This window comes from Coregonus clupeaformis, unplaced genomic scaffold, assembly GCF_020615455.1.
Source record: "Coregonus clupeaformis isolate EN_2021a unplaced genomic scaffold, ASM2061545v1 scaf0140, whole genome shotgun sequence".
Classification (NCBI taxonomy): domain Eukaryota; kingdom Metazoa; phylum Chordata; class Actinopteri; order Salmoniformes; family Salmonidae; genus Coregonus; species Coregonus clupeaformis.
The window spans coordinates 333,387-405,475 of record NW_025533595.1 but is presented as its reverse complement, the minus strand read 5'-3'; the positions used below and the strand labels follow the sequence as shown (position 1 = coordinate 405,475).

The window sequence follows — 72,089 nt, the reverse complement described above, 5'->3', positions numbered from 1 at the left end:
TGAAAAATAATATACAATATTATTTTCTTTGGCTTCCACACATGATAAATAACGTCGAGAGACAAAACTCCCATTGGTCCTCTGTTGCTACCCAGGAAACCACATTTCACAATTTATCCCCACAGCTTCATCTCAACATGTCATACCGGTGGTAAATGTGACTAAATTGCAGCTGACACATGTACGCATGCCTCTCATACCGAAGGGCACATAGTTCTAGTGCCTACTGGTTAACCATTGTTGACAGTGGGCAGCTTGCCAGGCCAGCCATACAGTACATGCTGTAATAGGAATAGTAGATTCGTGGTCCGCAGGGACCCGAGGACGTGCTGTTTATTTTCATAATTGTCTGAAGTTAGTGCTCGAGAATGCAGTAGTCGGCAGGTGGTAGGGTGAAAGACTGAAAGAGACTGATTGGGAGACTGAAAGAGAGACTGATTGGGAGACTGAAAGAGAGGAGGAGAGTGAGGACCAAATTAAAGGCACAGTCAGATTTCTGTCTACCAAGGTTGAAGAATATAAGTCAAAGGCTTACTCCGCTGTCTGTCTCTACAGAGCATGGAACACTTCTAGTTAAAGAAGGCTCTTGAGTTGAGAAGAAGCTGCTATCTTGTGATACACTATGTTCCCACCATCCACAATCGCAAAACCATTGCTTAGAATTTATATCTTGATCAAAACAACCTGGTTAACCTGACCACAATAGATCTCTTACTTCACAGCTGTGGATTGCATTTGAGAGTTTCACTCTCAAGTCTCGGTCTATAATGAGAACGTTTCAGATTCAACATGCACAATGAGAACAGCAGGCCATATTAAATCAGTAACTGGGTTTTAGGAACATGTGAGAAATACATTTTTCTCTAGCATTTTATTTACTTTCCTGGGCTAAGCTTTACAAAACATTGAAATAAGGTCAGGATCATCATCAGCAGTTACAGTTGTTTCCTGGTTATATTGCAATAATTCAGATTTGTTTTATCCACAGCAGGCCTACATTGAACGAATTGATTAGTTAAGGTACAATACTTATGCGCCAGCAGCGCCACAGTTGTTTTAAATATTTCAACTTGCAGCACAGATCTTCTTGATGATTACTTGAACATAAAGCATATCACTGAGGAAGTAATACAACAGTACATATGTTTTCTGGGAATATGAAGAAATAAAATGATCACATCCGCCTATTTCACATGGCGTTCGGGGACACAGGAAGCGATCAATCGAGAGGAACGTATGTCATTCGCAGGCTAGCTGCTACACAAGCCACCTTCCATTGGAAAAGGCCTCCCATGCCGCCGTGCCTTTAATCTGGGAATCTGGGATGGACACACACACGGCTGAGGTCGATCTCCATGGCGATGGCTATTGTATCACAGTATTTTTATGTTCTACCTCTGCTTAATGACTAACCCAAACCCAGGTCTCCTGAGGTAGATGTTGGAACTATGACTGTTTTCAAACCTGGGAGTAGGGTCGGGCTACTGTGTAAGTGACTCCCGGGGGACATGGCAATCTGCAGGTTGTGTACAGGACAGGGGAGGGCCTTGTTGTGCAGGTGGTTTATGGGGACCTGGCCGTGACCCCACTCTCCGAGGGTGTCTCGGGGGGAGTAGGATATGCAAAAAACACATTTTCATTTCACACCCCACACTTGTACATGTGTGAAACAGGACAAATATAAGCACCCCCTATTTGTCTTTGACTTGATGGGGACCTGTGGTTAGGGGAGCAGATCACAGTACAGAACAATCTACATGCAGACAACTCAGGACAGGCACTGTTTTAGTGTTCAATTCAATGCTCGTTTTTGTAGTGAAAACATGCTCAAGACTTAATAACCTGGCGTAGTGATTCGTCACAATATTCTTCAGCTATAACCGGGTAACATGGTCTGGCTACCTCTGTTCGCTGAGCAGGGAAAGGAATAGAAAAAGTTATCCTGGCAGATTCCATGTGCTTTCACTTGCTGCCTTGTCATGTGTCACCACTTTGTAAGAAATGTGAACATGGCTCCTGGTTGAACAAGTTGTACAAGGCTCTCACCGATCTGAGCCCTGGTGATAGGGTCCCTCTGCCGGGGCTGCCTCTCACAGACGCTGGCCAGCCGGCGGTCCCCTCCAAACGTTAAGCTCTGTCTTCCTACTGGAAAACCCATCAAGAGCGTCGGGACCAGAGGAGAGCACACACAGACCTGTAGAAACTTTGGTGATTGCCAGATCTCAGGCTCCCCTGTGGCTGGATGCTGAGATTGAGAGAGCAGAGGGGCCAAGCTGTAAAGTCTATCACCACACCGCTGCCCATTGGTGCGGCAGCAGGGAGTCGGCCATCATGGCAACCCAGTCAGATCCCCACTAACAAGGCAGACAGCGAAGGCTTCAGCTATGGGCCTGTTAGGGGAGGGGGAAGGGGGGCATATTCTGTTTGGTGAGATTAACATTTAACGTTATTGTGGCCATTGAGACAGAAAAGTCAGGGCAGAGCTTGAACCAGAAACCCCATAGTAACAGGACCCACTGTGTGTCTTAAGGTCCACTTCTAGATAGAGGCCATCATAGCAGTAAGATACATGGAGCATGGAGGTCCTCAACTTTATTTAAAAGAGACAACTTTTATTTGAATGCATGTGGTCTGGTTATGAAAACATCATCGTCAGTGTACAAATCACACAGCTGACACAAGGACTTGTACAGACATGGTCCTGTCTCAGGTCATCTTTCAACAGCCAATATTTCAAGGGCTCTGAATGTCACGATGCCCACTGACGTTCACCTGCCAGTCTGTTTAGACATATTGCAAGACACTTAAGCGAACCCTACACTGCGTCAAGGTTAGTTTTTATTTTCACTTGCTCGCTCATGGAAGAAAGGGACCAGCTTTGTTGAAGTCAGCCTGACGTTGCCAACGAGAGGTGGCCAAGTCTCAAAACAGATGTTTGCTGTTTTTCTTAGGATGATTTCTTCTCTTCTCATTATTGATCTCAGTCCAAGCATAACCACACTCCCCTCACCAGAGCACTGAGTAACATAATGGGAGAGCGGGGGCAGCATGGGCTTTCCTCTTAGGCCAAGACCAGGTGTGTGTATGTGCATTTATGTATGAGAGTGTGTTGTGTGGGTTTGTATCTGTGTTTGCATTATTAGAATGTGTGTACTTTGTGCGTGTATGGCCTGTACCTGTGTAGCATGAGTTCAGGCAGCCCTGGATGGCCCTCCACTCACGGGGTCCCCACAGAAGCCATTAAACGGCGCGGCTGGTGGAATAATGTGTTTGACTTGGCCGGCCGGCCGGGCAGAAGCAGGTGCTCTGCTCAGGGCTGCTATTCACTGTGGCTACTTTGATCTGTGGTCCAGGGTCCTCTCTCTCTCTCTCTCTCTCTCTCTCTCTCTCTCTCTCTCTCTCTCTCTCTCTCTCTCTCTCTCTCTCTCTCTCTCTCTCTCTCTCTCTCTCTCTCTCTCTCTCTCTCTCTCGTCTCAGATGTGGAGAGTTGGGTGTTCTACCCCTTAGCCACAGAGGAGGTATAGTAGGACCCAAACGAAACACCCAAGGCAATACTCCAGGCAAAGTAGGTTTAATATAAAAAAAGGTATTTCTTAGCACTTCAAAAATAATCCAACAAAAGTTATTCTCAGAAAGAGGTATACTAACAGAGGTACAGTAAACAAAACAGGAGGACAAAACAAAATAACTCCACGAGGGGAGAAAAACAAAATAAAGATAACTTAGAAAAGCTTACTCGGAAAGACTCTGTGGGACACAGCAGGAGACACATAGCCAGGACTCAAAAACCAAGTGAGGAACAAGGGGAAAAACACAGCTAAAATACTCTAGGGGAAACAAGGCACAGGTGACCTGGATAAAGCTAATAAGGACACACGAGGAAGAACTAAGGCAGAGGGGAACACAGATGACCTCTAGAGGCCCGGAGACAAACAGGAGGCAGGAAGCTGACAGGACCCCCTCCTCTAGGAACGACTCCTGACGTTCCTTCCAGAACACCCTGGCCTCAGGGGTGCGAAACTCTCGGATCAAACCTGGGTCCAGGATGTCCTTGGCTGGAACCCAGGAGCGCTCCTCTGGCCCGTAGCCCTCCCAGTCCACCAGATACTGCAGAGAGTTCTGGACCCTCCGGGAGTCCAGTATCCGGCGCACTGTGTAGGCTGGCTGGCCGCCCAATGATCCTGGGAGGTGGCGGGGCCTGCGTGGGGGGCAAAGGGAGAAGACAAGACAGGTTTTAGTAGTGAAACATGGAAAGTGGGGTTAATTCTAAGGGAGCGAGGGAGAACCAAACGATAAGAAACAGGGTTAACTTTTCTTGCTATGCGGAAAGGGCCGATGTACTTCTGGGAAAGCTTCTTGGATTCGACCCGGAGGGGCAGGAGAATAAACCGGGCAGCCTTAGAGAACCGGTCAACAACCACTAGGATGACTGTGTTGCCCTGGGATGGAGGAAGTCCCGTAACAAAATCCAGAGAAAGGTGTGACCATGGCCTGCGAGGAACAGGTAAGGGGATGGAGCAGTCCCTGGGGTCGCTGACGTGTCGACTTTCCCTGGTTGCACACAGGGCAGGCCCCAACATAGACCTGCACGTCCTTCTTGATGGACGGCCACCAAAACCGCCGCTGGAGGAATTCCAGTGTGCGAGCACTACCCGGATGGCATGTCAAGGGCGACTCATGACCCCACTGCAAGACGCGGGCCCGAACAGAGAGAGGAACGTACAGGCGTCCGGCAGGACCACCGCCTGGATCGGGCTCATGGACAAGGGCCTCTCGTGCCCCTCTTTCTAGTTCCCACTGAAGAGGTGCGACGATCCTAGACCTCGGAATAATCGATGCCAAGGGCTTCTCTTGTATCTCGGGAGAATAGGCTCGAGACAGGGCATCCGGCTTGACGTTCTTGGTGCCAGGTCTGTAAGACAGGAGAAACTGGAATCGATTAAAAAAAAGGGACCATCGTGCTTGCCGAGGGTTCATCCGCTTTGCCTGTTGGAGATATTCCAGGTTCTTGTGGTCTGTGAGAACCTGGAAAGGATGCTGAGCCCCCTCAAGCCAATGGCGCCACTCTTCCAAGGCCAGTTTTACCGCAAGCAACTCTCGATCCCCCCACGTGGTAGTTGCGCTCGGCCTCAGACAGGCGGCGAGACATGAAGGCACAAGGGTGTAATCTCCCATCCTCACCCCTCTGTGACAGGACGGCTCCCACCCCCACCTCTGAGGCGTCCACTTCCACCACGAAAGGTCTTTCTGGGTCAGGGATCACCAGAATCGGAGCAGAAGTGAAGCGGCGCTTGAGATCCTCGAAGGCCCCTGCTGCTTCCGGACCCCAGTGAATCTTGGTCCCTCCTCCCTTGGTAAGCGTCGTCAAGGGGGCTACCACAGAGCTGAAATTCTTAATGAACTTCCGATAGAAGTTAGAAAAGCCAATGAACCGTTGAACCTCCTTGACCGTGGCAGGTGTGGGCCAGCTGTGGACCGCTTTGACCTTCTTGGGATCCATCTCTAGGTGGCCGGGAGTGACAATAAACCCGAGAAACTGAGTCTGGGAAACATGAAACTCACACTTCTCAGGTTTAACGTAGAGGTGATTGTCAAGGAGCCTCTGGAGAACCCTGCTAACATGCCCCTCATGCTCCTTCAGTGACCTCGAGAAGATGAGGATATCGTCCAGGTACACGAAGACGAACAGATTAAGCATATCCCGGAGAACATCATTAATCAGGGCTTGGAATACTGCGGGGGCATTGGTGAGCCCGAACGGCATCACCCGATATTCATAGTGCCCCGTGGGCGTGTTGAAAGGCCGTCTTCCATTCGTCTCCTGGCCGGATCCGCACGAGATGGTAAGCATTGCGGAGATCCAGTTTAGTAAAAATGGAAGCCCCTTGAAGCCGCTCAAAAGCAGTGGCCATGAGAGGAAGGGGGTATCGATTCCGAACCGTGATCTTGTTGAGTCCCCGGTAATCAATACAAGGCCTAAGACCCCCGTCTTTCTTTTCAACAAAAGAAGCCCGCCCTCAGCCGGGAAGTAGAGGCACAGATGAGGCCGGCTGCCAAGGACTCCTTAATGTAGGTGTCCATAGCTGAGTGCTCGGGAGGATAAGGAAAAGATCCGACCTCTAGGAGGGCAGCAACCAGGGAGTAGATCAATGGCACAGTCATACGTGCGGTGAGGCGGTAAGGAAGTAGCCCGGGACTTGCTGAACACTGCCTTGAACCGATGGTAAACACGGGGGACTCGGGAGACGTCAACAGACTCTTGAAACTGGGTACTAGGGGCTGAGGGACTCTGAAGCATGCAGGTGAGTTGGCAAGTGGGACCCCAGCTTAGAATGGTGCCAGTAGGCCAGTCGATCTGGGGATTATGTCTGCATAGCCAAGGGTGACCCAGGATAATAGGATACTCGGGGGAGTCAATGAGATAGAAGGTCTCCTCCTGCTGGTGTTGAAAGATGGTAAGTCGCAGGGACTGAGTCGCCTCTGTAACCTTTCCTGGTTCCAGAGGTCTGCCATCTAAGGCTGTAACTGCCTGGGGTTGAGGAAGTAGTTGGGTAGGGATCTTAAGTTCCTTAGCCAAGGTTAAATCCAGGAAATCACCTGCGGCACCGGAATCAATCATAGCCTGGACCCGATGCTGGTGGCCCTTCCAGGACAGAGTGGCTGGGATAGCTAAGACAGCGTTAGTAGGAGGAGCTCTAATTTTCCCCATCACAGCCCTCCTGTAGCTAGGCGGGGACAGGCGTTTCCCAAAGCTCGGGGCAAGTGGAGCGAAGTGGCCGGCAACCCCGCAGTAGAGGCACCGACGCTCCCTCATGCGACGTTCCCTTTTGTTGGGAGAAAGCCTGGAACGGCCTAACTGCATGTTCTCTGGGGAATCCTGGAGCAGTTCAGGAGCCGGGGAAGCTCTGAATGACGGAGCCCAAACAGGAAAAACAGAGCTGCTCAGAGGAACTTGGGACTGAGACCCCTGGCGGCGAGCCGTTCTCCGCTCTCTTAGACGATTGTCCAGGCGGATGGCCAAGGCTATGAGGGACTCGAGATCCCCAGCTGGTTCTCGGGTGGCTAACTCATCTTGAAGGGGCTCAGATAACCCTCCCTGAAAACAGACCCTCAGCGCTTCATCATTCCATCCGCTCCTTGCTGCTATGGTCCGGAATTCAATGGCAAAATCTGCCGTGCTCTGGGGACCCTGACGGAGAGACAGTAGGCGCTTAGAAGCTTCCCCGCCCACTGACAGGATGATCGAACACCCGCTTGAACTCTTCTACAAATGCAGCGTAGGAGTCACAACAGGCCTCCTGGGACTGCCACACCGCAGAGGCCCAGGAGAGCGCCTTGTCTGAAAGAAGGGTAATGATGTAGGCAATCTTGGAACGGTCGGTGGGAAAACTTGAGGGTTGGAGCTCGAAGGTGAGGGAGCATTGGGTGAGGAAACCCTGGCAAGAGCTTGGATCCCCAGAAAAGGGCTTGGGAGGTGGTAGTCGGGCTCCGCCCGATGGAGAAGGCCTGTCGTCACTGGGGGTGACCTGGAGTAAGGGGAAGGACCAGGGGAGGCGTTCAAAGAGCTGGCGGAGGGAACTCATCATATCGGCCAGGAGTTGAGAATGACTAGCCATCAGCTCTTCCTGTCGGCTGAGAACGGCTTCATGGCGCTGGAAAGATGCCTCATGTCGAGCGATCACCGCCAACAGGTCCTTGGAACTGAGTGTTTCTGGGTCCATGATTGACTTGGTTTTTCTGTCACAAGCTAGGCTTGAACTCAGGTCTCAGATGTGGAGAGTTGGGTGTTCTACCCCTTAGCCACAGAGGAGGTATAGTAGGACCCAAACGAAACACCCAAGGCAATACTCCAGGCAAAGTAGGTTTAATATAAAAAAGGTATTTCTTAGCACTTCAAAAATAATCCAACAAAAGTTATTCTCAGAAAGAGGTATACTAACAGAGGTACAGTAAACAAAACAGGAGGACAAAACAAAATAACTCCACGAGGAGAGAAAACAAAATAAAGATAACTTAGAAAAGCTTACTCGGAAAGACTCTGTGGGACACAGCAGGAGACACATAGCCAGGACTCAAAAACCAAGTGAGGAACAAGGGGAAAAAACACAGCTAAAATACTCTAGGGGAAACAAGGCACAGGTGACCTGGATAAAGCTAATAAGGACACACGAGGAAGAACTAAGGCAGAGGGGAACACAGATGACCTCTAGAGGCCCGGAGACAAACAGGAGGCAGGAAGCTGACAGGACCCCCTCCTCTAGGAACGACTCCTGACGTTCCTTCCAGAACACCCTGGCCTCAGGGTGCGAAACTCTCGGATCAAACCTGGGTCCAGGATGTCCTTGGCTGGAACCCAGGAGCGCTCCTCTGGCCCGTAGCCCTCCCAGTCCACCAGATACTGCAGAGATTCTGGACCCTCCGGGAGTCCAGTATCCGGCGCACTGTGTAGGCTGGCTGGCCGTCAATGATCCTGGGAGGTGGCGGGGGCCTCATGGGGGGCAAAGGGAGAAGACAAGACAGGTTTTAGTAGTGAAACATGGAAAGTGGGGTTAATTCTAAGGGAGCGAGGGAGAACCAAACGATAAGAAACAGGGTTAACTTTTCTTGCTATGCGGAAAGGGCCGATGTACTTCTGGGAAAGCTTCTTGGATTCGACCCGGAGGGGCAGGAGAATAAACCGGGCAGCCTTAGAGAACCGGTCAACAACCACTAGGATGACTGTGTTGCCCTGGGATGGAGGAAGTCCCGTAACAAAATCCAGAGAAAGGTGTGACCATGGCCTGCGAGGAACAGGTAAGGGATGGAGCAGTCCCTGGGGTCGCTGACGTGTCGACTTTCCCTGGTTGCACACAGGGCAGGCCCCAACATAGACCTGCACGTCCTTCTTGATGGACGGCCACCAAAACCGCCGCTGGAGGAATTCCAGTGTCGCGAGCACTACCCGGATGGCATGTCAAGGGCGACTCATGACCCCACTGCAAGACGCGGGCCCGAACAGAGAGAGGAACGTACAGGCGTCCGGCAGGACCACCGCCTGGATCGGGCTCATGGACAAGGGCCTCTCGTACCCCTCTTTCTAGTTCCCACTGAAGAGGTGCGACGATCCTAGACCTCGGAATAATCGATGCCAAGGGCTTCTCTTGTATCTCGGGAGAATAGGCTCGAGACAGGGCATCCGGCTTGACGTTCTTGGTGCCAGGTCTGTAAGACAGGAGAAACTGGAATCGATTAAAAAAAGGGACCATCGTGCTTGCCGAGGGTTCATCCGCTTTGCCTGTTGGAGATATTCCAGGTTCTTGTGGTCTGTGAGAACCTGGAAAGGATGCTGAGCCCCCTCAAGCCAATGGCGCCACTCTTCCAAGGCCAGTTTTACCGCAAGCAACTCTCGATCCCCCACGTGGTAGTTGCGCTCGGCCTCAGACAGGCGGCGCGAGACATGAAGGCACAAGGGTGTAATCTCCCATCCTCACCCCTCTGTGACAGGACGGCTCCCACCCCCACCTCTGAGGCGTCCACTTCCACCACGAAAGGTCTTTCTGGGTCAGGGATCACCAGAATCGGAGCAGAAGTGAAGCGGCGCTTGAGATCCTCGAAGGCCCCTGCTGCTTCCGGACCCCAGTGAATCTTGGTCCCTCCTCCCTTGGTAAGCGTCGTCAAGGGGGCTACCACAGAGCTGAAATTCTTAATGAACTTCCGATAGAAGTTAGAAAAGCCAATGAACCGTTGAACCTCCTTGACCGTGGCAGGTGTGGGCCAGCTGTGGACCGCTTTGACCTTCTTGGGATCCATCTCTAGGTGGCCGGAGTGACAATAAACCCGAGAAACTGAGTCTGGGAAACATGAAACTCACACTTCTCAGGTTTAACGTAGAGGTGATTGTCAAGGAGCCTCTGGAGAACCCCTGCTAACATGCCCCTCATGCTCCTTCAGTGACCTCGAGAAGATGAGGATATCGTCCAGGTACACGAAGACCGAACAGATTAAGCATATCCCGGAGAACATCATTAATCAGGGCTTGGAATACTGCGGGGCATTGGTGAGCCCGAACGGCATCACCCGATATTCATAGTGCCCCGTGGGCGTGTTGAAGGCCGTCTTCCATTCGTCTCCTGGCCGGATCCGCACGAGATGGTAAGCATTGCGGAGATCCAGTTTAGTAAAAATGGGAAGCCCCTTGAAGCCGCTCAAAAGCAGTGGCCATGAGAGGAAGGGGGTATCGATTCCGAACCGTGATCTTGTTGAGTCCCGGTAATCAATACAAGGCCTAAGACCCCGTCTTTCTTTTCAACAAAAAAGCCCGCCCCAGCCGGGGAAGTAGAGGCACAGATGAGGCCGGCTGCCAAGGACTCCTTAATGTAGGTGTCCATAGCTGAGTGCTCGGGGAGGATAAGGAAAAGATCCGACCTCTAGGAGGGCAGCAACCAGGGAGTAGATCAATGGCACAGTCATACGTGCGGTGAGGCGGTAAGGAAGTAGCCCGGGACTTGCTGAACACTGCCTTGAACCGATGGTAAACACGGGGGACTCGGGAGACGTCAACAGACTCTTGAAACTGGGTACTAGGGGCTGAGGGACTCTGAAGCATGCAGGTGAGTTGGCAAGTGGGACCCCAGCTTAGAATGGTGCCAGTAGGCCAGTCGATCTGGGGATTATGTCTGCATAGCCAAGGGTGACCCAGGATAATAGGATACTCGGGAGTCAATGAGATAGAAGGTCTCCTCCTGCTGGTGTTGAAAGATGGTAAGTCGCAGGGACTGAGTCGCCTCTGTAACCTTTCCTGGTTCCAGAGGTCTGCCATCTAAGGCTGTAACTGCCTGGGGTTGAGGAAGTAGTTGGGTAGGGATCTTAAGTTCCTTAGCCAAGGTTAAATCCAGGAAATCACCTGCGGCACCGGAATCAATCATAGCCTGGACCCGATGCTGGTGGCCCTTCCAGGACAGAGTGGCTGGGATAGCTAAGACAGCGTTAGTAGGAGGAGCTCTAATTTTCCCCATCACAGCCCTCCTGTAGCTAGGCGGGGACAGGCGTTTCCCGAAAGCTCGGGGCAAGTGGAGCGGAAGTGGCCGGCAACCCCGCAGTAGAGGCACCGACGCTCCCTCATGCGACGTTCCCTTTCGTTGGGAGAAAGCCTGGAACGGCCTAACTGCATGTTCTCTGGGGAATCCTGGAGCAGTTCAGGAGCCGGGGAAGCTCTGAATGACGGAGCCCAAACAGGAAAAACAGAGCTGCTCAGAGGAACTTGGGACTGAGACCCTGGCGGCGAGCCGTTCTCCGCTCTCTTAGACGATTGTCCAGGCGGATGGCCAAGGCTATGAGGGACTCGAGATCCCCAGCTGGTTCTCGGGTGGCTAACTCATCTTGAAGGGGCTCAGATAACCCTCCCTGAAAACAGACCCTCAGCGCTTCATCATTCCATCCGCTCCTTGCTGCTATGGTCCGAATTCAATGGCAAAATCTGCCGTGCTCTGGGGACCCTGGACGGAGAGACAGTAGGCGCTTGGAAGCTTCCCGCCCACTGACAGGATGATCGAACACCCGCTTGAACTCTTCTACAAATGCAGCGTAGGAGTCACAACAGGCCTCCTGGGACTGCCACACCGCAGAGGCCCAGGAGAGCGCCTTGTCTGAAAGAAGGGGTAATGATGTAGGCAATCTTGGAACGGTCGGTGGGAAAACTTGAGGGTTGGAGCTCGAAGGTGAGGGAGCATTGGGTGAGGAAACCCTGGCAAGAGCTTGGATCCCCAGAAAAGGGCTTGGGAGGTGGTAGTCGGGGCTCCGCCGATGGAGAAGGCCTGTCGTCACTGGGGGTGACCTGGAGTAAGGGGAAGGACCAGGGAGGCGTTCAAAGAGCTGGCGGAGGGAACTCATCATATCGGCCAGGAGTTGAGAATGACTAGCCATCAGCTCTTCCTGTCGGCTGAGAACGGCTTCATGGCGCTGGAAAGATGCCTCATGTCGAGCGATCACCGCCAACAGGTCCTTGGAACTGAGTGTTTCTGGGTCCATGATTGACTTGGTTTTTCTGTCACAAGCTAGGCTTGAACTCAGGTCTCAGATGTGGAGAGTTGGGTGTTCTACCCCTTAGCCACAGAGGAGGTATAGTAGGACCCAAACGAAACACCCAAGGCAATACTCAGGCAAAGTAGGTTTAATATAAAAAAGGTATTTCTTAGCACTTCAAAAATAATCCAACAAAAGTTATTCTCAGAAAGAGGTATACTAACAGAGGTACAGTAAACAAAACAGGAGGACAAAACAAAATAACTCCACGAGGGGGAGAAAAACAAAATAAAGATAACTTAGAAAAGCTTACTCGGAAAGACTCTGTGGGACACAGCAGGAGACACATAGCCAGGACTCAAAAACCAAGTGAGGAACAAGGGGAAAAAACACAGCTAAAATACTCTAGGGGAAACAAGGCACAGGTGACCTGGATAAAGCTAATAAGGACACACGAGGAAGAACTAAGGCAGAGGGGAACACAGATGACCTCTAGAGGCCCGGAGACAAACAGGAGGCAGGAAGCTGACTCTCTCTCTCTCTCTCTCTCTCTCTCTCTCTCTCTCTCTCTCTCTCTCTCCTCACAACTGCTTCTGACAGACAGACTTGCTAGCCCTCAACAATACAACAGGGTATATCGCAGGGTTCTTCAATTCCGGTCCTGGAGGGCCGAAACACTTCTGTTTTTTATTTCTACCTGGTAGTTAATTGCACTCACCTGGTGTCCCAGGTCTGAATTAGCCCCTGAATAGAAGGAGAGGATGAAAAACAGAGGTGTTTCGGCCCTCCAGGACCGGAATTGAAGAACCCTGGTATATCGTATTGAGTGTAAGATTAGATTTATAGAGCAAATAAGACTATGGAAAAGTGCTGCCAGGGTCCGAAATTCGACACGTTAAAATTACATATAGTGATGTAATGCTTTTTTTTTTTGTGTTTTTAAATGTTATGACATACAAAGTACAGAGTAGTAGGCTAACACCTTGTTATAATGGATGACAAATACAAAAACTGTGAATTGAACAAGCAATGTATCACTGGAAGTTCTTCTACCCCTGCTTTAATTGTGTTATAACCACTGGGGACTATGACCAAGATGACTCCAGATGACTCCAGATGACTCCAGATGACTCCAGATGACTCCACCACACACAACAGCAGACGTTATGTATCAGTTCAGACAATGTTCGTACATGATGATGCTAGCCGGTCAGAGACAGAGACCAGAGTGTTCTGTTGATTCCGACAGCTGCAGGGCCAGGTTCTTAAGCGAATGACATGATAGCAGCCCGCACTTAACATTGGCGGCCAGGACATGAGTAATGCTGCTTTTAGCTACAGGCCTACGTACCTCAAGGTAAAGTCATTAGGGGCTGAGAGCCAGCCTGAGATGAAGCGGCCCACTTGGGTTCAGAGAGGGAGAGGATGAAAACTAAAGGCCGTCACAGGGCCCTGAAAGAGAGTTGCCTTTATTGGAAAAGCCCACTCCTAGGCATTCCTCTGCCAAGACATTGGACCCGGCCTGGGCCTCCCCGGAGCAGTGAGGATGGGAAACTGCCTCAGACACAGGGTTCTGTCGTCTGGAGCTGTGCCACACACAGACACAAATGCACAATTGCACGCACGCACACGCATGTGCACTTGTAAGCTTGCGTAAATACACACACACAGCGCACACATCATACACACACTCATTGTGCTGTCAGTCTCATCCTCAACATGATACAAGGTGGCTAAGCAGCAGGAATACTCCATTTCCTGAGTGGGTAACACACCCTCTTATAAAACGCAATTGATTGATTTATTGGGTTTCGGGGCTTGTTTCAGGTTGGATATGAGATGTGCTTTAGAGATCTCATTCCAGAGCCTTCTGTTTAAAGGAGAGGGCTGCTCACAATGATGGAGCACCTGGATGAAGTGGTTTCAATATAAGGGTAGGAAAAAATCCACTCTAACCGGGATCCCATGCACAATGGCCTGATCTTGACCAGAATATTATCTTATAATTCATAACTAAAATGAAAGGCCTGATGTCAAAAGGAAAATACATACAGAAAAGAGATTTAGAAGATGAAAAAGAAAAGGGTGACTGAGAACCATTCCCAGTATAATGCATAGTGTGTGCCTGGGAAAAAGAGAGAACCCTCCTACGTTTGGAGAGGTTCATGTTGAGGAGATGAGAGCAATACAGCACTCTACCGATGATCCGTGTGATCGAATCTGACCTCAGAGAGGAACTGAGAGAAACTGAGAGAGGGAAGATCATCATGGTGTTTGCCTAGCTACCATCCCTGCTACTTCACTCACTAGCTCCTGAATCATATTTTATATTACGTCCAGCTATTACATCTCTGTTTGCTGAATTATTTCCTTAAATCATCAAAATGCCGACAACGAGCGATAAATAACTGATAAAATGGTTGGGAAATGGTTTTCCCGTGATCGTTTGACGATAGATTTCATTAAATCATTTCCTTTATTTCACGACGTCAAAACGGGAAACATTTTCAAGGGAGGATATAAATTCAGCATACTGTACAACACTAAGAACTAAGTTTAGAGGTAAGTCAGGTAAAGTAATCCAGTTTATCCCTACATACCCTAATTAATGTCTTGGTGTACTGGGTTCTTGTTCACTCAGATAGGGTAACGTGGGATAACTACGGAGTGATAAGAACAATGAACCAATTGCTGACACAAAATAGCAAAGTTTGGTAAAAATGAGGTATATGGATGATGTTCATGCTTAGGCAAACACACTATGAAGGGAAATAAGTGATCGCCAAAGTACAGGAGCATGTCTTTAATGCCCCCCTTAAAAGCTATAGTCTAGGTATCATATGTTAATTAAATAAATTAGATATTGAAACAAAATGGCATTGCACATCTCACTATTAATATCCTCACTATGATGAGGTTTTGATGTAAGGTCCAAATCATCCTAAAGTTTCTAAAAAATTACTGTGTAACTCAATTAAGTTACTTTTAGATGATTTGGTCATGAGTTTAAGGTAGGCCTACCACTGACTTGCATTGGATTGCCGGGGGGGGACAGTTTCCCCTAACACACTATATATTAAAAAAGAAATCAGCAAGGGCAGGTGTTGGGGGAAAAAATGGGTGACAAAGTTTTTTCTGTGAGAATTACAGGGGGGTGCAGTTACCCCGGGGGGCTAGTTACCCCACGTTACCCTACTACCAATTTGTAAGTCGCTCTGGATAAGAGCGTCTGCTAAATTACATAAATGTAAATGTACCATCTCTGGAGATTTAAAGGAAAACTCCACCCAAAAAACGAGCTTTTGGTATTTGTTTCATTAGTCCATTGTTGACATAGTCCCAAAATGTTTTGCTTGTCAGCAATCAAGTTTTTAAGATATGTAACTTTAAAAATACAGAAATAATTTTACATTTTAGTCATTTAGCAGACGCTCTTATCCAGAGCGACTTACAGTTAATGAGTTTTCATACATTTTCATACTGGCCCCCCCGTGGGAAACGAACCCACAACCCTGGCGTTGCAAGCGCCATGCTCTACCAACTGAGCTACAAATGCAACCCCCCAAACCCATTATGCATTTTGCATCATATGGGGATGATGTCTGTATTTTGAAAGTGGCTATTTCTGTCCCTTGTTAAAAAATGGACCTTCCGTTTCAGGCCATGCTCGCGTTTGACTAAGAGTATCGTGGTCTAACAATGTTTGGCACGTATTTGATTGAGAGGCATTCTTCAAACGCTCAGAATTAGGCTAACACTTCACAGTCCTCTGTGTTGTGACTGATTATGGGTAGCTTGTACAGGTCACTGTTATTGTGGTCATTAAAAAGCTCATCCATTTCCTGTTATCGAAACAATGAGCAGTAGTCTAAAAACACCCGTCTGATAACAACCATAGATCTCCACTGTCCCCTGAAGGCACACTGATAATATCTTCTTATCAACTAACTTACAGGGAGATACAGAGGAATCACAGCACTTTTTCCCCTTTCCTTCGTCATTCCAAATGGGTATAAAGGAGGAATAGCAGGGAGATGTCCGGCCATGGGAATGACCCGATAGCATGCCAGACAAAAATATGTGGAACCTACATTGGTTAGATGTTGGGGGTGACGAAAAACCTTTCAAATAGTCCTTATTTATAAATAGTACCTGGTATATAAAAGGAAAAAATGTCTGTATAGGTATGTAGTTGGCAAAGGATCCAGACATTCCACAACTAGTAGACGACAACAAGCGGCATGTTCCCAGTAGAGGCTGGCCTGCGATGACAAGCCATTCCCTGAGTCCTCTCTGGCCATTGTTCTGGCTGTGATTGACCGAGGAAAGTGTTTGTTTTTGCTGGTCCTTATCTGGGTTTATTGGACTTGGCAGGACTAGTAGCGCGAAGCTGTGCCCGACCAAAAAACACTACATGGCAAAATGTAAATGCCCTATTAGGTATTTTCCCGGGTGAAGTGTGAGTGAGAGAATTCCATTTGAATCCCTTTCTAATTGCTTTTACATGCCACCTCATTCTCATTTTTCAAACTGGCAGTGTCTGAGGATAGCCATGCTTCCCCTCTGAAAAAAAAAAATGTCTAAATGCGGATGACACTCAACTACTTTTTTCCTTCCCCCCTTCTGTACCGCATCTCTGCGTGCCTGGCAGATGTCTCAGCTTGGATGTTAGTCCACCACCTCAAGCTCAAACTCGACAAGACGGAGCAGGAAGCGGTTCAGGTCCTAATCTAGGCACTTGTCATCTCCCGTCTGAACTACTGCAACTCGCTGTTAGCTGGGCTCCCCACTTGTGCCATCAAACCCCTGCAGCTTATCCAGAACACAGCAGACCGCCTGGTGTTCAACCTTCCCAAGTTCTCCCATGTCACCCTGCTCCTCAGTTCACTCCTCTGGCTTCCAGTCGAAGCTTGCATCCACTACAAGACCATGGTGCTTACCTACGGAGCAGCAAGAGGAACGGCCCCTCCCTATCTTCAGGCTATGCTCAAACCCTACACCACAACCTGAGCACTCCGTTCTGCCACCTCTGGTCTCTTGACCCTCGCACCCCTATGGGAGGGCAGCTACCGCTCTGCCCAGTCCAAGCTCTTCTCTGTCCTAGCACCTCAATGGTGGAACCAGCTTCCCCCGAGTCCCGGCCCATCTTCCGAAAACATCTGAAACCTCTTCAAAGAGTATCATCAATAATCCCACAGCACCCCAAAAATTAAAAAAGCCTTTTGTGAACTAACACTTGACTTTTCTTCACCTAACTAGCTCTGACTTTGCTGATAACTACTTTTTTGAGGAAAAATGTACTTACTATGACTGTGATATCTAGGTGGGACAACCACATATCTTAAGATGAATGCACTAACTATAAGTCACACTGGATAAGAGTGTCTGCTAAATGACCAAAATGTAAAAGTAAAATTATACTACAGCCCTGAGAGCTTATTCTCCCCACTTAGCAATTCTCAGCGTGAACGTTTGCCACTGCCAAAGAATTCATATTACCACCTGCATCAGCATCCCCACAGGACCCATTCACCGGCTCCCTGTGGTGTTGTAATACTAGGTTATTAACTCGGACGTATACCCAATTGTTCATTGCCGTTTTCATTTGGACCCTACAGTAATTGGGTGAGAGGCCTAATATGTGATACAATGGAGGGGAGAGGATGTACAGAAGCTACATCTCAGCAGCTGTCGTAATGAATGCCCTCCACATACAGAAGCTACATCTCAGCAGCTGTCGTAATGAATGCCCTCCACATACAGAAGCTACATCTCAGCAGCTGTCGTAATGAATGCCCTCCACATACAGAAGCTACATCTCAGCAGCTGTCGTAATGAATGCCCTCCACATACAGAAGCTACATCTCAGCAGCTGTCGTAATGAATGCCCTCCACATACAGAAGCTACATCTCAGCAGCTGTTGTAATGAATGCCCTCCACATACAGAAGCTACATGTCAGCAGTTGTTGTAATGAATGCCCTCCACCTCACATTGTTCCATCGCTGACTTTTAAAATAGTTTTATTTTCAGCACCCTCGCTGAAAGAAGAGTGAACTCTCATTGACTAAGTTGAAGAGTGCATTAGGCCAAGGGCCCCTGTCAGGCTTTCAGAAGCAGCAGTCCAGTGAGGGTTTATTGGTCCTGAAATGTGTGAGAACGCTGGGAGTCAGGACAAGTAGAGCGGGCTGCAGACTGGAACGGCTACAGCACTCCACTGTCTGTTCTCCACTGCAGACGGAGCAGAGACTATCCCAATACACATGGGTTATATTAGGTATATTCAGTAAGAAAGCACAGACTGTGATTTCAGAGGTTAGGGAATCTCATTCCACTCCACTCTAGTGCAACCCCCAAACCCATCCTGAAACACACACCATCAATGCCATTCCAATGGATGTGGCCCCTCTTTTGTTTCGGAGAAATCGAGGCAGGCTGTGATCAGACATTTTCTAATCTGTGTTTCCATAGTTTCCCCCACCCCCCCCATCCCCCCAACCCCGAGCTCCGGGTGCTTTTTACTTGACGATTTATGTTGGCAGCCAACTCCTCGACTGGTATCGCCGCGCTCTTTCCATAACAGGAAGAACACAATGACTCCGATAGACAGAGGAGATGAAAAACAAGCCCTGGTTCCTGAGGCACGTGGCGGTGGGCCGGAGGGACGAGAACGCCGGGGTCAGTCAGTACCCGACCTGCTCCACGCTCATCTTCCCGGAACAGTGAGTATATCTGGGAAAGCAGAGATGGGAAGGGCACGCTCCAGAGGCACTTCCAGTACAAACCGCCGCAAGCCAGGAGGCTTCCCTCTGAGTTCAATATATGCCATCACCTCAATCACTGTCTCAAAGGTCGTTGACCTTTGACATCTGCTATGTACAGTACAGTGTGATATCCTCCAGACTTACATTAGGGGTGCACCAGATTCTCACCACACCAGAGGACTTAATAGGGGCGAAGGGCTTAGAGCACTTTCTCATGAATAGCACTGACTTTATTGTTGACGTTTTGGAACCCGGGCAGGTTTTTCTCTCTCGTTCTCTCACTAAACCGACAAAATAAACAGGGCCAGATGAAAGACTGGCGGTGGTTTCCGGACTGTCACTCCTCGTTAAATAGTGATGGACTGTCTGGCTCTTGCTGGCTGGGCCGTCAGGGCTCCCCTGGCTACACTACTATACCTCCACAACACTGCCATGCCCTCTCAGATCTCTGACGATAACAAACCCGGCCCTGCCCTGATGCCAGTCACTCACAGAGGGTGACCCAGGGTTACCGGACAGCGGCCACCATCGCGGGCAGAACGGAAGGGGTCACCGCGAGCCAAATGGAAAAGACTGCGCTTCAACCTCCACTGAAATTGGATACTGCGCCTCGGTTCGAGCCCAGCTGTCAGACGTTGGCATTGCTGAACTACGTTGTATACATTTGAGTCGAGAGAAAGAAACCACACTTGAGCCATGCAGAGTTTAGCAACGCTTTATTTTACTTATACTGATTGATGAGATCTGCGTCCCCAACGCAACAAAGAAGTCTTATGTAAGGGGTCCGTGCACACATTGTGTTCATGAGAGCCATTTTAAATATTTGTTCTGTCACTTTCTACTGAGATGAATCCTGTTCCCAGCAGGTCAGGAATGTGTCAGGGAGTCCATCCACCCTTCAGTCTAAACAGCATGCCATTGTCCAGTGCATATACTGTCTTTAAACAAAACACTTCATAAAGCGCTACAAGTGTACCTCTCCATTTAACAAGGTACATAAGAGGCCTGGGAAAACACCACTAAATAATGTCCACTTCTGACTGTTTGAGCTTGTTTCAGTAAAACCATTTCTGATTTCCTTATTTTGAGAGGTTGCTAGTTGTACTTGATGTCAGAGGTTGAATGTACCCTAATCTGAAGAGTTGGTGAGCCATGCCTAGTTGGGAAAACTGCTCAGTGAGTAAAGTTTGAGATGTTGACCTGTGCCGTTGACAAGCCAGCTTTGAATAGCACTTCTGACAAACCAGCTTTGAATAGCACTTCTGACGTTAAACATTTTCACTCGCATGTAGCTTAAAATATCTAATCTGTGCCAAATTCCAGTTTATTTTCTTATTCAGCTGGAGGCAAACACTAGGTTTGGGCGATAGCCTTGCCGTGCTACGCCACTGTTTATATCTAGAAGTTAAGTAGAACTCTAAGAAATCGAAGATGTGTCAAAAATGATATTCAGCTCAGGGCTCCAGCTATGCATTTGGTTTGCTAACTAAGTGGCTAGATGTCAAGATCAAGCAGAGACATTCAATCCCCTCCTGGATCAAGATCCCTGTTGCCAGAATTGTTTGATGGTATGACGGTATGAAAATCTGGATACTGCCCAACTATAGCAAACACACATCTATCAACACCTCCTAGAAAATTCCATTAAAAATCGCAAAATGTTAAAAGCTTCGCAGCCAAGGAACAAACATGTAATTTATGTTTTAAAAATGAGATTTTCCAGAACTTGACATACATATTTCATGTGCTTAGGACAGAAAATGATGATGTTGATGGGCTGTGAAAATGCCAAGTTGTTAATCACACTTTCTTATTTGTGATCTGGAAAATGTTGACTTATGCGCTCAGAAGTCCTCTGTTAGTGCCAACAACTAAGTACTGCATCAATCAAAGGCTACAACTTAATTTCAAGCAGACAGACAGACACACACACACACACACCGAGGATCAAAAGTGGGAGAATTTGGCCAGGTCCTTCTTCATGTTGCTGTACATGATGCTGAGGCGTCCGACGGCCTTGGCATGTTCCTTGTCCACCTCCTCCTCCAGCCGCTGCTGCTCCTTCAGAAACTTGTCCCAGTCCTCCTTCCGTCTGTCTATGGTCACCTGCAACTGGGTGCTCTAAGGTGCACAACACACAAGGATCTGGGTCAGGCTCGAAGACAGAACATTTCCGAACTAGACAAAAATGAAATGGGAAATGAAAACACTCCTGTTGGGGAGATTTGGGTGGTACCGGTACTCTGTTTCAAAAAGCTATCTCCTGTTTAGTGCCAACTGATCCACCCCTGGGCCCGGTTTCCCAAAAGCATCTTAAAACCAAGTTCATCGTTAGAACCTTTGTAGGAGCATCGTTAAATCCCAGAGTTGTTTCCCAAAACCATCATTACTAAAGTTGCACTTGAAAACGCTCTTTAGACTCCCGAGTTCGAATCCAGGCTCTGTCGTAGCCGGCCGTGACCGGGAGACTCATGGGGCGGTGCACAATTGGCCCAGGGTAGGGGAGGGAATGGCCGGCAGGGATGTAGCTCAGTTGGTAGAGCATGGCGTTTGCAACGCCAGGGTTGTGGGTTCGATTCCCATAGGGTGGGCAGTATGATTTAAAAAAAAAAAATAATAATGTATGCACTCACTAACTGTAAGTCGCTCTGGATAAGAGCGTCTGCTAAATGACGTAAATGTATTTACCGACTGCCTCAGACCACTCTTAGAACAGCTAAGTGCATTGTTATGTGCTTTTTTGCCCTTCCTCATGAATTTATACACAGAAGATCTCCGCTAAACATTGACTCAAGATGTTTATCTGTCTCTCTGTGAACGCCTATAACTTCAGAACGAAGTTGACTACAAAGTTACCAATGTCTTTGTATGTTACAGACAAGCGAAGGATAAAAAGACTGTATTTAAAGGTAAAAGATGCTTCAAATGAGAACCCAGATGACTGTATTAAAAGGTAAATACAGTATAGACTACATAAGCCTACACATTTCAATCATATTGACATCTATTTCTTGTTCAATCAATTGAGTTCTATTTGGCTAATTGTAGGCTACTGTTTGTTTGTAGGCTACTGTTTGTTTGTTTGCCTAAATATATTTCATGATGTGTAACATGTGAGCAAAATGTGATTTTGTGCATTATCATTGGGTAGGCCGGGCTTAAGCATTAGGATAAGCCGCCTTAATATTTGCATCCATAGCCTATAGGTGATAATATCTCTCTAGGAGCACCAGCTGATCTGTCGTCAGTGTTGTGGAATACTTATAATGTTAAGGTAAGATTTGAATGGTAAAAGCTGATCTGAGAGCAGTGCAGCCTTTCTTTTGATCCTATCAGTATCGACGACACCTGCTCCAACGACGCACTTAGTGAAAGTCCTCCCTACTTTAGTGGTTTGGGAAAACGCATGTGAGTTCTTCGGTCGTTGTACGATGCATTGTTAATACACTCGTAAGCCTAAATTCCATCGCTATCGGGAAACCGGGCCTTGGTCTGTTGTCACAATCCACGCCTGTGAATGGTTAAATCACTATTTGTAATTCATGGGCTTTGATGAGAGCCTGTGTCTTTACTTGCTCTGCCTCTAGCTCCCTCTGCTGGATACTCTGTGACATGTGATTCGCAGCCTCCACTGTAGAAAACACAATGAACAATGTTACATTCAAGTACTTTCCAGCCTTATCAGTAAGGCACATTGAAATAATACAATGCAGTAATGTAATTTGGAGAACACTACGATAGCATTCAATCACTCCATATAACAACTGCAATGGTTAGCAATTGAAAAATACCCTGGCTAGGTCAGGAAGGGGCTTACATCGTGTGAGGGCCTCACAGAGGTGCTTATGCATGTGCTCTGAACATTTGGGCAACGACTGCTCGTTGGTCTCCACCACCATTTTGTTCAGGTTGTCCAGCAAACGGCTCTCTCTGAATCCACGTTTTTCCTTCAAAATCACAAAAACTTGTATGTTAACAATGATCAAATGACAATTAATAAATTGGTCAAATCACATATTAATGGTGCAAGCTGAATACTTACGTCAAATTCTCTCACAAAATAGCAGATCTCCCCTTGTACGACAGGTCTATGGTCTATTAGCCTGGACTGAATATCCCCAACATCTAATGGGAGACACAAACCATCAACATGTCATGTTGAGTAATTGATCATGTCAAATCAGTGGAGGCTGGTGAGAGGAGCTATAGGAGTATGGGCTCATTGTAATGGCTGGTATGGAATTAATGGAACGGTATCAAACATATGGACACCACATGTTTGACTCCGTTCCATTAATTCCATTCCAGCCATTACAATGAGCCCATACTCCTTTAGCTCCTCCAACCAGCCTCCTCTCTGTCAGATATATTGAAAAGTAACAACTTTATTTTCTATTGTAGGAGGACTAAGGCTAGCAGTCAACACTGGGGTCAATTACATTTCAACTCAAGGAATTGTGTCCCCATCTTAGAGGAAATAATAAAAAATGTTCCACATATGAATTATTGACAGTAAAATAGTCTGAATTCAAGAATTACATTTCAATTTAGCTCCTGAATTCAGAAAAAAGAAAACACACAAGGACACAGTGAGTCTGCCTAACAGATCTGGGATCAGGTTAGAGTCTGACTAACAGATCTTGGACCATTTAGAGGCTGACTAACAGATCTGGGATCAGGTTAGAGTCTGACTAACAGATCTGGGGCCAGGTTAGAGACTGCCTAACAGATCTGGGATCAGGTTAGAGTTTGACTAACAGATCTGGGGCCAGGTTAGAGTCTGACTAACAGATCTGGGGCCAGGTTAGAGGCTGCCTAACAGAACTGGGGCCAGGTTAGAGGCTGCCTAACAGATATGGGATCAGGTTAGAGTTTGACTAACAGATCTGGGGCCAGGTTAGAGTCTGACTAACAGATCTGGGGCCAGGTTAGAGGCTGCCTAACAGATCTGGGACCTGGTTAGAGACTGCCTACCAGATCTGGGTCCAGGTTAGAGGCTGCCTAACAGATCTGGGACCTGGTTAGAGACTGCCTAACAGATCTGGGACCTGGTTAGAGACTGCCTAACAGATCTGGGTTCAGGTTAGAGGCTGCCTAACCGATCTGGGATCAGGTTAGAGTTTGACTAACAGATCTGGGGCCAGGTTAAAGGCTGCATAACAGATCTGGGACCTAGTTAGATGATGCCTAACAGATCTGGGACCAGGTTAGAGACTGCCTAACAGATCTGGGACCAGGCTAGAGTCTACTTAACAGATCTGGGACCAGGCTAGAGTCTACCTAACATATCTGGGACCAGGTTAGATGATGCCTAACATATCTGGGACCAGGTTAGAGGCTGCTAGTCTGGGTACCAGTCCGTTTACCTATCATTCCACTCCTTGCTAGCTAAACAGACTGGCACCCAGGCTAAAGAGGATGGCAGTTGTATGCGTAAATTCTGCAACGCATGACTCTCTCGAGTTGTGCAGATTTGCTAGCTATCTGCAATTTATGGTAACTGCAACATGATAATGAACTCACCTTTGGCTATCTTGTCCATATCCACGCGTTAAAACACACACATCTAATAGTTTACAACCCCGACAACACGTGAAAAACTTTGTTTAGGTTTGAGTAAGCTTGCTAGCTAGCTAACTAGCTGGCTTTAGCAACTTCTTTCAACCTCTTTTCGCTATAGCCTAGTTACAGAAGAGCTAAACGCTTACTAGCTATTTACATGCAAGTTATCTTATGTACGTTTGCATATAATTTTTAGTAATTCTAACAAACCTAAACTGTAATTGTAGTCAGTTGATTTGAAGTAAATATTCACACTACTTCCGGGTACGAAGTCTTGGATCAAACCAAACCTCCCAAAACGGGTGGCATACTTAGAGGCCTACCAATGCAAATTCAAAGGCAACAGTATGTACAGTTCCGTAGCATCAATAATCACTTTTGTGAATGTATACTATGGATGTAGCCTACGCATTTATCAGCACATTTCCGTCTTCAATGGTTTAGTATTTCATATCTCTCTCGCTCTGTTCAATCCAATGGGCTTTATTGGCATGGGAAACATATGTTTACATTGCCAAAGGAAGTGAAATAGATAATAAACAAATGTGAAATAAACAAAAAATGAACAGTAAACATTACACTCACAAAAGTTTCTAAGGAATAGAGACATTTCAAATGTAATATTATGGCTATGTGTTATGATGTGCAAATATCTCTCTATGTGTGTGTGTGTGTGATAAGGCATTTAAACATCTGTAGTGTTATTGATGAAATGCAATTTATTTCAGGATGTAAATCTCAATGATGGAGGACAGGAGGTCTTGCATGAGTTAGGACTGCAGATGTCAGCCTTGCTCTATGGTGTGGCTTTATCAGTGAGTTCCCCACAGCCACATAAAGTCTAACACTGAGGATGAGGCTGATGAGTCACCTCTGCATAGCCTATAATACAATGAATTGAAGTGTCTCGTAACAGTGATGAACCATTTACATCTATACAATTCACCCACCCCATTTAGGCTGACGACAGTCGTAATTATAAGGATTGGCCATCATTTTGTGGGATTTCATCAAGTAATACCTTATTGTATGTATCTGTCATGGATTTAGAATTGAAACATTATGCTGTGTGTACAATGTCGGCCATATCAGGAAATAGTAGAAATCTGAATATGAGTTGTGGACTTTAAAAGTGAGATTATCACTACACGTCCCATCTCCTTGGTTTTGTGCATCATCCATTCAATCAGTAAATTAAGTACTATAATATTATGGGCCACTGTATCCTACCAAGACTGACCAAAGATGAGTACAGAGGACAGTACATGTACAGATGTACAAAAGTCATGCAGATATAATATACAGAGAAGAAGTTTGAGAGTATCACTTCATGTTATGCTAATTCTGGTGAGGAGAGGAATACTTATTTTTACTGAAGAAAAAGTGTGTTCACATAATTTGCCACTAGGTGGAAACAAGGTCCAGTTTTATAATTACCAATCTGGTTAATGAGACACTGCTTAGTAAATTAATTTGTAATATATCACATCCTCTCAGTGTAGGCCTATTCAGAGACAAGAACTCCTGGCAAGACCACATTAAGAACGGGGGTCCTTAGACCGATTGGCGCAGTGGTCTAAGGCACTGCATCGCATTGAGGCGTCACTACAGACCCCCTGGTTCGATTCCAGGCACAACCGGCCGTGATTGGGAGTCCCATAGGGCAGCGCACAATTGGCCCAGCGTCGTCCGGGTTTGGCCGGTGTAGGCCGTCATTGTAAATAAGAATGTGTTCTTAACTGACTTGCCTAGTTAAATAAAGGAAAAATAAAAAAAGACATCAAACATTTGCTCTAAAAGAAGTGCCCGCATTTACTCAGAACTGTCACTTCCACATAAAATAAAGTATTCAGACATGCGCTAATTCTCGTCCTAGCTAAATAGTTGTTAGTTTTCTGCATAATTGAGTTTGATCTGAGTCTATTAGATATTGCAGTTCTTGTGGCAATTGATCAACTGCCACCGCAGAGCGCTCCAGGGCCCATTGAAAAAGAATGCATTAGTAAACTTTGACGTTTGTGAAAATAAGTAGATGTGCTTTTAAATTGATTGCCTACAAACAAGGTCAGATGAACATGAAATAATGACAAAACAACACGTACACAGTATGACAATTACATAACCTATATTCCCTTGTTGTGCATGCAAATCATATTTAGATTGACTGCACAGCATTTCACAAATGATGGATCAAATATTTTGTTAAAGACTAAAAATACTTGTGCCTAATAGGCTGCAATGTAATGTAAAATGTAAATGTAGATATATTGTAGTACACTAGCAGAATTTGAGAATTTAAGAGTATAACATTATTATAGTGATGGTAAAAATGTAATTACACATCAACAGCCATGAAATATATAAAGAAAATGGCCAATGCCAATTTGCTCAATAAAGCATAGACCAACATCACATAATTTACAGTTGTTGAATTATATATACTGTCTTTTTAATTCCAAATCGATTTTCACAGGTCCACAAGTACAGTTGTAATTAAATAGATTTTTCAAGTAGTGTACATTCTATTTTCATTGACTTTATGTAAAAGTATGAATATGTATTTTTTCTTCTTCTTGTAGTTGAGAGTGAATGAACACACTTTAATTACACCTAAAGAAATGTGTGACTATATGGCCTACATATTGGGAGTGTGGACCGCAAACTGAACTAAAGCCACAAAATAACTGCACGATTGTGAAACTGAATGCACCTCATTGCACGATTCTACTGTATATACACTGCAGCACAGAAGTAGACGTTAAAGTAGTTAGAGAACGAAGCCAACATCGCCATGACGACGATGGCACTGTATTAGTCCATTATTATCTGCCAGGGTTGTGTTCCAGGTTCCAGTTAGGTTCGCATGCGATTGTCCCTTGTGTATAGACTCTTCTGTCTCACAGGTCTATTAAGTGAATACCGCGACAGTGGTGATCTCTTCATTGCACACCCGTTCTGAAATAGCATGGCATTTCAAGGGCAAATAACACAGTGGAGTGTATTCAAAATAGTTTTTTTAAAGAAAGTTGGCCGAAATATTTCCAGAATAAATAAAATTTACAATATTTCTGAATAAGGTGTGAAAAATGTTCAATACTTTAACAATGTGCTAAAAATTAAATGTTTTATAAGACATTCCTATACAATTTAAAATGTGGATTTATATTTAGATAATTAATTAAATTAGCTACAGGTTACAGGCTACAGGTTACAGTTAGATGTACATGTAAATTATTTATCTTTATAAACTAGGTGGTTCGAGCCCTGAATGCTGATTGGCTGACAGCCGTGGTATATCAGACCGTATACCACGTGTATGACAAAACATGTACAGTGCCTTGCAAAAGTATTCATCCCCCTTGGCATTTTTCAAATTTTGTTGCATTACAACCTGTAATTTAAATGGATTTTTATTTGGATTTCATGTAATGGACATACACAAAATAGTGGTGAAGTGAAATGAATGAAATAACTTGTTTAAAAAATTTCTAAAAAATAAATAGCGGAAAAGTGGTGCGTGCATATGTATTCACCCCCTTTGCTATGAAGCCCCTTAATAAGATCTGGTGCAACCAATTACCTTCAGAAGTCACATGATTAGTTAAATAAAGTCCACCTGTGTGCAATCTAAGTGTCACATGATCTCAGTATATGTACACCTGTTCTGAAAGGCCCCAGAGTCTGCAACACCACTAAGCAAGGGGCACCACCAAGCAAGCGGCACCATGAAGACCAAGGAGCTCTCCAAACAGGTCAGGGACAAAGTTGTGGAGAAGTACATATCAGGGTTGGGTTACAAATAAATATCCAAAACTTTGAACATCCCACGGAGCACCATTATTAAAAAATTGAAAGAATATGGCACCACAACAAACCTGCCAAGAGAGGGCCACCCACCAAAACCCACGGACCAGGCAAGGAGGGAGTTAATCAGAGAGGCAACAAAGAGACCAAAGATAACCCTGAAGGAGCTGCAAAGCTCCACAGCAGAGATTGGAGTATCTGTCCATAGGACCACTTTAAGCCGTACACTCCACAGAGCTGGGCTTTACGGAAGAGTGGCCAGAAAAAAGCCATTGCTTAAAGAAAGAAATAAGCAAACACGTTTGGTGTTCGCCAAAGGCATGTGGGAGACTCCCCAAACATATGGAAGAAGGTACTCTGGTCAGATTAGACTAAAATTGAGCTTTTTGGCCATCAAGGAAAACGCTATGTCTGGCACAAACCCAACACCTCATCACCCCGAGAACACCATCCCCACAGTGAAGCATGGTGGTTGCAGCATCATGCTGTGGGTATGTTTTTCATTGGCAGGGACTGGGAAACTGGTCAGAATTGTTATGCACGGTCAAGTTTTCTGTTTTTTTTGGTCTTATTTCTTGTTTGTTTCACAATAAAAAAAATGGCATATTCAAAGTGGTAGGCATGTTGTGTAAATCAAATGATACAACCCCCCCCCCCCAAATCCGTTTAAATTCCAGGTTGTAAGGCAACAAAATAGGAAAAATGCCAAGGGGGGTGAATACTTTCGCAAGCCACTGTATTTTTACTGCTCTAATTACGTTGGTAACAAGTTTATAATAGCAATAAGGTACCTCGGGGGTTTGTGGTATATGGCCAATATAACACGGCTAAGGGCTGTATCCAGGCACACCACTTTGCGCCGTGCCTAAGAACAGCCCTTAGCCATGGTATATTGGCCATATACCACACCCCCTCGTGCATTATTGCTTAAGTATTTCCCTCCATAGCATATAGCTTTGTTCTCATAGACCTCCACACACAGTATGTGAAACCACAGCCTTGCTCTTCGCTTGCTCAGACTGCAGTAACTTGGCTGAGGTCCTGGAGCATTGAGTCCTTAGACAAACGGTGAGTGTTCTGTGGGAGGTCTGTACGAGTGGTTTACAAAACATACCCATCGGGCCTGTTAGCGTGGTGATGGCTTAGAAAACACAGCTCTTTTTTTCTCCCCCTAACGACGGTGCTGCTCACATTACCCAATGGGTTTAATTATGTTGCATTACATTGCTCTCGCTCTCTCCCCCCCCCCCTCTCTCTCACTCCTCCTCTCTCTCTCTGGCTCTGGTCATGATCTCTGGGCCCTTGGAGAAGGCCAGAGGGACCATGGTGCTTGGCGTTCACAGCATGCTGAGCGCCACTGACTGTGGCTCTGAACAGGTGGGGGGTGGAGGGGGTGGATGGGGAGGATTACTCACTGCCTGGGCCCCTAGGCGGGGGCCCCTCCTGCCGTACACCCACCTGCCCCCCCCCCCCTCTTCCCCTCTCTCGCTCAGCCAGCTCACTTTGCTCTACAGCTCCCTGGGCACTGAACAGGTCAGTCGTCCTGGTGCCACCCTATCCCCGCTGCATCCTGGAGGCTGCTCCTGAGCTGCCCACCACCACTGTGCCAGAGAGAGAGAGAGAGAGAAAGAGGCCCCAGGAAATAACTGGAGCCCCGTTAATAGTGGCACCTCAGGAGGCATGGTGGAGCATGACGCTGCCCTGCTGTCACCTCCTTCCAGGGCCGAGCGGCAGAAGGAAGCAGCAAGAAGCAGCGGCAGACAAGTAGCTCAGCCTGAAAATCAACATATGCAGTCGTCATGTGCTTTTTGGGAGACATTTTTTTTTTCTCCGCCAAGCAACCTTGTCAGCCGCATCTTGCGATATGTAAACTGCCTCTTCTTGGAGTGGAACGATTGTGTCGTTTACGATTAGCGTTCTCAGCGGGCCCTGGTTTGGGGCTGTCCCCGGGATTAGCGGGCCGCTGCGCTGTCACTTCTTCCACAGGGACATCCGCTGCAACGATAATCCAACCAAAGGACTGCCTCATCCGAATGGCACGGTGTCCAAGTCAACTGCCGGCAACAGGCAGAGAGAGGCCCAAACCTGTTGAGGCAGACCCTCCCGCACCACGATGGCAATCAAAGTGACAGCCACGGGAGAGAAAGTGGGGACATTTTCTTTGTGTGTGCGAAATAAATCCCCCCACTTCCCTCTGAAACCCCCCACCCCCTCTTCTCCCCCTTTACCATTGGGGCCGCGCGCGGTCTTGAAGGTTGGGACGTTTTTTGTGGGGCCGTGATTTTCGACGTTGGACAGAGGGGGCGCCCGGGGCGGCTGTATTTGGAGTGGTGCCTCGTCAGATTAGATGCACACTGGCTGGGTTTGATGGCCAACCTGGACAGACAAGCCCTGCCAGGCACAGACTGCTCAGGCACATGATGTCAGGAGGACAAAAAAAAAAATCACCGCGAGACCAAGGAGACAGATGACACCCAGCAGGAAGGGAGAGACAAATCTGTAAGCATCCACAATCCAGCTGGCTAGCCCTAGGGTACCTGTCTCTCTGAAGTGGAATCTGCATCATCCCATGAGCTGTCAAATTAGCTCACAGGACTGGAAATGCTGAAAAGATTTGGCCCTCGTAGTGAGGAGGGGTTATTATAAAATGTTATTAATTCATCTTTGCTTCCTGTCCTGAGAATAAATAAATAAATACACAAAACAAAAACAGAAGTATGTAGGGAACAACAAGAAGTAGTATGTAGGGAACAACAGAAGTATGTAGGGAACAACAGAAGTAGGTAGGGAACAACAGAAGTAGGTAGGGAACAACAGAAGTAGGTAGGGAACAACAGAAGTATGTAGGAAACAACAGAAGTAGGTAGGGAACAACATAAGTAGGTAGGGAACAACAGAAGTATGTAGGGAACAGAAGTATGTAGGGAACAACAGAAGTATGTAGGGAACAACAGAAGTAGGTAGGGAACAACAGAAGTATGTAGGGAACAACAGAAGTAGGTAGGGAACAACATAAGTATGTAGGGAACAACAGAAGTATGTAGGGAACAACAGAAGTATGTAGGAAACAACAGAAGTAGGTAGGGAACAACATAAGTAGGTAGGGAACAACAGAAGTATGTAGGGAACAACAGAAGTATGTAGGGAACAACAGAAGTAGGTAGGGAACAACATACAGTGGGGAAAAAAAGTATTTAGTCAGCCACCAATTGTGCAAGTTCTCCCACTTAAAAAGATGAGAGAGGCCTGTAATTTTCATCATAGGTACACGTCAACTATGACAGACAAATTGAGAAAAAAATATCCAGAAAATCACATTGTAGGATTTTTAATGAATGTATTTGTAAATTATAGTGGAAAATAAGTATTTGGTCACCTACAAACAAGCAAGATTTCTGGCTCTCACAGACCTGTAACTTCTTCTTTAAGAGGCTCCTCTGTCCTCCACTCGTTACCTGTATTAATGGCACCTGTTTGAACTTGTTATCAGTATAAAAGACACCTGTCCACAACCTCAAACAGTCACACTCCAAACTCCACTACGGCCAAGACCAAAGAGCTGTCAAAGGACACCAGAAACAAAATTGTAGACCAGCACCAGGCTGGGAAGACTGAATCTGCAATAGGTAAGCAGCTTGGTTTGAAGAAATCAACTGTGGGAGCAATTATTAGGAAATGGAAGACATACAAGACCACTGATAATCTCCCTCGATCTGTGGCTCCACGCAAGATCTCACCCCGTGGGGTCAAAATGATCACAAAAACGGTGAGCAAAAATCCCAGAACCACACGGGGGACGTAGTGAATGACCTGCAGAGAGCTGGGACCAAAGTAACAAAGCCTACCATCAGTAACACACTACGCCGCCAGGGACTCAAATCCTGCAGTGCCAGACGTGTCCCCCTGCTTAAGCCAGTACATGTCCAGGCCCGTCTGAAGTTTGCTAGAGTGCATTTGGATGATCCAGAAGAGGATTGGGAGAATGTCATATGGTCAGATGAAACCAAAATAGAACTTTTTGGTAAAAACTCAACTCATCGTGTTTGGAGGACAAAGAATGCTGAGTTGCATCCAAAGAACACCATACCTACTGTGAAGCATGGGGGTGGAAACATCATGCTTTGGGGCTGTTTTTCTGCAAAGGGACCAGGACGACTGATCCATGTAAAGGAAATAATGAATGGGGCCATGTATCGTGAGATTTTGAGTGAAAACCTCCTTCCATCAGCAAGGGCATTGAAGATGAAACGTGGCTGGGTCTTTCAGCATGACAATGATCCCAAACACACCGCCCGGGCAACGAAGGAGTGGCTTCGTAAGAAGCATTTCAAGGTCCTGGAGTGGCCTAGCCAGTCTCCAGATCTCAACCCCATAGAAAATCTTTGGAGGGAGTTGAAAGTCTGTGTTGCCCAGCGACAGCCCCAAAACATCACTGCTCTAGAGGAGATCTGCATGGAGGAATGGGCCAAAATACCAGCAACAGTGTGTGAAAACCTTGTGAAGTCTTACAGAAAACATTTGACCTGTGTCATTGCCAACAAAGGGTATATAACAAAGTATTGAGAAACTTTTGTTATTGACCAAATACTTATTTTCCACCATAATTTGCAAATAAATTCATAAAAAATCCTACAATGTGATTTTCAGGATTTTTTTTTCTCATTTTGTCTGTCATAGTTGACGTGTACCTATGATGAAAATTACAGGCCTCTCTCATCTTTTTAAGTGGGAGAACTTGCACAATTGGTGGCTGACTAAATACTTTTTTTCCCCACTGTAAGTATGTAGGGAACAACAGAAGTATGTAGGGAACAACAGAAGTATGTAGGAAACAACAGAAGTAGGTAGGGAACAACAGAAGTAGGTAGGGAACAACAGAAGTATGTAGGGAACAGAAGTAGGTAGGGAACAACAGAAGTAGGTAGGGAACAACAGAAGTAGGTAGGGAACAACATAAGTATGTAGGAAACAACAGAAGTAGGTAGGAAACAACAGAAGTATGTAGGGAACAACAGAAGTATGTAGGGAACAACAGAAGTATGTAGGAAACAACAGAAGTAGGTAGGGAACAACAGAAGTCAGGCCTCCTTCTGTGTGGACCTGTGGAGGAGAGTATCCCAATTCATGCACACACACACACACAAACACACACAGTGCCAGGGGCAAGTTTACAATTACTGCCAGTGTTAAGCAGTCTCCTAGGAGAGATGCACTGTGTTTGTGGAAAAATTCATTTCCAACAAGCCTTTCCCCTTGTCCTCATTCTAAGAGACAGGCAGAAAATGTTAAAAGATCTTCTAAAAATGTTAAACATTATTTTATTGTTAAACATTATTTTATTTTACATCTAAAACAGATAGTTTTTATTGTTTAGAAACAATATGAGACAAAGGATTGATAATGTGACATTTTATTTTAATCAAATGTAGGTCTTGAAATGAGTCGAAATAGATTAATTCGATCCATTTGCTTGTGCTATACACATTAGGAGCATTTGAATGGGGGAAAATAGACGTGAGATGTTAGTGTTAGATGTTACAGAAAGTACAGAATATTTTTTGGAAACATTTCATTTGTATTTTCTAAGATCTCAACTGTAGGAGAAAAAAAGATTAGAATAACAGAAATGTAAAAAAATACAGTACACATTAGCCAGCAAAATGTCTCTACCAAAAACAGCCACATTGCCACCCTATTGGCCGCAGCGGGTCGTCTTTGGACAGGGTGACATGTTCGTACAGTAGACCCCCTCAGAGAGGGGACAAGTGACTGCCGTCCCTGTGTGTGATGTGACCCCCTTCGGAGAGGCGCGTCCTGCCCAAGAGAGACGGGGGAAGGGGGGGGGTCGTGAGATGGGAACTGACAGGAGTTTAGTGCTGGTTTCCACCATGGTGGGAGACGGCGGCCTCCTTGAGGGAGATACTGTTGTCCATGCGTCCGAGAGTTGTTACTCTCTTTCACTTTCGTGCCTCTTCCCTCTCTCTCCATCTGACTCTGAGGTCTGTGAGGTAGGAAGGAAGGAAGGAGCCCTCAGGTCAGGAGGAGCTCTGTGGTTGTCCAGGTCTTCGTTGCTACACCATGTTGTCTTGTAGCTTACATTCAGTAGCCATGACAGTGGGAGACAAAGAGAAGTGATTTCCTGATGCCTGTGTGTGTGTGTGTGTGTATTTGTGTGTGTGCCGATGTATGTGTGCCCCGGTGGGAGTGTATCCTTATGCCCGTGTGTGTGCAAACAAATGTGTGTGTGGATATCAATTTGAATGTGTGTGAGCGGGTGTGTGTGTGAGGATGGACGCAGGCCAGGTTTCTCCCGAGGGAGGAGTGGGAGTAGTAGCTCCAGTTATTCATCCTGCTGGCTGCGGGAGAGGTGTTACTGAGCGGACCAGGGGGCTACGAGCCATGAGGCATTCTGCTAACGTCTCTCCCTCTCTCATCTCCTCCCTCTCTCCTCTCTGTGCCCCTGGAGGTGATCGCCAACTGTCTTTGACTAAACTTCCGCCATCCTCACAGCTGACATATTTTATGAAAGGGAGTGAAAGGGAGATATTATGAGCGCAATGGAAGGTTCTAGGGCAATGACTATCACACTGTGTCACCATAAAAAGCACCAACCCAGAAAAATTGAAGACGAATCCACCATTTTTAACTGGGGAGAATGCATTTGGATTCCCACATAGACCCAGGGAGTTTTTAAGAGTCACGAGTCTTTGGAATTATCCACATTAATACTGCCAAGTATATTAATCCATATTATACAGCATCAACTGTGCACCATGAAATTGATCATGGCTTTTCTAAATGGAGAGTTTAATGAATAGAAGTTCTCATCAGATTGGCTTTGATTCATCCTCTTCCATTACTCAGGTATTATATCAGCATTGTTGAAACATACTTAAAAATACTCTTCTCCAGATGATATCAAATCCATTCAAGACTAGGTGCCTCGTACACCTGCCTTGCTAAAGATCCATATCATTGCCTTTGCAGTGCCGTAACTCCCCGTGAAATTACATTATGACAAGTAACACACCCCATTAACACCAGAGGCACAGGAATAATTCACTAGTGTGTATAGCCTGGCCATCACATGCTTGCAAAAAAGCACCCACTACGTATCTTAAGAATTAATGAATGGCCACAGAGCACAGCATGACAGTTGTGAAAGTCACAAGGGTAGTCTGCAAGGGCCGAAAAGAAGGCAAAGTTTCCCGGGGAGGGCGGTGAGAGGCGGTGGAGGGGGTCCTAGAGGAGCACATTGGGCCTATTGTGATACCATCACCCATCCAGCCCATCAACAGCATCTTTGATAGCGCACCAGTCCGTCGCTGCCCTCTGGACTTCTGGCGCACAGTTCAAAGCGTGTGGTGGAAACACGAGATAAGACAGGGCCTCGTCGAGCCCCCTCGCCCGGCTTTGTCCGGACTTGCTTGCGCCGTCCCGGGTTGCAAATGTTGATTTCACGCAGGCTTCTACCATATGTGTTTTCAAAGGAGCCCGGGATCAGCTGTGTCCCTGACAGAGGACATATCTCAGTAACCCCACCCCCCCCCACATCCCATTTTGCCAAGAGGGACACATCTGCAGGACATCGTACCTCTTGGTGTCCCCCAGTCCTGTATGTCCCCTGGGGTTGTTGCCGGGGGTGGCAACGTGAACCAATCCCTGGTCGAGGCTCAGGGACAGTCTCCTTAAATTCTAGGAGTTCAAGACCGTCTTAAGTTAGGAATGCACCATAGGCTCTCTGAATAGATGTGCCCCACTCAGTCTGTGTAATTTGGCACATTTGGCAGTTGCAATCATTTGTCTTTCCTTTATCCACGGCTGCTTGACACACAGCACTATTGCGACCTGGCGCCGACTGAGATGGCAGCCTTGCGACTAGCTCTTAGGAAACTTTTCGGTATTTTGTTTTTTTATTTTTTATATTATTAGCTCAGGAAATATTTTGTGTCATTACATTCAGCCGGGAAGAACTATTGCATATCAGAGCGGCGGTAACTCACCAGAACTACCAGCATTACGACCAGGAATAATACTTCCCGAAGCAGATCCTTTGTTCGTTCTCCCCAGATCAATTGAACTGATTCCAAAGGCCAACCCAAAACATCGCCGGCGGATGAGAGGCACTCGAGTTGGCCTGCTGGTTCGACTTAGGAGGCGCGCACACCACCCACCGCTTCCAAGTATATTACTCGCTAATGTTCAGTCTTTGGATAACAAAGTTGATGAGCTCAGGGCAAGGATTTCTTTCCAGAGAGACATCAGGGCTTGTAACATACTTTGTTTCACGGAAACATGGCTCTCTCGGGATACTCGGAATCGGTCCAGCCAGAGGGATTCTCAGTTCATCGCGCAGATAGGAATAAATATCTCTCCGGGAAGCAGAAGGGCGGAGGTGTGTGTTTCATGATTAACAACTCATGGTGTAATTGTAGTAACATACAGGAACTCAAGTCCTTTTGTTCACCCTAGAATACCTCACAATCAAATGCCGACCGTATTATCTCCCAAGGGAATCTTACTCCGTTATAGCCACGGCCGTTTATATCCCCCTCAAGCCGATACAACGACGGCCCTCAAAGAACTTCACTTTATGCATTTATTGTAGCAGGGGATTTTAACAAAGCAAATTTGAGGACTAGGCTGCTGAAGTTCTTTCAACATATCGACTGTAGTACCCGCGCTGCTAAAATCCTCGACCATTGCTATTCAAACTTCCGGGATGGTTATAAGGCCCTCCCCCGCCCTCCTTTCGGCAAATCTGACCATGACTCCATTTTGCTCCTCCCTTCCTATAGGCAGAAACTCAAACAGGAAGTATCTGTGCTAAGGACTATTCAATGTTGGTCTGACCAATCGGAATCCACGCTTCAGGATTGTTTTGATCACATGGACTGGGATATGTTCCAGGTAGCTTGCAAAAATAATTTGGACAAATACACCGATACGGTAACAGAGTATATCAGGAAGTGTATAGGAGATGTCGTACCCACTGTGACTATTAAAACCTACCCTAACCAGAAACCGTGGATAGATGGCAGCATTTGCGCGAAACTGAAAGTGCGAACAACCGCATTTAACCATGGCAAGGTGACTAGGAATATGGCAGAATACAAACAGTGTAGTTATTCACTCGGCAAGGCAATCAAACAAGCAAAACGTCAGTATAGAGACAAAGTGGAGTCGCAATTCAACGGCTCAGACACAAGACGTATGTGGCAGGGTCTACAGACAATCACGGACTACAAAAGGAAAACCAGCCACGTCGCTGAGACCGACGTCTTGCTTCCGGACAAGCTAAACACCTTCTTCGCCCGGTTTGAGGATAACACAGTGCCACCGACGCGGCCCGCTACCAAGGACTGTGGGCTCTCCGTCTCCGTGGCCGACGTGAGTAAAACATTTAAACGTGTTAACCTTCGCAAGGCTGCCGGCCCAGATGGCATCCCTAGCCACGTCCTCAGAGCATTCGCACACCAGCTGGCTGGTGTGTTTACGGACATATTCAATCTCTCCCTATCCCAGTCTGCTGTACCCACATGCTTCAAGATGGCCACCATTGTTCCTGTACCCAAGAAAGCAAAGGTAACTGAACTAAACGACTATCGCCCCGTAGCACTCACCTCTGTCATCATGAAGTGCTTTGAGAGACTAGTCAAGGAACATATCACCTCTACCTTACCTGCCACCCGAGACCCACTTCAATTTGCTTACCGCCCCAATAGATCCACAGACAATGCAATCGCCATCACTCTGCACACTGCCCTATCCCATCTGGACAAGAGGAATACCTATGTAAGAATACTGTTCATTGACTATAGCTCAGCATTCAACACCATAGTACCCTCCAAGCTCATCATTAAGCTCGAGGCCCTGGGTCTGAACCCCGCCCTGTGCAATTGGTCCTGGACTTCCTGACGGGCCGCCCCTTCGCTGATCCTCAACACTGGGGCCCCACAAGGGTGCGTGCTCAGCCGACTCCTGTACTCCCTGTTCACCCATGACTGCGTGGCCATGCATGCCTCCAACTCAATAATCAAGTTTGCAGACGACACAACAGTAGTAGGCTTGATTACCAACAATGACAAGAAAGCCTACAGGGAGGTGGTGAGGACTCTGGGAGTGTGGTGCCAGGAAAATAACCTCTCATTCAACGTCAACAAAACAAAGGAGATGATCGTGGACTTCAGGAAACAGCAGAGGGTGCACCCCCCTTTCCACATCGACGGGACCACAGTGGAGAAGGTGGAAAGCTTCAAGTTCCTTGGCGTACACATCACTGACAAACTGAAATGGACCACCCACACAGACAGTGTGGTGAAGAAGGCGCAACAGAACCTCTTCAACATCAGGAGGCTAAAGAAATTTGGCTTGGCACCTAAAACCCTCACAAACTTTTACAGATGCACAATTGAGAGCATCCTGTTGGGCTATATCACCACCTGGCACGGCAACTGCACCGCCCGCAACCGCAAGGCTCTCCAGAGGGTGGTGCGGTCTGCACAACGCATTACCGGGGGCAAACTACACGCCCTCCAGGACACCTACACCACCCGATGTCACAGGAAGGCCAGAAAGATCATCAAGGACATCAACCACCCGAGCCACTGCCTGTTCACCCCGCTATCGTCCAGAAGGCGAGGTCAGTACAGGTGCATCAAAGCTGGGACCGAGAGACTGAAAAACAGCTTCTATCTCAAGGCCATCAGACTGTTAAACAGCCATCACTAGCACATTAGAGGCTGCTGCCTATAGACATAGACTAGAAATCACTGGCCACTTTAAGAAATGGAACACTAGCCACTTTAATAATGTTTACATATCTTGCATTACTCATCTCATATGTATATACTGTATTCTATACTATTCTACTGTATCTTAGTCCATGCCGCTCTGACGTCGCTCGTCCATAAATGTATATATTCTTAATTTATTCCTTACTTAGATTTGTGTGTATTGGGTATATGTTGTGAAATTGTTAGATATTACTTGTTAGATATTACTGCACTGTCGGAGCTAGAAGCACACGCATTTCGCTACACCCGCAATAACATCTGCTAAACACATGTACACTACCGGTCAAAAGTTTTAGAACACCTACTCATTCAAGGGTTTTTCTTTATTTTGACTATTTTCTACATTGTAGAATAATAGTGAAGACATCAAAACTTTGAAATAACACATATGGAATCATGTAGTAACCAAAAAAGTGTTAAACAAATCAAAATATATTTTATATTTGAGATTCTTCAAATAGCCACCCTTTGCCTTGATGACAGCTTTGCACACTCTTGGCATTCTCTCAACCAGCTTCACCTGGAATGCTTTTCCAACAGCCTTGAAGGAGCTCCCACATATGCTGAGCACTTGTTGGCTGCTTTTCCTTCACTCTACTGTCCGACTCATCCAAAACCATCTCAATTAGGTTGAGGTCATAGCCCATAAAAAGCCTGGAGGTGTGTTGGGTCATTGTCCTGTTGAAAAACAAATGATAGTCCCACTAAGCCCAAACCAGATGGGATGGCGTATCGCGGCAGAATGCTGTGGTAGTCATGCTGGTTAAGTGTGCCTTGAATTCTATATAAATCACAGACAGTGTCACCAGCAAAGCATCCCCACACCATAACACCTCCTCCTCTATGCTTTACGGTGGGAAATACACATGTGGAGATCATTTGTTCACCCACACCGCATCTCACAAAGACACGGCGGTTGGAACCAAAATCTCAAATTTCCACCGGTCTAATGTCCATTGCTCGTGTTTCTTGGCCCAATCAAGTCTCTTCTTCTTATTGGTGTCCTTTAGTAGTGGTTTCTTTGCATCAATTCGACCATGAAGGCCTGATTCGCACAGTCTCCTCTGAACAGTTGATGTTGAGATGTGTCTGTTACTTGAACTCTCTGAAGCATTTATTTGGGCTGCAATTTCTGAGGCTGGTAACTCTAATGAACTTATCCTCTGCAGCAGAGGTAACTCTGGGTCTTCCATTTCTGTGGCAATCCACATGAGAGGCAGTTTCATCATAGCGCTTGATAGTTTTTGCGACTGCACTTGAAGAAACTTAAAAAGTTATTGAAATGTTCCATATTGACTGACTTTCATGTCTTAAAGTAATGATGGACTGTCGTTTCTCTTTGCCATAATGGACTTGGTCTTTTACCAATTAAGGCTATCTTCTGTATACCACCCCTACCTTGTCACAACACTGATTGGCTCAAACGCATTAAGAAGGAAAATTCCACAAATTAACTTTTAACAAGGCACACCTGTTAATTGATATGCATTCCAGGTGACTACCTCATGAAGCTGGTTGAGAGAATGCCAAGAGTGTGCAAAGCTGTCATCAAGGCAAAGGGTGGCTATTTGAAGAATCTCAAATATAAAATATATTTTGATTTGTTGAACACTTTTTTGGTTACTACATGATTCCATGAGTGTTATTTCATAGTTTTGATGTCTTCACTATTATTCTACAATGTAGAAAATAGTACAAATAAAGAAAAACCCTTGAATGAGTAGGTGTTCTAAAACGTTTGACCGGTAGTGTATGTGACCAATAAAATTGGATTTGATTTGATTTGTTCACTCAAGGCTAGTTAACACACTGAGGGGCGGCTGTACAGACACAGATTAAGCCTGTTTCTAGTCTAAGCATGTTCAGCAGAATGTGTTCACGCAACAGCCCCTACCACTAACTAGAACCAGTAACTGGCCTCCTGAAGCAGCCTGGTAACTACGGGACCAACTAATAATCCACAAAGATCACAATGACTCATTTTTAAAAGAGAGGACGATAAAATTGGGCCACATCGGTGACTCGAATTGCTGGACTTTAACGAAGACTCCAAGAGTCAAAGAGCGATCCCACTGAGGGGAAAGACTGAGACGTGGAGGGGGGGAGCAGTGAGTGGAGCGGTCGTGTGAGCGAGTGGGTGTCCCCTCTACCAGATTGCAGCTTCATGCCCCCAGTCCAGAATCAAGCCAGTGAGTGGTGAAGCACACACACACACACACACACACACAAGGGAAACAGCCAGGCACGAGTAAAAGGTGCACTTCTGGTTCATAATCATGTTCTGTCAAGGTTAATCCATTAGCGCCACGCCGGCTGGCTCCCCTTGTGCCCGGGCTCCATCTTCTTGCCATGCTCAGTGAGGTGGACACTGGGAACTGTCTATTGGTTTGGCTTCTATGATACAGTCAGTCCAGAGGTCAAATATGCCAAAGTACTGTCATTGCATCAAGTGGCTTTCGGTAAAAAGTGGAAATGCAAACTTGGGTTTAAAATGGAAGATAAACACATACTATTGCTGTAAACTCCTCCTTCATACATATATGTATTTAGAATAGAGCGCAAACAGTTAGTTAGGTAACACATAATTACAGTTAATCATATCAAACCTTGTGTTGTTCTCCTAAATCTGTATCAGGGGTGTGTTTAGCATTCGGGAAATGTGACGAGGTAAGGAGGGAAACAGTGCTGGGAGAGGAGGCTTATTTAACTCCAGGTTTAAATAAATTAGTCACCCCAAATTAAAAACGGGCATTGTAATAAGGCAGAAATTAGAAATTCAGAGCCGGGTGACGGATATGCAGATGAGTCGAGCAGAAATGCTAATGAGGGTGTTGTTTTTATTGCCAGGGTGGTCATTACAGGGTATCGCTGAGGGCATTAACCCCCTCATTCCCTCTTCTCCCAGGATGCATCTGGAGGCTTTCTCCCGTCCCCATTCTCCTCTCTTCCCTGAGCCTTTTTTTTAAAGTATAGCCCTTGTCATGGGGCTTCAGACGCAATTACTTTTGGTACCACTTCTCGCAGGGCAGTGAGTCCCCCCTGAAGACATCCTATCAGAAACCATCAAGGTAGTCTAAAGTTAAGTGGCATAGACCTATGGGGTAGAGGGCCAAGGGTGCATGGAGTAGGAGATAAAATGCATACCTAATTTGCGACACATTCTTCAGAATTAGAATATGAGGACAACGAGTCAACCAGGGCCACAAGGCCAAGACATGTCCTGGTGGAGTCAATTCCTGGCTGAATGTATGGAGAACAAGTCCCATGTTGGTTCTATTTAAAATATTTCCCTAATAATGTGTATGCTATTGCACCTGTACCCCACTGACTCCTAAAAGCAGGGGTCTTAAAGAAAAAATACCAATACTTTTGCAGCTTGAGAACAAAGCGCAGGACAAATCCACACAAGAAAACTGAGAGGCTGAACTTATCCAGACAAGGAGAATCGCTATCCTTGAGTCTTGCACGGTATGTATTCCTCCCATCCCCCAACATCAGTACACCCCTCTCACCCCTTGCCCCCAAGCCAAGTCCACAACCCCCTGAACGAACGCATGAACACACACACACACAGGAAGTGTGTGCGCAGCTGAGGCAGGTTGGGAGAGAGAAAGGGGGTAAGCAAGGCTAATTCTGGAGCAGTCTGTGATCCGTGCCGAGTTAAGGTGTGATCCCATTGCCCCGGGATACACACATGTACTTTAGCACCTAGGCCGAATCAGCCGCCCCTCTCTGACTGATGAAGTGAGTGAGTGCGTCTCGTAAACTCACCTGGCCTCATTCTGTGCTTCGCGGCATGGCAGGTATTCATCACAGCACAGTTGAAAAATATATGGCAAATAGAAATCAAACTGGATGGTCTTCAGAAAGAGATGGGAGGGGTTGAGGGTAGCGGAAGGGTAGGAGTAAAAACAAACAAAAAGATAACTATTGTAAAATAGATTGTGTCTGTAAAATATATATATAGTATGTATAAGCCGAAATGAATGAATGACATTTTATTTATTTCCGTGTCAAATCGCCAATTGGCAACCCACAAACTAACATTACAATAATTCAATGATCATTCTTATTCCGGTGTAGCAGTAAAATAATATATATACATACATACATACAGTACCAGTCAAAAGTTTGGACACACCTACTCATTCCAGGGTTTTTCTTTATTTTGACTATTTTCTACATTGTAGAATAATAGTGAAGACATCAAAACTATGAAATAACACATTTGGAATCATGTAGTAACCAAAAAAAGTGTTAAACAAATCAAAATATATTTTATATTTGAGATTCTTCAAATAGCCACCCTTTGCCTTAATGACAGCTTGGCATTCTCTCAACCAGCTTCACCTGGAATGCTTTCCCAACAGTCTTGAAGGAGTTCCCACATATGCTGAGCACATGTTGGCTGCTTTTCCTTCACTCTGCTGTCCGACTCATCCCAAACCATCTCAATTGGGTTGAGTTCGGGGGATTGTGGAGGCTTACACAGCCTGGAGGTGTGTTGGGTCATTGTCCTGTTGAAAAACAACTAGATGGGATGGCGTATCGCTGCAGAATCCTGTGGTAGACATGCTGGTTAAGTGTGCCTTGAATTCTAAATAAATCACTGACAGTATCACCAGCAAAGCACCCTCACACCATAACACCTCCTCCTCCATGCTTTACGGTGGGAAATACACATGCGGAGATCATCCATTCACCTACTCTGCATCTCACAAAGACACAGCCTAACTCTAATGAACTTATCCTCTGCAGCAGAGGTAACTCTGGGTCTTCCATTCCTGTACTGGTCCACATGAGAGCCAGTTTCATAATAGCGCTTGATGGTTTTTGCGACTGCACTTGAAGAACCTTTCTTGAAGTTTTCCATATTGACTGACCTTCATGTCTTAAAGCAATGATGGACTGTCATTTCTCTTTGCTTATTTTAGCTGTTCTTGCCATAATATGTACTTGGTCTTTTACCAAATAGGGCTTTCTTCTGTAAATCCCCCCCCCCCCTTACCTTGTCACAACACAACTGATTGGCTCAAACGCATTAAGAAGGAAAGACATTCCACAAATCAACTTTTAAGAAGGCACCCCTGTTAATTGAAATGCATTCCAGGTTACTACCTCATGAAACTGGTTGAGAGAATGCCAAGCGTGTACAAAGCTGTCATCAAGGCAAAGGGTGGCTATTTTTTACTATGTTTCTAATCCAGAAGCTGTCTGGAGATAAGGATAATAAACCGTCAACAGACCAAAATGTATTTCCCAACTTGCCTTCAAGCAATGGAAGTCTGAACCAATGACTGTACTAAAGAGTGTTTAAAGAGAACATTCTCCCCCCCGATCCTCGCCTCTGCACTTGTGTAATTGCAATTGACAATCAGATGCCATCTTTACGGACGCATGGTAGAATTATCACTATCTGTAATGGCAGGATAAGGCAAGGCCTGTCAAAAGCGCTTACAACACGCTAACACGCCCCCACACAGTGTTGATTGTTTCATTGAATCAATCAGGGAACGCTGTTTTGCCAGATACGTGTCCCGTCGGATGCGCCGCTCTCGATCTCGTTAACGAGATGTAACAAAAAAAAATGTTTTTGTGCCGACATGGCAGACTAACTAACACCGTGGGGTGTTGTGTGACGTGACCCCCACACATTTGCCGCTCATTAGGGAGATCGTACTAAGGGACCAGCTACTGGAAGCCGCCTGAATACAACTTCTGCATGGCACCATTTACTTCCTGACCTGTGGAACATGTGACACTCCTACCTACACTTTAAAAGGTGATACCCAACAGAGGTGTGGTCCTTCAGATAGTTGTCTGTAGAGCGACATCACCCCACCTGGCCCTGAACTCTGTCCCCATGCCCTTCCCACAGCGAAACCCCCCTGTGGCCGTGAAGAGGAGCGATCGACAGGTGGCGTCTGGTCCGGACCACACACTGAGAGATGGACTCCTGGTGAGAGCTGAAGTCACCAGTGAACCCTGCTGATCCACCGAGCCAATTGACCCCTGAACTATCACCGACCAGGGGGTGGGGGGAAATGAAGGCTGCCTCCGCTGCCAGGAGGGGAAATATCTAAATGTGAGCTCATTGTGGCAGTCCACCCCTGTAGAGAGGTGCACCTCAGTCTTCAGATGACCGGGAGAAGGTCCTACTAATTGGGCTGTCTGGGATACCCGCTGTGGCTTCATGTCTGGGGTTGTCTTGACTTTGGTTTGATCATCAGCTGCAAAGCTGGAAACCTTATGCCACTGCCGTTTTTTTTTACAATACAGCGTTAGTCAGCACACAAAACTTCAGAAAGACTAATTTCAAGTTAATACGCACGTAAAAAGTCTTAAGTTCAGTCTCCTCAATCTTGCCGACACGTCAAAGATAAAGCATGACATGCTGTGCTAAGCTTCTCTTTGATTCAGCAGCAGTGATATCTAAATGGGACTGAAATAAACAACAGGACAGTGGTTCTATTATGGTCCAGTCGTGCAATGTTCTTCCTAATCTAGTCACAAGGCCTGCTCAAATGACTGCAAGATGTTTGCTTTCACAAGTTTACACTTTCCAGAACACACAGCACTTTGTTTGCCGTTGTACAGAACCACCAGTGTGAAAAAACGAATTTACGTCGATGGACCCACAAAATGTGAAAAAAGGAATTGATTAATAGAATAAGATGAGACAACGATCATCTTTGTTTTTTTATTGGCACAGGACGACCTTCTGTATACTTCAATAACACAAACTATACCATTAAAGCAGCATACATGTCACAAGGAAGGCTTAATATAACCTAGAGAAGGGTAAAAAGGGTTTACATGACAAAACAGGCTGGGTGAAAGTGAAACAACTCAAACCAGTTAGCAGTTTGATACACCGGATTAAGTTTCAATAATTAAGACAGACAACGATAACCCAACTCTTTTGTTGTGCAAACGCTGTGATTAAATCCAATATATACACTATATATACACAAAAGTATGTGGACACCCCTTCAAATTAGACAAACATTGGCAGTAGAATGGCCTTACTAAAAGAGCTCAGTTACTTTCTACGTGGCACCGTCATAGGATGCCACCTTTCAACAAAACCTGCTAAAGCTGCCCCGGTCAATTGTAAGTGCTGTTATTGCGAAGTGGAAACATCTAGGAGCAACAACAGCTCAGCCGTGAAGTGGTAGGCCACACAAGCTCACAGAACGGGACCGCCGAGTGCTGAAGCACATAAAAATCGTCTGTCCTCGGTTGCAAAACACACTACCGAGTTCCAACCTGCCTCTGGAAGCAACGTCAGCACAAGAACTGTTAGTCGAGAGCTTCATGAAATGGGCTTCCATGGCCGAGCAGCCGCACACAAGCCTAAGATCACCATGTGCAATGCCAAGCGTCGGCTGGAGTGGTGTAAAGCTCGCCGCCATTGGACTCTGGATCAGTGAAAACACGTTCTCTGGGAGTGATGAATCACACTTCACTATCTGGGAGGCCGACGGACGAATCTGGGTTTGGCGGATGCCAGGAGAACGCTACCTGCACCAATGCATTGTGCCAACTGTAATGTTTGTTTTTCATGGTTTGGGCTAGGCCCCTTAGTTCCAGTGAAGAGAAATCTTAACGCTACAGCATACAATGACATTCTAGACGATTTGTGCTTCCAACAGTTTGGGGAAGGACCTTTAGTGTTTCAGCATGACAATGCCCCCGTGCACAAAGCGAGGTCCATACAGAAATGGTTTGTCGAGATCGGTGTTGAAGAACTTGACTGGCCTGCACAGAACCTTGACCTCAACCCCATTGAACACCTTTGGGATGAATTGGAACGGCGACTGCGAGCCAGGCCTAATCGCCCAACATCAGTGCCCGACCTTGCTAATGCTCGTGGCTGAATGGAAGCAAGTCCCCGCAGCAATGTTTCAACATCTAGTGGAAAGCCTTCCCAGAAGAGTGGAGGCTGTTATAGCAGCAAATGGTCGGGCCAACTCCATATTAATGCCTATGATTTTGGAATGAGATGCTCGACAAAAAGGTGTCCACATACTTTTGGTCATGTAGTGTATATTAGCTGTGATTTCCACTGCTGACAGAGCTAATGGCTAAATCCAGTCTGCTTGTGTGAGTGGTTCGAGCGTGTCGCTCGGATGTTGTGTCACAAAAGGATTTCCCGCCCCTGGGTAAGAGGGTGAAATGACAATGCGTGGCTGTCACCCAGGGCTCTGGCGTTGGACAGAGGCGCACTGGGGCATCTATGGCAGCTGGTAGTCTGCCCTCTGCCCCTCAGCATCAACACACGGATTGATTTGAGTGACTCTGAGCTAGAGGCTGCTGGTGGAACAGCAGAAGCAGCAGCTTGAGAAACAAGACTAAATTCATGAGGGCGGAAAGTTGATAGTGGACTGGGCATCTGTGGAGGATGATGATTACACAGCTGAACACACAGTTGGGCGGACTGAACATATTTAGTTTTGTTTGAGGAAAATGTAAATGTTGATACATTGAAAAAGCCTTCTTTAAACGGACATAGCAAACAAATAAGTAATTTTGTATAATACTTTTTTTTTTTTACATTCAAGGCTCAGGTTAACAGAAAAGACAAGAGGTATCAGCAAAGCCTAAAACAAGAATGCTCTCAGGGAACCCGTTTCAGACTATACCTGCACATTGACCCTGACGGCAATAGACTCCAACAACCAACTAACAAAAAAAAAACTATCATTTTCGGCCTCGAGTGGCGCAGCGGTCTAAGGCACTGCATCTCAGTGCTTGAGGCGTCACTACAGACACCCTGGTTCGATTCCAGGCTGTATCACAATCCGGCCGTGATTGGGAGTCCCATAGGGCGGCGCACAATTGGCCCAGCGTCGTCCGGGTTTGGCCGGTGTAGGGCGGCAGGTAGCTTAGTGGTTAAGAGCGTTGTGCCAGTAACCGAAAGGTCGCTGGTTCTAATCCCCGAGCCGACTAGGTGAAAAATCTGTCGATGTGCCCTTGAGCAAGGCACTTAACCCTAATTGCTCCCGTAAGTCGCTCTGGATAAGAGCGTCTGCTAAATGACATAAAATAAAATAAATAAGAATAAATAAATAAGAATTTGTTCTTAACTGACTTGCCTAGTTAAATAAAGGTTACATTTAAAATAATAATAATCTCCTTGTGATCATTTCTCCATTGCATGTGTTATTCGCCTGGGGGTTTTAGAGGGAAAAATAACCAAATGTCTCAAAGGCAAGGGAGGGGCCATAGTCGTGTTAGGTAGGTTGAGACGTCAGCACACGCCTGTGTACTCCTCACGCCGGCCCTCGGCCATCCTGGCAGCCAGCAGTACACCCTGAGACCTCAGTGGTAGCCGCTGGTATACACTCTGTTCCTCAGGACCACCACTGGGGGTAGGTGGTGCCGGACGCTGGGGTAGTGCTGGATGTGGTCAAACCACCGCGTCACGTTCATGTGCTTCTCCTTCTCCTGGACGGCCAGGCCCACCTGGGAGAGAGGGGGATACATTCCTTGTTTCCACGGTTGCTCCATACTATGCAGTACAAATCTGGAATTGTTTCATTTAAAATGATGGGTGGCCATCTGTGCTCTTTAAAAAGGTCCTTTACATGAAATAGTGTTTGTAGGTTTTAAAATTAGAATACCTTTTAGCAAGGGCAATTTTTTTTTTTTTTGTAGAGATGGAGATCTCCATCTCTCCTAACATTGTTTCCATTTGCCATTGCTAAAAGGTTGAGAATGACGCTACGTTGCTAAAAGGTTGAGAATGACGCTACTGTGACATTACAAGGCAGCAAGGAAAGAAAATGGCTAGCAATGTTATGAACCAAATGCATCTTTCTGGTTAGCTAGCTAGCTAATACCCAAACTACTGTAGCAACTCTGCTTGTTACTAACTTGTTACTAAGTCACATCTCTTTGCCCACAAAACAAGTAAATTTTAGCTGAACAGAATAACACTTTACTAAGTGAACATATTAGACAATCCCATTTCAGGTTCATTGTGATGCTGCCCAAACCTGGTCTTAGCTAGCTGTACCGTCCCTGAAATAGTCTAACATCATGCCAGTTGGGTTCAGTCCTCCAAATACAATGAGGACCTAGGCTGCTGACTGACCTCTGTCCTGAGGTTAACCGCCATGATAAAAACTAAACGGACTCCCTTGTGCCTGGTGGCAAGGATCCATCTCCGCCAACAACCGCTGACATTTCTCAACATGTGATCCCATTTCTTCCCGTCAGCCTCCGGGGGCCAACAAACTTCTTCCTAGGCCTGGGCTAAAGACATCACTTTGCGCCTCATTTTTTTTGTTGTTGCTTGTGTCAAGTTCTCTCTCCCATGCCCTTTAACCATATGACTCTTTTAATTGTGAGCTCCGTTTGACAAACCGCCTTTTAACTTCAACTCTGATTGAAGTCGGCTCTGTTTGGTTATTGGACGCTAGACTTACGATAATGTGATGGATTCCGTAGTACATGAGTGTGTCGGCGAGGGTGAACTGATTCCCTGCCAGGTAAACCTTGTCTTCTAGATAGCTGTTGAGGTCCTGCATGAGAAAAAATATATATATTTACAGAATTTCCCAGATCCTCAATATAGAGGCAAACGCCTACAAACATCTTTAACACCACAGTCACAGAATCACTACAATGCAACTCATTACATTATCTTAGCATTTCTTTATCATAATGACCTAATTAGACATTAGATTCAATAAAAGTTAACCAACGATGTTCATCAACCATATAACATTTATTTGAACAGTAAAAGCAGCAGTGGGAAACTCCCGAAATGTCTCAATAACACTTTCCCAGCGTGATAGGGGTGATAATGATATATCCACAGTAAAATACAGAATATCCAAATAAACTTCTTCAATAGTCAAAAGAGTTGAAATACAAGACGAAAGCTGTGGCCGGTGGAGCCAACCCAGGCCTGAGATCTATTGAACCTATATATCTGGGACGTACGGGTGGAGAGCTCGGTATCTGTACTTGAACAATGCACAAACTGAGGGGGAATATCTGCCTGCCGTGGCATGCCATCCCCACAACTCTGGCCACTCCGGCAGGGCTAAGCATGGGGGGGTTGAGTGTGGTTGTGCAGGTCCCAAGGGATGGGACCATCTTCAGCACTACACACACACAGCGTCTTCAGGGCTAATGGAGTTATTGTGCAGTGTTTGCTGCCAAGCAAGGCATGAAGACAGACTCCTCCGCCACAATCAGAGTCCTGCCTTCCCTACAGCTGACAGGAGACTGCCCCCACCCCATCTCCACCTTCACCCCCCACATTGAGTTCAGAACCTGGGCCCTGCTTCTCCACCCCCCCCCCCGGCCCTCCAACCACATTCTTCCCGAGACTTCTGATATCCCTCACTGGGGCTACTAGACCTCCCTGCTGCAGCAAGGCTGTGGGTTATAGCACCATGACTTATCTACCATAGTGATGAAAGGGAAAACGGTCCTATATGCAAGCTATAGCACCCACTATTTTACATTTAGTCTAATTCGTGTTTTATTTTTTTGCCATGCAAAATCTGGTATCTTAGTATCGCAATACTGGTATCGTGTCAACCCTATTCAAAAGTGTAACTATTGAATTCAGATCTAATGTTCCGCATAATCAGATAAACTAAAAATGGTGACACACAGGAGGATTTAAAAGTGAAAACAAAAACGGATGTTATTGTGTCTCGCATTGACCCCGTTGATTTCTGGGATTATTGGTGTGCTATTAGAGTTCTGGTAAACCAGCAGGACAGCTGCAGCATCTCGTGGGGGCACAGAGCTGGGTAACTTCTGGGAGTGGCACCATTCAAATGTTTAAAAGGCCTGTCCACACTCACATCCACACTCTGGATCCGTAGGACTTTTCAGTGATGCCAGTGCGGCACGTCACCCTGACAGCCAGTGGCGAGAGGTGCCTGTTCAGCTGTCGACAGCGGCCCCCATTAAATACATTTACTGTTGTCCACTGCTTTGCCCGTCTCGGCCATGTCACTGAAGGGCCATATATCAGCCTTGATTCATGTCACCACGCCTTAACGAGCCACACAGTGTCAGTTTGGCCCCGGCTGGTGGAGCATGAGTTGGAGAGTTTGGCTCAGGGGCTTCTCCCAGGCCCTGTTAGATCCTCTCCGTACACAGCTCACCAAGCCTGTCTATCCCACAAGGGTAGAAGGGACTTCTCATGAAAAACAGTGGGTAGTGGTACACATTCTCATTTGACAAGAGACTACAATCAAATTGACTAACTTGCAAGTTAGACTTTCTAATACTGAAGAATCTTCACTATTGTTCCTGGGCCTCTACCTTCAGTATGGTCTTGATGTCTTCTTTGTGGCATCCGTCCACTTTGGTGAGCCTGTACTCCATCCACTGCTGCACTAAAGCCTTGTGTTCAGCTGACCCACCCAGCAACTTGGGCAGTTTGGCCTCGCGGACCAGGTGAGTGGAGATGGTCACCAAGCCGACCAGAGCTGGGCCATTACTACTATGGAGCACGGGTACCTGGGTGGGAGAGAAAGAGAATGTGGTGTGTATTATACACTAAGAGCCTGATAGGAATTATGGACACATGAAAACGATAACCCTGTAACTACTTGTCAACATCCTGTTAGAGACACTATTTAAGCACTAGTTGCATAGCTGGCTAGCTTCCTAAACAAAACACATGGACTGTCACGTACACTACCCTCTGAGGTACAGTATGTGTGTTTGTTTCTTACATTGCAATAAAGGCTGTTGAGACAGAACTAGTACTGCACACTCCACTGAAATTAACTATAGTACGTTTAGTAGTAGCAGCAAGATATGTTGGCAACCCATTAAGTAATCCACACGGCACGTAACGTTAGCTAGCTAACGTTAGCTATCTATCCATCTGGCCAGACAGCATATTCATTCAATGTTAGCTTAACATCAACTGGTTAATAACAACACATTTTAGCTGAAACAATGATTATTACATATTTACTCTACAACTTAGCTATACTTTGTAAAGTTATAGCTTATTTGCTCCTAAGTGACCTACTTTCGCTAAAATAGAAGATAAAATAGTTGCGAAAGCTACGGACATTATCTTGTTAGCTAGCTAGCTTTTCCATTGGACAGTAGAGTAGCATGAGTACTCTTTTTAACCTACTGTTCATCTGGTAAGGTCTATCATATTTGGCACATATCGATAACTGTGACCGGAACCATCAGATGGCAAATTCACCTTCTTGTCCCCCTGAGTACTGTATTTGTTAGGCTTTTTCAATCCTAAAGCTTTTTCCAGCGATGATAGCTCTCTCAACGCCATCATTGCGACCTGTCTGTTGGGCAAGGGGATGGCAACACGATTGGTCAAAATTAGTACTTCCTGCCCACTAGACTCAAATGGACAACAAATTCAGCCAATGGTGACATGAAAAGTGGTTGTTATTTCCTTTAATTACGTGGTCTTTTTATCCCTGCTAGCTAGTTAGGTTACATTGCATCAGATCAGATCAAGTACTTTAATGACCAGATTAAACAATTATACAATAAAATAGAATAGGCCTGCTTTCTCCCTGAATATTTTAAAACATATTTATAACATGCTTATATTTTTATTGTAGGCTACACATAAATTATCATGTAATTGTTTAATTCATATATCTAAAATTATATATTTCTTGATTAATAAAAAATAATATTTCAGGAGAATAAAATAGCAAAAGAAAGAACCCACGAAAGCACATTAAAGAGAGGTTTCAATTGGTGGATGGATAGCTCGTGTTTACAAATCGTATGGTATTTAGTTAATAATATAAGACATACTGTTAACTGAGGAGTTTTAATAAATTAAAAGTGTATTTAGTAATGGATGTGCATGTTATCCTACAGAAAATACTAGTCTCATTTTAATTCACTTAGCCTAATCAATGATCCTTTTCATGCCAACACAAGCAGTACCAAGCCAACATGGCATAGATATTTTCTTTTCACATGGCACTTTCCAGCATGTCTTGGCTCCACCTTATAATCAAATTATAATCAATCAAATATATTTTATAAAGCCCTTTTTTACATCAGCAGTTGTCACAAAGTGCTTTACAGACACCCAGCCTAAAACCCCAAAGAGCAAGCAATGCAGATGTAGAAGCACAGGCAGAGGGGGCCGAGGGCGGAGACTTGTGATGTAATAGAACCAATGTGTCAATAATATTCGTATTATCTCATGATAATATTATAGGCTAAAGGGGTGCCCCGATTTGTTATGGGAGTGCTCTGCACCTTCGGCCACTCCCGTAATTCAAACTCTTCCTACAGCTGAATCTATCATTCCAACCCTTTCTACAGCTGAATCTATAATTCAAACCCTTCCTACAGCTGAATCTACAATTCAAACCCTTCCTATAGCTGAATCTATCAAAACATGGGAAGTATACAGGGTCCTACAGTTCATAGCAACATGCTTGTTTCCTCACTGCGTTGTATGAGATTTGTGGAAAATTAAATCAAAATGACAGTGAAGGTCTAGTTTCCCCAAGTCCTGCAGCAAGTTTGTCTCCGTATCTCCTGGCATGTCTGTCTGCCGTTGTGTGTCATGTCTATTTCGATTTGTTCAGTCTCCTTATGACTCGTCCATAATGAAATGTCGGATGTCAATCAAACTCTGCTTATTAACTCTATGAGGGCCAGGTGTGTGTATGACATCATAGGAAGTGACTGCTGCGCTGAGGTGTCGTGTGCTACTACTTCCTGTCAGTCACGTCCCTGGTTGTCACACATATCTGAACATCCAGGTTGAGGTGACGTGGAGGGCAGTTACTCAAAAAAGATTTTAAAAAAATACAAAAAATAAACCCTGTGGTAAAACTCTACCATGTCCCCACTTGGCACGTTATGCATCACAATAACATGAAGTCGAATTGATCAGAGAGTACACCGATGAGCCCCTGCAACCCTTCTTCAGGTCGTTTCTGTAAATGAGAATGTGTTCTGATTCAATTTACCAGGTTACAGCAAAATAAAGGTAGAATAAATACAGTATTCCAATATAAATAAACCCAATATGCAGTGTCACGTAAGACGGTATGCCTATAATATTGAATCTCATTCTTCATCTAGTAGTAGCAGAATCATTCGAGGGCCCTTTTATGATTGATTCTAGAACGAATAGAGCCTTGGATGGAGCATTCTTGTTGATGTTTATTACGATGCACACATCCTCACACGTAGCCTATCCCCATCACATCCTCGCACGTAGCCTATCCCCATCACATCCTCGCACGTAGCCTATCCCCATCACATCCTCACACGTAGCCTATCCCCATCACATCCTCGCACGTAGCCTATCCCCATCACATCCTCGCACGTAGCCTATCCCCATCACATCCTCGCACGTAGCCTATCCCCATCACATCCTCGCACGTAGCCTATCCCCATCACATCCTCGCACGTAGCCTATCCCCATCACATCCTCACACGTAGCCTATCCCCATCACATCCTCGCACGTAGCCTATCCCCATCACATCCTCGCACGTAGCCTATCCCCATCACATCCTCGCACGTAGCCTATCCCCATCACTACATGTGCACTTCATCTGCTATTGCAAAGGTTATTTTTAGAACTAATTTGGAGAAAAAAGCTGTCCCAGAAAGCAAATGAATTATAAGAATATGTACACAGACTATCACACATGATTAGATGCCACAGAACAAGGTATTATACAAAAAAAAAATACAAAAAAATGGTGTGTTTGTTTGTGTATTGCAGAATGTCATACACTTTTAGCCTAGTGGGGATTTCATAAATGCATGCCTGCAGCATTAAAGTGTGCCTCCTTCACCAAATGCCTTGGAGCTGCCACATCCTGTATGTAAACAGATGTGTTGAGGACAACGATCTCCAGTTGCCGGGAACGATCCATAGCCCATGGGAGTATTTCTCATGCCGATTGTGATACATAATCCCGGGTCACATTAGTAAGAGAATGTACTGTGGGGTCACCCATACAGCCGTGGGGCTTCCAGGGGCATCCGCATACCCCAATCGTGATATCTCTTCCCCCATTACACTGATTTGTCTGGCTTGGATGTAGGGCCTATGCAGAGCTGTCTCCCCAGCTACCTCTCATGACCTGTAAGGTTATTGTCTGGATATTTAAATCTACAGATGCACGAGATAGAGGGGGATAGGTCGTGAGCAGAGACATGCATGCTGTCAGCACGGATTGTTGAAATTGCGTATTGGTGCTACCTCCGATTGCCGGGCTGGAACGAACATGGGCCCAGACACGGGGCGGCTGTGTGACAATTTGAGAAAAGCCTGAGATGGATGGAGATAGACATGGACTGAATTTCTCCCTCAACACCAGAGACAAGACAGCTTTCAGCTTTCACAAAGGATTGTGGATGAACAAACCTGGTACGTAATCTTTCTGTGTATCAGTGTTGGCCTTGTTGTAATAGAAGCAAAAGATTGTGAGGAGGCTCCAGAAAATATTCAATGTTTTTAAGAGCAGATACAGGCAAAACTCAGTGAATATTTGGGCTTTTGTAGGTTCATTCCTCTGAAAGGGCCATAAGCTCCGACTGTGACACATTTCAAACCTTTTACAACCTCTAAGAAAAAAAGTGACTTTCTTTCAGTGTACAGATATCAGTAGCCAGGACTGATTGCTGTCTTCTTGTCTACCCTGCTGGCTCTAGCAGTGGAAGGACCGAAGAGAGTCACAACCCCAGTGCTCCAGGCCTGCCTTTTGGGTCCCAATAAGGGACTTGGAGAACCAGCCTTCCGCGCGCAGCAAGAACGCGACCCACGGCAAGAAGAAGCTGGTCCCCTCCCTCACACGTCCAAGACACACACACACATACAGTAGACATTTGCATATCTGTGTTGAGGGTGGGGGTGGACGAGAGGACAACTTTCCCTTAACATTTGTGACAGGAGATCAGCATTGGTAGATGGAGGGAGGAGCCTGGATAAATGACAGTGTAGTAAGACAGTTTCTCAATTTCCTTGCTGCCGTGCCAACCAGACGCTGGGGGATACAGTACCAGCTCACAGTACCATCCCAGAGAGCATCCAACAACAGTCACTTAAGACTATTAATTACTGCTCTGAATTCTCTAACCCTCAGCCATGTCCCCTCAGAAAAATAAACCTCAGTGGATGATTTTGATCATTATAGCTTCTGAAACCTCAGATTGCCTTTATTGAAGTTGCCCATTGGCCATGCAGGTTCTCTCTCCGTGATTCAGACAAATTCTTGGTGGAAACTATTGCGGTTGTGCTCTCGCCCCTGAGGATGATAACAGAGACTGCCATGTAGAGTTGTGGAGAATGCGCAATACACATGGACTTTAAAACACACAGACACACACTTATGCACACCTATATGGATATGTAGGCTACACACACACACACACACACACACACACACACACACACACACACACACACACACACACACACACACACACACACACACACACACACACACACAGCATCTGACCTGTGTTGTGTACAGTTTACGGAGGCTCTATGTTGTTGTATTCAATGTTTCTTTCAGCCAGCAGGGAGCACTGTGGTTCTTTAAAAAAAAAAAACAGCATCATAAACACAGAACATGGCCGTTTTAAGAGGCCAAAGCTTTATCAAGTCCATCAGAGAAAATAGCTGTTGTTTGACTATTGATAGTGCAGCAACACACACCTGAACATTCTAATCATAATGACTGACACAATTATCAGACAAAAAACAGTTGTATTTGATAAAAAAATAACTGTTCAGAAAAGCCATTTCATATTGTCTCACGTTCCTGGATAGGCATTTCTGGACAGACATTTTTGTACTGATCTTCTACAAGTGTGACTGATCTCAATATCTCTGTCTTCCTCACGATGGTGCTGAATTTACTATGTTTTAGTAGAATACTGTACATTGTCTTTACAGTACCATACACATTACTATGTTTCAGTAGAATACTGTACATTGTCTTTACAGTACCATACACATTACTATGTTTCAGTAGAATACTGTACATTGTCTTTACAGTACCATACACATTACTATGTTTCAGTAGAATACTGTACATTGTGTTTACAGTACCATACACATTACTATGTTTCAGTAGAATACTGTACATTGTCTTTACAGTACCATACACATTACTATGTTTTAGTAGAATACTGTACATTGTGTTTACAGTACCATACACATTACTATGTTTCAGTAGAATACTGTACATTGTCTTTACAGTACCATACACATTACTATGTTTCAGTAGAATACTGTACATTGTGTTTACAGTACCATACACATTACTATGTTTCAGTAGAATACTGTATATTGTGTTTACAGTACCATACACATTACTATGTTTTAGTAGAATACTGTACATTGTGTTTACAGTACCATACACATTACTATGTTTCAGTAGAATACTGTACATTGTCTTTACAGTACCATACACATTACTATGTTTTAGTAGAATACTGTATATTGTGTTTACAGTACCATACACATTACTATGTTTCAGTAGAATACTGTACATTGTCTTTACAGTACCATACACATTACTATGTTTCAGTAGAATACTGTACATTGTGTTTACAGTAGCATCCACATTACTATGTTTCAGTAGAATACTGTACATTGTCTTTACAGTACCATACACATTACTATGTTTTAGTAGAATACTGTATATTGTGTTTACAGTACCATACACATTACTATGTTTCAGTAGAATACTGTACATTGTCTTTACAGTACCATACACATTACTATGTTTCAGTAGAATACTGTACATTGTGTTTACAGTAGCATCCACATTACTATGTTTTGGTAGAATACTGTACCCTACATGACCAAAAGTATGTGGACACCTGCTCGTCAAACATGTCATTCCAAAATCATGGGCATTAATATGGAGTTGGTCCCCCCTTTGCTGCTATACCAGCCTCCACTCTTCTGGGAAGGCTTGCCACTAGATGTTGGAACATTGCTGCGGGGACTTGCTTCCATTCAGCCACAAGAGCATTAGTGAGGTCGGGCACTGATGTTGGGCGATTAGGCCTGGCTCGAAGTCGGTGTTCCAAATCATCCCAAAGGTGTTTGATGGGGTTGAGGTCAGGGCTCTGCGCAGGCCAGTCAAGTTCTTCCACACCGATTTCAACAAACCATTTCTGTATGGACCTCATTTTGTGCACGGGGGCATTGTCATGCTGAAACAGGAAAGGGCCTTCCCCAAACTGTTGCCACAAAGTTGGTAGCACAGGATTGTCTAGAATGTCATTGTATGCTGCAGCGTTAAGATTTCCCTTCACTGGAACTAAGAGTTCTAGCCCGAACCATGAAAAACAACCCCAGACCATTTTTCCTCCTCCACCAAACTTTACAGTTGGCACAATGCATTGGGGCAGGTAACGTTCTCCTGGCATCCGCTAAACCCAGATTCGTCCGTCGGACTGCCAGATAGTGAAGCGTGATTCATCACTCCAGAGAACGCGTTTCCACTGCTCCAGAGTCCAATGGTGGCGAGCTTTACACCACTCCAGCCGACGCTTGGCATTGCGCATGGGGATCTTAGGCTTGTGTGCGGCTGCTCGGCCATGGAAACCCATTTCATGAAGCTCCTGACGAACAGTTCTAGTGCTGGCGTTGCTTCCAGAGGCAGTTTGGAACTCGATAGTGAGTGTTGCAACTGAGGACAGACGATTTTTACGCGCTACACGCTTCAGCACTCGGCGGTCCCGTTCTGTGAGCTTGAGTGGCCTACCACTTCGTGGCTGAGCCATTGTTGCTCCTAGACGTTTCCACTTAACATTAACAGCACTTAGAGTTGACCGAGGCAGCCCTAGCAGGGCAGAAATTTGACAAACTGACTTGTCGGAAAGGTGGCATCCTATGACAGTGCCACGTTGAAAGTCACTGAGCTCTTCAGTAAGGCAATTCTACTGCCAATTTTTGTCTATGGAGATTGCATGGCTGTTTGCTCGATTGTATACACCTGTCAGCAACGGGTGTGACTGAAATAGCCGAATCCACTAATTTGAAGGGGTGTCCACATACTTTTGTGTTTATAGTGTACATAGTCTTTACAGTACCATATACATGACTATGTTTTAGTAGAATACTGTACATATTATTGATCACAGTGTCCAGACCCTCTCTCTCTTACATATAGGAGTTGGAGGTGAGGCCAGAACCAGAGGACCAGATCATTCCCCTTCTATCCTCTCCGTCTATCTTCATGTCTTTAGCCCATTACTTTGATTCATTACCTCTGGATGTCCCAAGGGAAGGCACAGACACACGGCTTGTCTCTCCTATGGCTATATCCCTACTGAGGAGAGATCTTTATAGCACACGCCAATAGAGAGAGAGCGAGAGAGAGAGAGAGAGAGAGAGAGAGAGAGAGAGAGAGAGAGAGAGAGAGAGAGAGAGAGAGAGAGAGAGAGAGAGAGAGAGAGAGAGAGAGAGAGAGAGAGAGAGACAGAGAGAGAGACAGAGAGAGAGCGAGAGAGAGAAAGAGGAGGGTTATTCAGCCCTCTCCTACTCTCAGGCAATGGTCTGACTCTGGCTGACATCTCCAGCCCCCACCAGCCGCCGCTATATGAGGCCATCTTTATTGGCAATTTCAGCCCAGGGACAGATGGGGTTGCAGCCATGATAACATCCACCAGGCCTCACCTGAGACTCACACACTGAACGATAGAGAAATAATGCATCCACTGTTATACAGTAGTGGTTAGAGTGGATCCATGTGGGGTGTATAGTGGACAGGACCAGCCCTAGACTTTTCCTACAATTCTACCCATTTTGCAATGGGGTGGAGAGAAATCTTTGCAGTTTTAAAAACACATTTCCTGTAATTCTACACATTTGCCAAGACATATGCCATGTTAATGATATCTGAGTGAGTGTGACTAACAAAATCAATGGGGGCCCCCTGGAGGTCAGGGCCCCTGGGCACCTGCCCTGCGTGCCCGGTCGGTATTCGGTCATGAACTTGGCTAGACTAATTTACCAATCTGAAATTGTCAGCTGACATGGGCTAATTGAGTGACTGTCAGTGACTGACATAACAAAAGAAAAACTGCTGATGCACAACCACATTTAGAAATTGCACCTTGTTTATTCTACTATTCTAACTCTCAACAGTAAATTGAGACCCTGACTGAGTTCTTAAAAATATATCTCTTTTTTTTGAGGGGGTCATGGGCCCCCTAGTGGCTGGGGGGCGTAAGTGACTGCCTGGAGCCGGTCCTTGTAGTGGAGATATAAACCAAACACGCCCAGCTGCTCACCTGTAGCATTGAGGGACAGAGAGATGTGTTTTGTGGCATTTTAGTAAGGATTCAGATGCAATACTGTACTGATGCTCACATCTCACAAATATATTTGGATATGTGTGTTTTGAATCCTCTGTTTAGCTACAATAGTTCACTAGAATATTTTAATGGCTTTTCAAAATGTGCCCAAGTCCACTACTATTTACCTCCTGTGATTACATACCAGAGATGCAAATGGAGCTTGTATAAATAAACAAGTAGCATCTGTGGATACTGTCTCCTCCCTGTAATCCACAGACACAGCAGTGTTCTCTGGGCCCAAGGTGGTATTGTACATTTGTTTGACATTTACATCTGACTGTGTATCATTCACTTACAACACCACACGGAACAAAAATATAAACGCAACATGTCAAGTGTTGGTTCCATGTTTCATGAGCTGAAATAAAAGATCCCAGAGATTTTCCATATGCACAAAAAGCTTATTTCACTCAAATTTTGTGCACAAATTTGTTTACATTCCTGTTAGTAAGCATTTCTCATTTGCCAAGATAATCCATCCACCTGACAGGGGTGGCATATCAAGAAGCTGATTAATAATAATAATAATAATAATAATAACATTTAGCAGATGCTTTTATCCAAAGCGACTTACAGTCATGATTAAACAGCATGATCATTACACAGGTGCACTTTGTGCTGGGGACAACAAAAGGCCACTCTAAAATGTGCAGTTTTGTCACACAACACAATGCCACAGATGTCTCAAGTTTTGAGGGAGCGTGCAATTGGCATGCTGACTGCAGGAATGTCCACCAGAGCTGTTGCCAGAGAATTGAATGTTAATTTCTCTCCCATAAGCCAAAACTTTGTTTTAGAGAATTTGGCAGTAAGTCCAATCAGCTTCACAACCGCAGACCACGTGTAACCACGCCAGCCCAGGACCTCCACATCCGGCTTCTTCACCTGCGGGATCATCTGAGACCAGCCACCTGGACAGCTGATGAAAATGAGGAGTATTTCTGTCTGTAATAAAGCCCTTTTGTGGGTAAAAAAATCATTCTGATTGGGTGGGCCTGGGAGGGCATAGGCCTACCCACTTGGGAGATTGGCCCACCCAATCAGAATGATTGTCCCTGCCCAGTCATGTGAAATTCATAGATTAGGGTCTAATTTATTTATTTCAATTGACTGATTTCCTTATATGAACTGTAATTCAGTAAAATCGTTGAAATTGTTGCATGTTGTGTTTATATTTCTGTTCAGTCTACTTTTGTGTTGTCAATCAGGGTTAATGTAACAATGATTAATAAACAGTAGAATCAAACACATTTTTATAAAAAACACTGACTCGTGATTTACATTGTACTAATGTAAGAATTATCATTTTTCTGTAATACATTTTCCTGCATACTGTGTGGGATATCTAATGTACCCTGTTACAACGTCTGCAGAACATATTTCCAATTTTTCAAAGTCTTGAAACATACAAGGGAATTCATTGGGAATTGGCATGACAACACATGAGTTCCGAGTAGACAATATATCCTCAGGCCATTCCGACACTCCAGAAATAAAAGACAGAATCTAGCAAAGCGACGACTACCATGAAATAGCCCAGCAATGAAACAATCGGTTTCATATAAGTTACAGTTCAGACAGGCCACCACCATTAGCCCAATCGTGGTCTGTAGTCTTCAAATTGATTTGTACAGATCACACGTGTAGCTAGCTATTGATCAGGAACAGTTTTGATCCTATTTCAATGTGCACAAATCTGAGCATATCATTATCCACACATAAACTTGACTCCTTGTATTCCCTCCTGTCTGATGTGAAAACTTTCAAATGCTGTAGACCTACATTGGAAGTGATGGATATAGACAGTGTATAGTAAAATGTATATTCCTGCATTATGACTAGGGACTGGTGGTAAAAGCCTTTTCCAGAAATGAGAATTAGACCAAAAATAAAAGCAATTGTCTGAGGACGGTGCTGGACCATCTGACATAAACAGAAAATAAAAGGGGGACAGTTTGATGAAAAAGCTTTAAATAAAAGGTTCAAATCAAGGTCATGTGACATGACTAACCAAAACACAGGTCCATAATCATGACCACTGGACCCTGGTTTATAGGCTTAGTGAGTCAATATAGGGTAGTAGGGGGTAACTAGCCCCCTGGGTTAACTGCCCGTAATTCACATAAAGACCACAAGATGCCACCAAATTATTTTCCCAACACTTTCCCTGGCTATCACTGTTCTTGCTGAACAAAAAAATTTTGTCTGTGTCATCACAACTTTTGGAGATATTTCAACAAAACGATGTTGTGGTAAGTTGATCTAATTTTAGTTGTAGATATTCTAATGAATTTCGATCTATATATAGATTTTAAATATACAAGTAGGAGAGCCTTAAGATAAATAATCCACTTGTTTAGAGAGAAAAATGTAAAGTAGTAATATGTTGGATGAGAGTCTTTATATTCCATTCCAATATTATATTCCAATGAATTAAAAACAACTATTGAAAACCTTTTTCTGCTGAATATAATTTTAAAGACTGCTGGCCTTTAAAATCTTGCATTATTCAAATCATATTTAGTGCAATTGTACATAATGGATTGTATGGAAAAGGAACAACAAAGAAATAACAAATACAATTAATGTGCAGGTGAGTTAAAAAGAGGGACTTTAGATCAATTCTCCTCATAGTATGGATATTAATGGTGACATGTGCAACACCATTCCCCCCCCCCATATTTATTTAAATCATTAAAATAAGACAACTAGACTTAGAGTAGCTTTTAAGTATTACTTACTAAAGAATTTCTAAATAAAACTGATTAAATGGATTTTAACACACTTCTGTGAAACCCTATGCCATAATCTTCTACCGGGGTAACTAGCCCCATACCCCATGGAGGAGGGCCAGTTACCCCGGTACTTAAAAAAAGCCCCTTTTCTAAAAACAACATTTCATGAAATACCTAAAAAAGTGTAAACTGTAGCCATGTATTTCCCTTTATAGTTTATTCACCTAAGCATGACCTTCATCCACATACCATTTTTTTTCCAAACGTTGCTTTTTTGTGTCAGCAATTATACATTGTTCTTAGGGGGGGCTAGTTACCCTAGTACCCTACAGTGATAAGGTTGTGTGTGTGTGTATGTGTGTACGTGTGTGGACGCAGTCTATGTGCTGAAACTCTGTGCCTGTCAAAGATCCTCAATGTTTGTAATGCGTCCGGCTTCACTCATCCTCTCCCAGTCTCCTCATATAGGGCCTAATTAACTTAATAAAGTGCAGCAATTTTGACATTTAAGGGCCTAACTCGCTCCGCGGCGGAAAAAGCGAGCACCGGAGGTAGAGATAACGTGAACTGACAGGGATCTCAAAAAATGAGTTTATCAGGAGAATGAAACATTAGAAACAGACCTTAGGAGATAGGTGCTCTCCTGTGTTCCCGTGACTGACTGGGCCGGTTGTTGTTAAAATGGTCAGCTTGGTGGGTCTTGTTTATCAGAGGGTGTGATCTACATTTTGGACCAGTGATCGAGGTGTAGGCTAGCTGGTGGCCAGGCTGTCTGTCTTTGGAGTCTTACTTTTAACCAAGTTATCATGAAACTATCTGATGTGTTGTGAGTGGGTCTGTGTACAGATATGGTTATACCAATTTACCTGCAGGGACCCCCGGGCGCCATCAGCACTCGCCGCTCTTGGGCATGTCCTCCGTCAAACCGAAGACAGGAAGTCAAGTCACTTGTTTTTTCCCTCCCTCCCTCACCGACCCATAACACATTTATCTTGAGATAACTTTGTCAGATTGTCAAGCAAACTCTCCGATGGGAGCCGAGCCCAAAGCCTATTAAAAAGGAATAAACGCCGGCCGCGCTGGTCACCAGTAACGGATACTCCCTTCAAGCTTTCCCGTGACTGCATTATCGGGGCTCCTGTTTCTGCAGCCGCAGCCAGCCCTCCCCGGTAATCACATTTCCCCTCCGTATCCCCTCCAAACAGACTTGTTTCATTGATTATATAAAGGGGATTGATTTTCCGTGACCAGATGTAACACTTGTAAAATGCATGTGTAATTGTATTGGGTTCTGTCTCCCTGTTTCCACCGCTCCATCCCTCCTCTCCTCCTCTCACCCCTCCGCTCTGTCTGCACCAGGATGGGATGGGGGGGTAGAAACAGATGAATATTTAAATCAGGGGAGAGGAACGGCAGCAGCAGTAGCGCCAGTTGCGATGCTTTATGACACGATGCCGGCGCGGAGCACCACTGCTGCGCTATTCCAGGCCTGAGACTTCGGGTTCATGAATAATTTGCCACTGTTAATCTTGAGTGGTCTTGATTTATTCTGGGCCGCCTTTGAAGTGTAATGTGCTGAGGGCCTTATGGGGAGGACAAGAAACAGCAGAGACTAACAACAGCAGTAAATGAGGGAGAGGAAGGGAATTCATTCTGCTCAGACAGGTCGCTCCTGCTGCATTTTCAGATTCTTTTCAAGTACAGACCTCCAAGCTTTTTGACACAAAAATTGTCATTTGTAAACTAATGATAAATCGTATATATACAAAGGTAGCTGTTGATATCTATCAGTGACTTGACAATGTAAAACCATGATGGTAGATTAGAATCACTCACCTCAAGTACAAATGTCTTGACATAATTTTCACAGTCACACAGTGGATGGAATGTGAGAACCATGTTTGATGAAGTTAGACATGCTGATTTACTGAGTTCTACTTGATGTACATTAATTATGACAATTCAGTACATTGTCACAATTACAAAACTGTTGAACATTAAGTAATCGAACCAGGTCTCCTTGTTTACTGAGGCCACGTCTACCCCTCATGAAGGAGAGTGGCAGGCAGGTAATCAAAGAGAAAGCCCCTGAAGACCCGTCACAATCTTCAAAATGGCCGCCTGTTCATGTCATCTTCCCCTAGCCTTCTCTGTGACACCCCAGTTTAGCAGGGTAATGACCCGTCACTAACGATACCCTTTTCATTTGGCTCTATCAAGGTCAATGTCATCGGCAGTGACCAAACAACCATGTACATATAAACATATCTCTAATTGTGTTATCTATCCTTGGCCGATCCTTTAAGAGGTAAATGGGATAAACAGCCATTTTGACAAAGGTGGAAAGGTGGCCTGGTTTGGCTACACCCTCACCATCACTTCCTATCAGTGTTGCTGTTGTGCTTTTGGGGGATAGAGTCTAGTCTCAGGTGCTCAGTAGTTGTTTTAGGTCCAATCCCCCTGCAGGGCATGGGGGTCAGTTGTTTGGGCTGGGGGCTGAACATTCACATTATTCTGAGGGGGAATTGGTCGTCACTCTGAATAGGATCAGGTAAATGGGGGGGGGGTGGGGGGGGCATGTTTGGAACCCAGGTTAGGCATGTTTGGAACTCAGGTCAGGCATGTTTGGAACCCAGGTCGGGCATGTTTGGAACTCAGGTCGGGCATGTTTGGAACCCAGGTCAGGCATGTTTGGAACCCAGGTCGGGCATGTTTGGAACCCAGGTCGGGCATGTTTGGAACCCAGGTCAGGCATGTTTGGAACCCAGGTCAGGCATGTTTGGAACTCAGGTCAGGCATGTTTGGAACCCAGGTCGGGCATGTTTGGAACTCAGGTCGGGCATGTTTGGAACCCAGGTCAGGCATGTTTGGAACCCAGGTCAGGCATGTTTGGAACCCAGGCTGTGTTCCAAACTGCACCCTATTCCCTATAGAGCACAGACTCTGGTCAAAAGTAGTGTTCTAAATTAGGAATGGGGTGGAATTTATTTCGGACCCCAGACACCATATCAATTTGTTTACACTTTTGGAACAATTCATTTGAAATTTATATTTGTTGGTGGAGTGTCTATGTGCTGAAGTGCTGGTAAAGGTGAAGTACATGAGGATAGTGTTCCTCCCTTTCTGTTGTGAGCAGGTCAGCATCTGGTCCTCTCATTCATCTGTTCGTACATTATTGTCAGGCCGAACTTAGCAGCTAACTCAATTAAATCCTGTAGCTGATTGCAATGCAAGTCACAGCCTCTTATATACAAATGTAAAAATATGTATGGATATGTAATAATATAATATGCCATTTAGCAGACGCTTTTATCCAAAGCGACTTACAGTCATGCGTGCATACATTTTTGTGTATGGGTGGTCCCGGGGATCGAACCCACTACCTTGGCGTTACAAGCGCCGTGCTCTACCAGCTGAGCTACAGAGGACCACATATGTGTGTGTGTTAAAGATATATATATATAGAGAAAGAGAAAGAAAGAAAGAAAGAAAGAAAGAAAGAAAGAAAGAAAGAAAGAAAGAAAGAAAGAAAGAAAGAAAGAAAGAAAGAAAGAAAGAAAGAAAGAAAGAAAGAAAGAAAAAGAGTCAAGCCTTAGAGAGAGATATAACATGGGGTTTGAATAACTTTTGGGCGTATTATCTCAATTTAAGTCCGGGGGCCACGGAGAGAGAGAGCTTAAAAAACAAACCCCATGTAGGTTTTGAACCTCTATTAATTTCCCATCTGCATTATCCACTTAGTCTAAGGAAAGGCACGGATGTGTATCGCACGGACGAATCCTCCACTTCCTGGAAACACTGATTCAGGACATCCTGCTCAGTCAGACATTGTGGTTGTCAGTCATCAATGTAAATAGTAAATATTGTATAAACAGTGACTGTTTGTATAAATAATTTATAAAACAGAGATATCTCCAGCTCATAATATCAATTTTCTTTTAATGCGCACACAGCGATCCTGGATCCAGCGCCCCAGTCCTAGACGCTCACCTTCCTAGCCCGTCAAGCTAATCCAACCCAGAAATAGAGTGAGTGGGGAGCCGGCCTGTCAGGTTTGTCTCGTCGCTGCTGCAATCTCGCTAACTATTCTACCCAGTGTCTCCCAGTGGTGAACCTCACTGGCTCTACCAGTGCTGACAACCCACATATAATTAGTGGGCATGAATGTGGCGCTACCTATGAGTGGAGCTGACAGAAAGCCATACCTATGACCCCCCTCTCTTCTGCTCTCCGCTCCCCTACTCGGTGCACTGGTTCAGGGGCTCACTGGAGCGATGGGCTGCTGCAGACCTACTGGCTCTAATTGATGCCCTGTTATTCTGGAGAGGGTGGGGAGAGAGAGGGGCGGAGGTTGGTTATTCATCCGTCCATTCATTCATCTCTCTCTCTCTCTCTCTCTCTCTCTCTCTCTCATTCTCATTTCTCTCTCTCTCTCTATCATTCTCATTCTCTCTCTCTCTCTCTCTCTCTCTCTCTCTCTCTCTCTCTCTCTCTCTCTCTCTCTCTCTCTCTCTCTCTCTCTCTCTCTCTCTCTCTCTCTCTCTCTCTCTCTCTCTCTCTCTCTCTCTCTCTCTATCTCCCACTCTCTGGTTTTCCTGTATCTCTCGTTGGCTGCTGAGAGTGGACCTGCATGTCAAGGCCTCTCGTTGCTCTAATGAGGACTTCTCTCCTCTCTGTGCTCCACACCACAGATCTCTGGTCTGCTTTGACCACAGACCAATGGTCCCCTGACCACAGAGTGGCAGTAATCATGAGAAAGGGGGAAGGGGATCGGAGAAGACGGGGAGGAGGAGGAGGAGGGGTTGATAGTGGGAACCTCCATTAGAGCAGGGCTATATCTCCTCCGCCATGAGATGTCATGTCGAGGGGGAGGTAGGATCTCTGAGGCCCTCACGCCCCAACCCTCTTGCGTTGCCGCGCCAACCGACCGGGGCCGTAGCTGCCTGCCAGACCGAGCCGGCTGAGTGATTAGAGCAATTACTCGTCAAAGGTCTGTCAGGGCCAATCAGATCTGTCCCTCCTCCCGTCCGTCGACAGGCGAGGGGGTGACCCAGACCTGCCTCGGCCGGGGACATTACAGGAAGTTACACTCACTTCCCCTGCCAGTCCGGGCTGCCTGCCTGCCGCCGCGCTCACTGGGACACGGGTGTAGACTAAGCTGCAACCTGGGCTCTGGTTCTCACAGACCCCGATCATTATCCCCCTAATGATCTCACTGGCACCCACCACCCTTCACAGGGGGCTCGGTGGAATGGACCCCTGGATCTGGGGGAGACGGGGGGAGACGGCCTGCCATTGTTTGTGTGTGTGGCCCCTTCATCCATCAAAGTGATTGCCCTGAGATTCCTGGCTACCCACCGTTTTCTCTCTCTCTCTCGCTCTCTCTCTTTTTCTCTCCTTTTCCTCTCCTTTTTCTCTCCTTCTGTTCTGCGACTCCCCCACCTCATTTGTTGAGATTCGAGTTGAGTTGTTATTTTCCCAGGTGTGAGGTATGGCACTGACACTCTCAGCTCTCTCTCTCTCTCTCTCTCTCTCTCTCTCTCTCTCTCTCTCTCGCGCGCACGCTCTCTATCGCTCGCTCTCTTTCTTTCTTTCTTTCTTTCTTTCTTTCTTTCTTTCTTTCTTTCTTTCTTTCTTTCTTTCTTTCTTTCTTTCTTTCTTTCTTTCTTTCTTTCTTTCTTTCTTTCTTTCTTTCTTTCTTTCTTTCTTTCTTTCTTTCTTTCTTTCTTTCTTTCTCTCTCTCACTCTCTCTCTCTCTCTTTCTCTCTCTCTCTCTCAATTCAATTCAAAGGTCTTTAATGGCATGGGAAACACATGTTTACATTGCCAAAGCAAGTGAAATAGATAATAAACAAAAGTGAAATAAACAATAAAATATGAACAGTAAACATCTCTCTCTCTCTCTCTCTCTCTCTCTCTCTCTCTCTCTCTCTCTCTCTCTCTCTCTCTCTCTCTCTCTCTCTCTCTCTCTCTCTCTCTCTCTCTCTCTCTCTCTCTCTCTCTCTCTCTCTCTCTCTCTCTCTCTCCCTCTCTCTCTCCCTGTCTGTCTTCCCCTTGCCTGTTTGATGCCACCAAATGTAGCTGTGACACGGGGTAACGGCTTTTGGCAGCCTGTGATTATCTGGAGGAATGGGTCACTCAGAGGACCCCCAGCTGAGAGAATCCTGGGTCTCTCTACAGCTGCAGCCAGGAGATCAGTAGAAATGCCATGCATCTCCACCGCCTCTCCTGTGTGTGTGAGTGTGTGTGTGTGTGTGTGTGTGTGTGTGTGTGAGTGAGTGTGTGTGTGTGTGTGCTTTTTTAATTTAAAGACTGTGTTGCAGTGTGTGTGTGTATTTGTCTACCACGCTTGCCTGACCTCCGCTGGGGCTGGAAGGGCTGGCAACATGCTGATACTGAGAGTACAATGTTATATTAGCAAAGATATATGTAAGGGGAAAATTGTCCTCTTTTTAAATTGTAAATTCATGGATATTACATCCATAAGTCCTAAGCAGACATTAGAATACACACATGCAAGTGCTAAGAAATGTAAGCATGAATAATTGCAGGTAAAAAATACGATGCCCTATATTTTATTATGAATAAGGAGAAGATAAACCCATATTCATGGCATATGTTTATTTACATGTACATTAAGTAGGTACAGCACATGACTACAATAATTTCACACATATTCATTACGTCAGGATGAAGGAAGTACAGTGTAAGCCATTTTATGGTTCTTCTATTTCAAGTGATGGCCATTCCTTTTGTATTTGAGTTCAGTCTAAGACAAAAGACGAAGTAGCATTTGACAATATTTACTTGGTCCAGTGCATTTTCTTTTTAATAGTATATTATATAGCCAGTGTTTTTAATTCCTTTTGTTTTTCATTTTGCTAAATTATGTAGTGATTTGTTGTTCTACAAGGTTGTTCATCTTTCTTCCTTTAGAAGGCGACCATTAAAATAGTGAACAGTGACAATCTGCCAGAAACTGCGACTGGAGCTCTGGCGAGTTGCTCTAGGCATTTTCCAGTCCTATCTCCAAACATTACATCATCTAGTATTTTGTTCCTCAATCCTCATACTGATATGTCATTTTTTTTTTCTAAATGACAGACGCATAACAGCGGAGAATAACAAAGGGACTAGATTTGTTTATTTTATATATATTTTTACAACAGAATTTCTCATAGTGTTTTCTCATCTTATTTCTGAAGGTAAACTCAGATGTATTGCTGTGATGTCCCCAGTTCAGCTATCACCAGCCCGCGATGTCTGCACCCTCAATATTATTTCTGACCGGCTGTAGTCCATCTTGTGGCACAATGGAGCCTCATTCATTTTCTATGTCATAATGTGATAGCACAATATCCCTGGGAGGCATGGCGCTATTGGGAAAAAAAACAAATAACATATGTTGTGTCTCAAACCCATCCCTTTTGCTTTATCCCACTAGTGCAGACGACCAACAAAGTAACGCATGCTAAAGGCTGGAGAGACGGAGAGCTCTGTGCAGTAGTATATGTTTTTTCATACTGGCCCCCGTGGGAATCGAACCCACAACCCTGGCGTTGCAAGCGCCACACTCTACCAACTGAGCTACACAGGACTATCATTAATCTAGAAGGGAACAAATAATAAATCCTATCAAAACCCGTCAGAGGAACAGTAATGCATTAGATTCAGATTCAGCCACGCAACACGGACGTAATGTATTGTTCATACATTTTATTGATATTCGAGGAGAGTCGACTCTGCAGTTGCCTCGGACCATTCTCAAAGCAGATTATCTTTCCCCTAGCCTATTCTCTAAGTGTGTTGCTTTCCAAGAGGAGGAAAACTTGGAGGATGTATCGTATTTGCTGGATGGTCGGCCGTGCTAATCTTTCACTCAACTCTAAGCTCGCGGGGCATAAGGTGGCTTTGTTTCCCAGACACTGTATCACAGAGAAATAAATAAGCGCAACGCCACAAAGACCTGGTAGCACGAGCAAGGCATCCTTACTATTGACACTCCAATATACAGTACTTGCAATAACTCTAGCTATATACATCTCTCAAATAGGATTATTAAGGATGGAGTTGAACTCTTGGGCAACTTCAGACTGCTCATTTCTCGGCCTTGGTTGAAAGACGGGGGTTGTTAGGGAGAGGGAAAGAGAGGGGGATGGAGAGGAGAGATGAAACGAGTAGCCACTTGGTCCTTTGAGACTCCTTACTTCCCTATTAGTCAGAGTGGCCTGCACACGAGGCGGCTGTCAAATCTTACAGTCATATCAACGCCAGGCGTCATTCTCCCTCGTTTATGTGATGCTTTTGACTGGCTGCCTGGTGAGCCACCTGCATATGTATGTGTCTGTGTGTGTGTGTGTGTGTGTCTGTCTGTGTGTGTGTATGTGTGTGTGTGTGTGTATGTATGTGTCTGTCTGTGTCTGTGTGTGGGTGTGTGTGTGTGTGGGATTCTTTTATCTCTCCACATCTAAAGTACAAAATTTTTCTGTGAGAATTAAAAAGGGCTGAGAGAAGAATTTATAGAAGGACAGCAAAGTCTGGAGAAAAAGCCTTGAGCAGGTGAATCTTCAAGACCAGTCCAGAATGGATGGAAAATGGCTCCCAAAAACAAACAACTAACTGTTTCTTGTCTGCCGAGTCTGACTTGGACTAATATAATTTCTTCTTGCCCTCAGCGATGCAGATGACATCATTCAGTCAGTCACCAGCCAAACAAATTTGATAAGGCAAAGGACCTGCAAACAGGCACGTATCTTGTCCCCTAGATGAAGGAGTCACTTATAACTCTATAGCCACAGTCATCTCTCATAAATGTTTGAAATCTGGAGGAATCTTGTCCCTGATAATCACCTGCCCAGGGGCCACGACTGAGTCTTTTCAGACAGGAAGGTAGAGTGGGCTAATTGGACGACGTTGTTGCATGAACAAGCACACCTTATTCCACATGAACACAAGCCAGACGAGTCGCAGCCTTAGCCAAGCCGCTACACATTCATCTCTTTCATTTATCTTTAGGGCTGTATTTACCTTAGTAGTGCTGTATTTATCTCAGTAGGGCTGTATTTATTTCAATAGGGCTGTATTTATCTCAGTAG

The 72,089-nt window shown here is 45.4% G+C and overlaps 2 protein-coding genes across 2 annotated transcripts; both read right to left on the bottom strand.

Moving 5' to 3' along the window:
- Positions 1 to 19,462: 19,462 nt before the first annotated feature.
- On the bottom strand, positions 19,463 to 24,608 carry LOC121549681 (biogenesis of lysosome-related organelles complex 1 subunit 5). The gene is made up of 5 exons (XM_041861514.2): positions 24,287 to 24,608; positions 22,806 to 22,888; positions 22,581 to 22,710; positions 22,336 to 22,394; positions 19,463 to 20,884 (listed from the first exon to the last, which is right to left on the bottom strand). The coding sequence occupies exons 1-5, from the start codon at positions 24,303 to 24,305 to the stop codon at positions 20,711 to 20,713; spliced, it is 465 nt and encodes a 154-aa protein (XP_041717448.1). The 5' UTR covers positions 24,306 to 24,608; the 3' UTR covers positions 19,463 to 20,710.
- Positions 24,609 to 47,993: 23,385 nt separating this feature from the next.
- LOC121549493 (eukaryotic translation elongation factor 1 epsilon-1-like) lies at positions 47,994 to 52,232 on the bottom strand. The gene is made up of 4 exons (XM_045213695.1): positions 52,130 to 52,232; positions 51,223 to 51,420; positions 49,359 to 49,454; positions 47,994 to 48,393 (listed from the first exon to the last, which is right to left on the bottom strand). The coding sequence occupies exons 1-4, from the start codon at positions 52,214 to 52,216 to the stop codon at positions 48,250 to 48,252; spliced, it is 525 nt and encodes a 174-aa protein (XP_045069630.1). The 5' UTR covers positions 52,217 to 52,232; the 3' UTR covers positions 47,994 to 48,249.
- Positions 52,233 to 72,089: the final 19,857 nt, after the last annotated feature.

Excerpts from the sequence above, each read along its gene's own strand:
- LOC121549681 (XM_041861514.2), bottom strand. Across the intron at positions 22,711-22,805 it reads ATTTTGTGAGAGAATTTGAC|GAAAAACGTGGATTCAGAGA; the intron begins GTAAGTATTCAG and ends GTGATTTTGAAG. Across the intron at positions 20,885-22,335 it reads GGGAGCTAGAGGCAGAGCAA|AGCACCCAGTTGCAGGTGAC; the intron begins GTAAAGACACAG and ends TGTGCACCTTAG.
- LOC121549493 (XM_045213695.1), bottom strand. The coding sequence starts at position 52,216 with ATGATGGCGTTGAGAGAGCTATCATCGCTGGAAAAAGCTTTAGGATTG. Across the intron at positions 51,421-52,129 it reads GTACTCAGGGGGACAAGAAG|GTACCCGTGCTCCATAGTAG; the intron begins GTGAATTTGCCA and ends TCTCCCACCCAG. Across the intron at positions 49,455-51,222 it reads ACATCAAGACCATACTGAAG|GACCTCAACAGCTATCTAGA; the intron begins GTAGAGGCCCAG and ends TTTCTCATGCAG.